The 72,089-nt window shown below is 38.6% G+C and overlaps 1 long non-coding RNA gene across 2 annotated transcripts; it reads right to left on the bottom strand.

Moving 5' to 3' along the window:
* Positions 1–12,320: 12,320 nt before the first annotated feature.
* On the bottom strand, positions 12,321–50,321 carry LOC122685517. 2 transcript variants are annotated; one of them, XR_006338420.1, is made up of 5 exons: positions 50,066–50,321; positions 27,867–28,017; positions 21,322–21,487; positions 15,342–16,464; positions 12,321–13,293 (listed from the first exon to the last, which is right to left on the bottom strand). It is a non-coding gene; the product is annotated as an uncharacterized LOC122685517 (long non-coding RNA). The 2 variants fall into 2 exon arrangements; XR_006338419.1 differs by lacking the exon at positions 21,322–21,487.
* Between the last annotated feature and the right edge of the window lie 21,768 nt (positions 50,322–72,089).

Below are 72,089 nucleotides of genomic sequence, written 5' to 3'. Positions count from 1 at the left end.
CACCGCAGAGTGTCAGTGGCCTTCACTTAGATGTCACATGTTATTTTCAAGACTTTTTGATTCAGAGATGGCTATTATCCTTTTATACAACAGTAAATTGTTCAAAGTTAATTTTGAAAAATTTCTTAAACAAGAGTTTGCAAAAATGCAGGTGACTTACCATTAGGTTTGTAAAATACAGATAAACAGAGAAACAAGTTCAAATTTATTTGTGTTTGCTAGACCTGGCAACTCTAAATGTAGGCTGGTTTTATTTAGTAAATATACTGTTATCTTTTTTTTAATAGGAAGATTTGACAACATTGAGCTCACATTTTTAAGGTAGCAAATATCACCTTAAATATGTCAGAACAAAATATCCAAGTTTTAAAAAAAATTCCCTAAAAGATATAGCAAAAGAGAATAGAGAGACAATTTTATTGTTAGCTTCTAGGGAAGATTAGTGTTTTCAATATAAGAAATAATTATATGAAGATTTTCTGGGAAGAAAAAATTCCTATATATTATTTCAGGCAAACATGATAATAATAGAGGCAGAATGCTCAGTCTCCTTGAAGCTTTGCCCCTGTCTGTTCATAAAATCAGATAGGCTGAGAACAAGCTGCAACACATCCACCAAAGTTATAATTAACATTAGCTTGAGAAAGAGTCAGGGCTCCGCTTAATGTTAAATTCTGTTTGATCTTAATTGAAAGGAGACACGGAGTTACAGGAAACAGACCCCCGCACTGAAAAGGCCATGGTAATATGTTTAAAATTTCCCAAGGAAGAGAAAAAGGTCTTGAGAGCCCAGACAGTTGGAAGAGGAGAAGTTAAGCCTTTAACACCTCACAGCAGCAAAACTATTCTGTCAGGCTTTGAAGGCCTTGGCTGTGGGATTTATTTTCTCCTCATTGAAGATAGGCCCAGAAACTTAAATTTTGCTTTTGAAGCAAGTAATCCTCCCCAACGCTTTGTCAGTTTGGTTTTGATTACCTTCTGATGCTTAGTTATCTCTTACAGGTACCTACCTCAAACCTCTCTTGAATAGAATAGCTTTTCCAAAGAAAGCACTAAAATAGAAACAGATTGAATAAAGCAATCTTAAAGACCATCAACGCATCAAATGCTTAAAGTTTCCTGAGCAAGATGCATCCTTCTAGTTTATAGTGGCATATTGACTGTGATAACTAAAGAATCATTTGTTAAAATAATCCTGTACCTGTGTGCAATGTCCACAATGCGGACAGGTTCCTGCTTTCAAGGAACATATGAAATACAATTGGAAGGAGGTGATGCAGACACAGATACAATAGAAGATCAGAGTACAGTGGACCCATGGAAGGGAACACAGGAAGAACCGCTTCGTTCTTTTAGAGGAGAGACGTGATATTCATCGAAGTTGGTTTTTGACTGGGGTTTCTTTTTGTTTGTTTGTTTTTGTTTTTTGGCTGCGTTGTGCGGCTTGTGGGATCTCAGCTCCATGACCAGGGTCACGGCAGTGAAAGCCCGAATCCTAACCACTTTAGACCACCAGGGAAGCCCTCTGGACTGGAGTTTTGAATGCTGGATAGGAATCTGCTAGACCTGTAAGTGAAGGAAAGTCCTTGTAGCAGAGTGACACACGAGAAAGAGATAAACTTGTGCGGTGTGTTTGAGGACTGGTAAGCAGTTTTGTGGGGTTCTCATGTGGCGCTAGTGCTAAAGAACCTGCCTGCCATTGCAGGAGACCTAAGAGATGCAGGTGCGATCCCTGGGTCAAGAAGATCCCCCGGAGGAGGGCATGGCAACCCACTCCAGTATTCTTGCCTGGAGAATCCCAAGGACAGAGGAGCCTGGTGGGCTACAGTCCATGGGGTCACACAGAGTTGGACATGACTGAGTGACTAACACTCTCACTTCACTTTCACATGCATGCACCATATTACTATATACATCAGTTAGTTTTGCTCCTGTTATTTTTCACTTTTTTCCTTTCTCTCTCTCATCGCAGCCTGCCCACCCCCTTTTCTTTTTCTGAGTCAACTGAAAGCATGTTTCAAACACCAAGTCACTTCACTCCTAAATACTCAAGGATATATATCCTAAGAAAAAGGATAATTTCCTACAAAAATCTCCATATCATTATCAAACTCAAGAAGTTTAACATGATACAATATTATTAGCTTCTTTACCATCCATTTCCCAATAATTATTCACATTTCCCAATTGCCCCAACTATATTGTGTATGTGTGTATGTATTGTAAATCCACGATCCATTTAATAATCACATATTGCATTTAGTTGTCATGTTTTTTTGGTCTCTGCTCAGTTGTATCCGACTCTTTGTGTCCCTTTGGACTGTAGCCAGCCAGGCTCCTCTGTCCATGGGATTCTTCAGGCAAGAATACTGAAGCGGGTTGCCATTTCCTCCTCCAGGGGATATTCCCCACCTTGGGATTGAACCTTTGTCTCCTGTGTCTCCTGCATTGCAGGTGGATTCTTTACCAGCTGAGCCACTGGGGAAGCCCTCCTGGAAAGCAGGGTCCCACTATTGTCTTTGGTGACATTTTGTGACATTTATGATGAGTTCAGTTCAGTTGTTTTGGAGAATGTCCCTTAATTTTGATTTGCCTGATTGTTTGCTTGTGATTAGACTCAGGTTAAAACTCTTGGCAGCTGGAGTGTGTGGACTTCCCACTGAATTGTAGCAGGGGCACATAAGTCAGTTTGTGTTATTGTTATTGGTGTTGTAAAGTTTGAGCACTTGCCCCAAATGGCCTGCACTTGATTTCCCTGTTGTGAAGACATCCTCTCCCTTTTGTAATAAGTTCTCTGTGGGGTGGCATTTTAACATGCTATGTCTAGACTGCTCATTCACAACTTTTTACCCAAGGCTTTTTGCTTACAGGCTGATCCTTAACTGGCGGCATGTTAGACAGATTAGGAAATTGCTCACAAAAATATGTATTCCTAGGTTCTTGTTAAAAATTGGAAGATGTAGCAGCACTGGACACATATTCCTGAGCTGCAGTAATTGCTAGGAATGGGTCGGTGATTGTCTCCTGCAAATGAGCCTATGGTTTTCACTTTGCCACAGTTCCCACCTTTCCCAGTCATTTACCATTGTCCTACTTTACTAACTTAGGGATTCTATTTCTCCTCTTTTATTTTGTTAATAGTTGTTTTTATATATTTATTTATTTATTGGCTGTGCTGAGTCTTCGTTGCTCCATGGGCTTTTCTCTAGTTGTGGCGAGCGGGGGCCACTCTCTAGTTGCGGTGGGCGAGCTTCTCATTGTGGTGGTTTCTCTTGCTGCTGAGCCTGGGCTCTAGGGCACGCATGCTTCAGCAGTTGCGGTGTGAGGGCTCAGTAGTTGTGGTTTCCAGGCTCTGGGGAACAGGCTCAATAGTTGTGGTGCACAGGCTTAGATGTCCCGCCGCACGAGGAATCTTCCTGGACCAGGGACCAAACCGGTGTGTCCTGCGTTGTCAGGTCGGTTCTTTACCACTGACCCATCATCAGGGAAACTCCTCTGTAGCCATTTGAGTTTTCTGTCCTCATACTATGGTTTCTAATTTAGGGATCTGCATGAATGGTGATGATGAGGTATACAGAAGCCTGGAGAAGGAAGGGGAAAAGATCGATAATTTTGGTTTTATTTTATTTTAGAAAATGTTTATTTATTTGGCTGTGCCAGGTCTTAGGTTAACCACACTGGATCTTTAGTTCCTACATGTGGGATCTAGTTCCCTGACCAGGGATCGAATCTACACCCCTGCTTTGGGAGCTCCAAGTCTTAGCCACTGGACCACCAGGGGAGTCCTGACAGCTTTGGCTTTAGCTTTTTCTTGAATTGACAATTGTAGCAGAAAGGCAGAGGAGACATCTGAACTGGAGGTAAGATTTTGAATTCTAAGGTGCTGGTTGAAGGCATGGGTATAATCACTCCTTCAGTGTATTATATGTTATTGTAATAATGTTGCCATATAATTTGATCATCTGCTACAATCCATCTTCCTTACTAGTTTATCATCCATCTTGTAACCCCTGAGTTTGGTGCATATTAAGCATTCAATAAATTTTATTGAATGGGTGGATAAAAGAATGATACATATGAATGAAGCCACTTATTGGCAAGAGGCACCTCAAGAGGGATTCATTCATGAGTCAGATAACATGACCCTCAAAGGATAGAGAAGTGAGGGGAAGGTCAATATTATCTGTAGATTACATGGGAAGCATAATGTGATGGGAGGAGCTGCCTCTGCTCCAGGAAGCCCATGGAGGGAGAAATGTCCTCAGGGGGAAAACATTTCAGTGAAGGCAGGAAAGTAGCCAGGAAGATCTACAAATGTGACACCAAAGAATGGACATTTGCAGTGAGGTTAGTGGGCAAGAAATGATATCTCATGTCAGGATGCTTTGATGACAGGGAAAAGCAGAGTGATAGCATTCAGCAGCTTCATCTCTAGCTAGCTGGGGCTAATACTGGCTGAGAATCCAGGCAGTGAGAGGGGACAAGCGCCAAAAAATTGATGCTTTCCACCTGCGGTGCTGGAGAAGACTCTTGAGAGTCCCTTGGACTGCAAGGAGATAAAACCAGTCAGTCCTAAAGGAAATCAGTACTGAACATTCATTGGAAGGACTGATGCTGAATCGAAGCTCCAACACTTTGGTCACTTGATGTGAAGGGCCAACTCTTTGCAAAAGACCTTGATGCTGGAAAAGATTGAGGGCAGGAGGAGAAGGGGGTGACAGAGGATGAGATGGTTGGATGGTATCACTGACTCAATGGACATGAGTTTGAGCAAACTCTGGGAGATAGTGAAGGACAGGGAAGCCTGACCTGCTGCAGTCCATGAGGTTGCAAAGAGTCGGACACAACTTCGTAACTGAAGAACAACAAGGGACCTGAGAAGGCAGAAGTTGGTAGGGATTCTTGCAGGTTCCAGAGACAGTGTCAGTGGAAAGTTATCCTGTAAGAATTTCACTCAAGTATCTGGGGATGGAAGTAACTTACTCCAAAGATTCAAACATTCCAAAGAAAACAACAGCAGCCTGAAGCAATTTGAAAGGCTTCCCCTTAAGCTGTAATTTGAGACTATATTTAGGTTGTTAGAATTCAGATCCTCTGCAGCAGATTTAAGAATGTAGACCCCAAAGAACAGAGGACTCACTGGCTGGAGGAGAAGATTTGATAAGTTGGACCATGGTGGTTCTCAAATTTTCCAGGGCATCAGAATCACTGAGGGAGTTTGTCAAATATGCAGATTTTAGAGCATGATCTTCAAAGATTCTGATTCACCAAGTCTGAGGAGAAGCCCAAGAATCAACCTATTTAACAAACAAGCCAAGTAATGATAAAAGCCACATTTATTAAACTCTGATTTAAACTTTAGGAGATATTCTCCTGTGGAAGGAGAATTACTGCTTCAGAAGAGGCCTCTGGCTTAAGCAATCAGGAGTGGCAAAGTTCACCTCTGATTAGTAGCCAGTTTATCTCATCATGGGGCTTCCCTGGTAACTCAGCTGGTAAAGAATCTGCCAGTGCAGGAGACCCCTGTTCGATTCCTTTGTCGGGAAGATCTGCTAGAAGACATAGGCTACCCACTCCAGTATTCTTGGGCTTCCCTGGTGGCTCAGCTGGTAAAAAATCTGTCTGCAAAGTGGGAGACCTGGGTTCCATCCCTGGGTTGGGAAGATTCCCTGGAGAAGGGAAAGGCTACCCACTCCAGTATTCTGGCCTGGAGAATTCCATGGACTGTGCAGTCCATGGGATCACAAAGTGTCAGACACTCAGACACAAGTGAGTGACTTTCACTTTCACTTTGTCTCATCATCTGTACTTGGGTGGGGGTGGTGGTGGTTTAGTCGTGAAGTCGTGCCCGACCCTTGTGACCCCATGGATAGTAACCCACCAGGTTCCTCTGTCCATGGGATCCTCCAGGCAAGAATACTAGAGTGGGTTGTCATTTCCTTCTCCAGGGGATCCTCCCGACCTAGGAATTGAACCTGGGTCTTCTGCATTGCAGGCAGATGACCTCCTGACTGAACTGTGACTGGGAAGGCCAGCTTACTAGGAATGAGTACAATTTTGCACACTTGGCTACATAGCTGCCTATCTGTCAACATATTATATTATTCCCCAAACAGCCTTAAATTGTACCTTTTAGGGAAAATAATTTTATGAAATTAGCAACCAACTGAAAACATTCCATTGTTCTCAAAGGGGAAAGATTTCTCTCGGGGTATGTGTGCATGTTTGCACGTGCACATGTTTGTGTGTGTTTCTGCGCGTCACTTGTGCATTTTTCATTCTTCTGCTCTTCTAGAGCAGCTAATTATTTTGCTTAATTTTAAAGACTATAATGAGGAAGTTACATAAAGTTGCTTAGCCAAGTATTAACTAGGTCTGCTTTTGGATTTAGCAACTCTCATAAGATCGGAGATCAATAGATCCTTTCAGTTCATTTCAGTTGTCACTGAATACCTGCTTCGAGAAGGACAAGGCTGTGAGTGGTACTGGGACCATGGATGTAGATGCAGAATTGCCCTTAGGGAATCCAAGTTCTAGAAGAGATCAAGAGGTAAATAATGAGGAACAATTTAGTGCCCCAAAATGCATTAAGAAAGACATGTACAAAATGTAGCCCAGTGATAAACCTCATACCATTTCGGGAAGAGGCAGGTCACAGAGAAGGTAAGAGCATTCTTTGGAGTCACATAGCAGTAGGCTCAAATCTTACATATCACCTCTTACTAGTTGCATGAGTGACCTCTCTTAAGTCTTAGTTTTTTGATCTATAAAAGAGGGAGTGATGTTCGGGCACAGTTGCAATGTTTAAATGAAATAATATTCACATGCCATTTAGTCTGTTGGTGCTTGGAGTTCAGTAAGGACATGATACCTTTATCAGGGATGTCCTCTTGTTCACATTTATGGGCCACGGTACACTGTGGCTTGATATTTTGTTTTACTTTTGGAACACTGCATAACTTATAGTGTCTTAGCACACACACAAAATTTCTTTTTGTCTTTTAAATGGCCACTCATCTATTGTACTTTTTTGAGGGTTTTTTTTTTAAACTCAAGTATTTTAATGAGAAAATTTATAATTTATGTAAGAGAATTTACCTCTTTGAATATAAAAAGCATTTTCTACTTACCAGAAATAGAGTCTCTTGAGCTTTTGCTTGTTCTAGTATAGGACATTAACCAGGAGTGTTTATTTAAAATACCTGGCAAATTTCCTTGACCTTCTCATTTTGAATAGACACAGGAGACATAACACAAATGGTTTGTTTTGATACCCTGGCTGTCGACATCTTTAAAATACAGGCTCTGTATAGAAAAAGTCTCTAGTTCCTTTTTTATGACTGCCACATGAGTGTTCTGCTTTAGAACTATTACTTTCTGTAATGTTCTACAACACAATCATTTTTGCAGATTTTCACCTAAAGACCTGTCCGTGTAGCTAAAGTCACGTTGTTTTTCAGCATAGCAACTTTATAAATATAATATTTTTTTGTAAATTGTTGAGCATAACAGAGGTCAGGCAACATTGAAATACTGACAATGGGAGATTCATGAAAGCTCCCAAAGTTAAGGTCTGTTTTTGTTTTTACAAACAATGTAACCTCAAATTGCAGATACAAGATACTTGATGAGCTCAAATGACCAAGCCACTCCCTGGTTGGACATTCTGTGCTTCACAAAATGTAATCCCTCTTGTAGAACTTTAGAAACAATGCAACATTTTCTAAGGATGAGTTTATTCCCTCCAGCGCCTGATGTTAGTTAGCTAGGATTAAGCAATAGGTAACACAGGACCCCCTAGACAGTTAATGACAGATGAGCAACTTGTATGTAAGAGAGTTTGGAAAGTATAAAGTCAATGTAAGCACCAGAGAAGAAAAATTAAATTCTAGAAGTTGTTTTACTGTTCTCTATGTATCTTATTTTCAGAGAAGGCAATGGCAACCCACTCCAGTATTCTTGCCTAGAGACTCCCTTGGACAGAGGAGCCTGGTGGACTGCTGTCCATGGGGTCTCACAGAGTCGGACATGACTGAAGAGACTCAGCACGGCATGCATGTATCTTATTAATCAGATCAGAAATTTTTCTGAGTAAACAATCCACTGTCATTGGTGTATTGAGAACCTTTCTTGTGCCTAGCAACAGTTATGTAATTTGAGAATGTAATAACTTTAATAAGAACAAACATATCAGTGGACCCACAAAACTGCCTGAAATCCTTTCAAAACACGTGGCAGAGGGTGGGAGGGAGGCTGAAAGAGGGAGGTGATAAATGTATACTCATGGCTGATATAAGTTGTTGTATGGCAGAAAGCAACACAACATTGCAAAATTATTGTCCTCGAATTAAAAATAAGCTAAAAAGGAAAAACATGTGGTCGGTGGAAACAAAGAAAAAGTATAACACAACAAATAAGGACCCCTGTCCATTATGACCTATAATATCTTCAAAAAGGATTTGGTCATCAAGGATCTCTAGGATGAGTAACATTAAACTAAAACCAAACATACACTAACCCATTTCTTCAAAGTGGGTTTTAAGACCATTATCAAAATATTAGGAAATTATTTATTTTATTATGATAAACTGCTTATTTTTCATATGGAGGTTAAACAAGAGAAAATAATTTTAAGCTGTAGCAAAGAAGGAATTTAAACTGGAATTGAAGTGCATTTTTGGATTTGTTGGTTGAGCAAATATTTATGCTCAGCCATCTGAAATGTATTCCAGGATAAGGTGTTGAACAAAATAGGACAGGATACTACTCTTATGGAGTTTACATTCCAAAAGGAGGAGGATAAAGAGATAAACAGATTGATGAACAGTGTTTCAATACTGAGAACACTGTGGGCATCTGAAGTCACATTACAAAGCTTCTTCTCTGATTTATTGCTATTTTCCCTGGACTGTTTTCCATTTTAATTTGTTGGCTAGATAAACCTGCTTCTAAAACTGTAGGTAGGAGAGAAAAGAGATAATGTAAAAATTAAAACGTCATTAATCTGGTTTTAAGAGCAAAAGGAAATGGACACTTGGCTGAAGATTAAGTAAGAAAACAGTGGAGAAATCTTCAACAGTTACAGATTTAGCCAGCAGTTATGCCTGGACCAGGACTATAAACAATTTGTACTTTTAAGTTCTCCAAATTCTGTCATATTCATTAATCACATTTTACAATTAAAGCATTGCCAAATTCATGCCCTTGAAAATTTTATCTAAGTCCTTCCCCCATTTCCACTCCCATCTCATAATTATTTAAATTTTATATTTGTATTGAAGTTTCTACATCCCTATTTCTTTTCCCCATTAGTCTAGTTTGGACCATTGTTCAAGATGACAAAAGCGTGTTTCGCTAGATCACTTAATGTATTTCTTGACCAAAGAAGTATTCTTATCAAACGTTTTCATGCATATTTTTTATTACACTCTTAGAGATATATGTTAGGTAAGAATTCTGGCAAGTTGTTGATAAACCACAAAGGATCAGAAATTTAGTAGATTGTACTTTGAAGACTGTTCCCAATTGAGTTATTTTACTAACATCATGACTAATAAACTCATTTGGGATACACAGAAAAGTTGTATGAAAATTAGTTCAATAAGCCTTAGGAACACAAGTGTAAACATAGAATGCTTTGCTTTGTCAATTATTAACTATAAGGCTTACCTTTTTTGTCTCTGTTTCTTTTATATTCTTTAATTTTTGTTTTCATATTTTAAAATTTCTGTCGGGGCCATAGGAGTGTCAACTTCCTGAGGGCCGGACATTTCTCTTATTAAATGCTGTCTGTGCATAGCCTAGAGAAAAGTCTGCCATAGTAAGCCCTCAAAAATATTTGCTTATAGTTTAACTAACTTTACCAGTTGGTTTTTTAACAAGGCACACTAATTTCTTTTGAAGGTAAAGTAAAGTAAAGGTAAGGATGGTAATGTTAAACACTCTCAGTAACTTTCAGCGCATTTAAATTTGTAGGCGCATTGATTCAACCACAGAAATGAACTGCCATGAACATGCCATGGATCACTGAGGAAAATCACCTCAATTCTTCTCTTCACTCTTCCTCTTTGGCCTCTTTCTTTCAACTACCCTTTGCCCATTCTTCCCAGCTCCACACCCTTTTATGCTTTTTTTTCAGTAGCCATGCAAATTTACTGCCCATTGGAAAAGCTCAGCAATGGCAGAATGATCTCCTAAGAACTTTGCAAATCCCCTATCTATCAAACTCATGTAGTAATGACCTTGTTTCAAGCCCCGAAGTTCATTGGCAACCCCTAGATATTCTACATTTCAAGGCTAAAGAATGCTCAAAAAGAAAAAAATTACAATTCCTGATACTTTTGAGAGAAAGTAGACAATTGTAAGCAATATTGCTAGCAAAGGGGGAAAAAAAAAAGGATACTGGGCAATGGAAATGAAGCATTACTATTTGGTAAAAGAAAGTGAATTAGGGAGAGTCATTTTAAAGAATATTCTCAGTTTTATAGAATTTATGATTAAAACAATTAATCCTGTAGACTTCTATGTGTTTATCAACTTAATTTTTACATGTACAATAGAAATCATGCTATGACAGAGAAGATGACCATTTCCTGAGGTTTTCTTCAACTAATAAATGGTAAAATCTTAATGTTAAATACTGTATATCTTGATAAAGCTATTCCAAAAAATGGACACTCTAAAAACACTCTTACAATGAACAAAAATAAATCAACATTCCTCTTCTGTATAAGAAAAGATCTTATACAGAAGATCTTTTGCAAAAGATCTTACAGAAGATCTTATACAAAAGACTCTCCCCGGTCTTCTGCTGCAGTTAGATTCCTTTCCCTTTTCTCATTCTTGGTTCTTTAAGGAGAGAGGAGCAAGTGGTTTTTAGGCAGAGACTTTGGGCCATCAATGTGGCGGGGTGGGGTGGGTGTCTTCTTTGGTTCCAAGATTTTCAAACTGCCATATTTTTTTCAAGCTGAGATATTTTTTCCCCTTTAATTTTAAGTGCGGGGTTTTGTCTCTGCCACCCATGTGGAGTAGTGGGTTAGTCCCCAGGTTCAGGGTCCATAACCATCCTGGCACCCCTGCCCATGGTAGGTGAGGCCACGTAAGCTGCCTGGGGCTTGTCTGCAGCCTGCAGAGCCCTTTCAGCGCTCCCTGAGCTGCCTCAGATTCCATTTGTTCCTCTCCTTCCTGGAAGGCTACCTTTTAAAATTTATTTTAATCCCAAATGTCTGAATGTTCTGCAGTGTCGAGGGGTTTGAGCCCCTTGTTTTCTTCGTTCTGCTTCCTTCCTTTTTTCCTCCCCTCTTCATGGAATGATTATGTTGACAATAATGTATGATGCGCATTCTCTTCACTGGTTTATCAGCAGAAATTTCTCTGGGCTTTTTGGTGTATGATTCAACACTGCGTTAAAGGGGGGTGTTCCATTGAATAAAAGAGCAGTGTGGTTTTCCGAAAAAAAGAAAAGAAAAGATACTCAAATTCAGTCACGATAAAATAAATGAAGTTAAAATAATACTGAAATATATATATATATGTATGTATATATATATATATACACCTGTCAGATTTAGACGTCAAGTTAGAGGACATAATTGACCAGACTGCATGATGAATAAATTGCTGAGATCTATTAAAGTTACAAACACACATTTCTTGTTCTAACAAACTTCTAGGAGTTCATCCTATAGACATAGTTGTATAGCTGCAAAATGATAACACATACAAGGCTAGCATTTGTAGCATTTCATATGATACAATATAGTAGTAAAGATTGGGAAAAAACACAAATATTCAAAGCAGAGGATTGATTAAATACATTGTATTTTCCTGCAATATAATGCTGTGCAACCATAAAAAAATAATGAGGAAGGTCTCTATGAACTTCTATTTAAAAACCTCTCAACTATATTAAAAGGGGAAAAAAGCAAGGGACAGAATAGTTTATATAAGGTGCCACCATTTGGTCAAGCAGAGGGAAGAAAATGATGTATGAGTGAATTTGCATCAAAGACCTAGGAAAGGTCAGGCAAAAATGGGACAACACTGGTTGTTGGTGGGAGAAGGTGGTGAGTGGGTAGAGTACTAAGTGGATAGGGTATAAATGAGGGAGGAAAACCTTACTTTTACCTTCTTTGCCTATTGAATTTTGAACCATAGGAATATAGTAGCTTTAAAAAATAAACATATAGACTATTAAAACATAAAGTCAATTTTACTACCTATATGTAATTTATCAGTGTATACTTACAATTTATTATATACAAATAGACATTTAAAACACAGACCTTAAAACTTAATTTTGGGACTTCCCTGCAGTTCAGTGGTTAAGGATCTGTGGTTCCAGTAGAGGGGACATAGGTTTGATCCCTGGCTGGGAACTAAGAGCCCATATGCTGTGAGGCAGGGCTGAAAAATTAAAAAACAAAACAAAACTTAATTTCACAGTAGGTGACAGAACCACTAATATATTAATTTTGAGTTTGATATTTCCTCAGACTCTCAAAAAGTACCTCTTATACCTCTTCAGAGTTGTCCCCTTGCCTCTCCTTTAGGACTTATTAATGCGAAACAACAGAATTTATATGATTATACATGTAAGAAACATTCCATATTTCAAATGATTTCTACAATTTGACTCTTGCCAAGACTATTGCCTGCTCAAGTAGGAAGATACCCTGGAGAAGGGCATGGCAACCCATTCCAGTGTTCTTGCCTGGAGAATCCCCATGGACAGAGGAACCTAGCTGGCTATAGTCCACAGGATCACAGAGTCGACATGACTGAGCAACTAAGCATAGCATAGCACAAGTAGAAAACCTCTGATTCACAATCATTAGCCACTCTTGCCATGAGTCAGCAATAGCTCTTAAGTATATTCAGTTCCACCTAGGCAACTGTCGACTAAGGATATCCAAGTCTCCGTGTGTCTGGGTGTGTGCAGAAGTCAGGCTTTTGCCTGCCCTTAAACATGACCCTACACTCAGCTAGGGGACCAACTTTCCATGCCTGCACAATGCTACACCTTCAGATTAGGGTTTCATGTATACTTTAGAGAGAAGCAAAGGAGTTAATACACTGGGAACAAGTCTGGTAGTAGGGCAATGAGTAAGCAGGAGAGAAAGTGGATGGCTGGTACCTGGTTTTCCCCAAAGCCTGTAAGATCGGGCTGAATGAAAATTAATGTCCTTCCACTTAGTGTTTCTTCTGCGTCAACTCGCTGTTGAAATCCGCTGTCGTAATCTGCTGTCATGTGAACAAGCTGAAGAATCACAGTTTATCTAACAGAGACAAAATCTGACAACAGGATATCACTCTAACCCGATGCTGAATTTGTTAACATTTGAGGCAGGAACTTTTATTTAAATAGAATTGTCACCATATTTTAGTTTAACTGATAACGTTACGGTTTGGGTGGAAATGCTGTTTGTGTGGTTAAAACTTCAGACTGTTTGCCAGGAAGTTTCTCTTTTAAGCTTTGATGATGATCTTGTTTGGGAGAAATAAGACAGGCTCTGAGAGAAATAGGAATGGAGGTTACAAACACGAAGTGAGGCGGGGAGGAGGGGAGACAACTAAGGACATGGACCGTTCAAAAATAACAAAATCTGTTTTCTACAGGCAATGTGCTTTGAGGGGGAAAAAAAAAGGTTCTTGGTAACATGAATGACTCAAACATTGCCTGTTTTTTTTTTGTTGTTGTTCATTTGTTTGTGTCTGTGCTCAGTCATGTCCCACTCTTTGCAACCCTTTGGACTGTAGCCAGCCAGGCTCCTCTGTCCATGGGATTCTCCAGGAAAGAATACTGAAGTGGGTTGCCATTTCCTCCTCCAGGGGATCTTCCTGATCCAGGGATCGAACTCGAATCTCTTGTGTCTCCAACTTTGGTAGGTGGATTCTTTACCACTATGCCACCTGGGAAACCCCAAATATTGTCTGCTGCTGCTAAGTCGCTTCAGTCGTGTCCAATTCTGTGCGGCCCCATAGATGGCAGCCCACCAGGCTCCCCCATCCCTGGGATCCTCCAGGCAAGAACACTGGAGTGGGTTGCCATTTCCTTCTCCAATGCATGAAAGTGAAAAGTGAAAGCGAAGTCACTCAGTCATGTCAGACTCTTCGCGACCCCATGGACTGCAGCCTACCAGGCTCTTCCATCCATGGGATTTTCCAGGCAATAAGACCGGAGTGGGTTGCCATTGCCTTCTCTGAATATTGCCTGAGCTGAATATTGCCTGAGCTTTCTATTTTATTATGTATGCACCTATTTATATAATATATCCTTACCTTTTGCCTAAAAGTATGTAAGTGATGTTTTATTTTTTCTTCTATTGAATTAAAAATGCTCTTTATTTGTATTCTTTAGGTCTTATAAAGGCTGTGGTAATGAACTACTTTACCTTTCTATATTTTCTTTGGTGCAAATTCTACCTCTGGAAACTGAGAGTATTTGATTGCTAAATACAGAGTGGGCCTATTCCCTTGGGAATGAATCACAGACTGTGGTGGTGGAGGAGGAGGAAATGGTGTCCCTATGCAAATACAGCGGTTTCGGTCATGTCTTAGCAGATAGCCTTGTGGAGTACATAAGACCATTTCCAGTATTTGCTTTACTTACCCTTCCTAGTATTTCTAAAGAATATGAGGCATTTACTGACTTGGTTCCCAGGAGTGTAATTGGGATTTCCAACCGGAAATTACAAAAGTTCACAAAGATAATTAGGGAGTTGCAGTTGGCTCCTAAAAGTTTCATCAGTGAATCCTGTTTGGAAGTAAGTCCTGTGCTATAAGGTAGACAATGCTATTTTTTATGAGAGATACAGAATTATGAGCTAAAAGGAACTTTTGAATAGATAAAACATGGAGAAACATTTTATATGAAGAAAATAAAGCTCAGAGAAGCTAAGTAACTTTGTCATTTTAGAAATGTAAATATTTAGCTTAAATCCTTTGTTTTCTATCTACATACTCAATGGCTTGCAGTTTTGTTTTTTTTTTGTCTGTTTATTTTTGGTCAGGTAAAATGAATAGTGTAATTTAGATCTGTCTTTCAAGACTGCAAATTTCAGATAATCCCCATAGATAACCTCTGGGTTCCCACTCCTTTTAAAATGGCTTTGATTCTCATGGATTTACTGTTCAACAAAGCATAGATCTGGAAAATTGCTTTTATCTTAAGGCTTTTCTGACCTTCAAAATCAAGAGCCCTCCCCCCTAATCCAGTTTTCTTATCATGCTCCCTAAATTGGCACTGCAGATGCCCCTGGCTACAGATAGGTGCTTCAAAAGATAGTTTGGAAAAGGAGCCAAATAGGTCACCATATTGGACAGACATTTCTTCCTCCTACCTTCATCAGGTCACATCTGGTTTCTGAATCAAGAGGAGTGAAAGCTAAATATGTAAGGCAGTGTTGATTGTTGTTTAGCCTCTAAGATGCGTCTGACATCTTTGTGACCCCATGGACTGTAGCCCACCAGACTTCTCTGTCCATGAGATTTCCCAGGCAAGAACACTGGAGTGGGTTGCCATTCCCTTCTTCAGAGGATCTTCCTGACCCAGAGATAGAACCTTCATCTCCTGTGTTGGCAGGCAGATTCTTTACCACTGAGCCACCTAGGAAGCCCAAGGCAGTATTTGTTCAAAGTGTACTCAAGAGTAGCTGGAGCTGTGGTGCGTGCCGAAGTGGAAGAATACCTATGAAGAAACGGTCATAGAGAGTTAAAAATCTCATGCATGACTCCTTTTGACCTCGAGAATCTACAGCTGACTGAAGATTCCAGTTACATTCTGGATTGTAAGCTTTCAGTAATGCTGCTGCTGCTAAGTTGCTTCAGTGTCTGACTCTGTGCAATCCCTTAGACGGCAGCCCACCAGGCTCCTCCATCCCTGGGATTCTCCAGGCAAGAATGAGAACCACTCAGAAAGCCCCCTTTATTCAATTTGCCTTTTTCAAGTAGTACAGGCCCAGACAGCACTGTCTCAGTTGGGTCATAACGTTCCTGCAGGTGATCTGAGAACCTGCTCCTTGTAGTTACAACAGCTCATGGTTGATTTTGGGGATTTGTCCATGGGGATTTGTCCACATGATTTCTTCTCTGTTACCAATCATTTTCTTTGCAAACGTGGGAATGCTTATCATTGTTAACAGCTTGATTCTCAAGTCAGCAAATCAGAAGATTTAAATGTATGGAGGAAATATGAAAAACATTATGGTAGTTTGTAGATTTGAAATAATACATTGCTTATTCCTTCTGGAATTCATGTGCTCCAGTCTCTTCTCACTTCCTGCGCCCCATTTATACACTCATATGTGAAACTGAGTGGGGTTCTGTGGGATTCCACAGAGGCAAGGAGGCCTTGCTGTCCCCCATTTCTTGTATGTAAGATTCCAGCCATTGTGACTTTTCTCTGAGTTCCAAAGGGCAGATGTGAACAGTTGCTGATCAAGAGAGGAGCAGCCAAGGAATCACCTGATGAAAGATGAAAGGGGCGAGAGAAACTCATTAATATTAGGAGACAGACCACCTGCGAAGAGACTAGGGGAGTGTAAGACCTCCTTATACCCTAATCTTATCAGAGACCCCACCTTTGACCCACTGCTGTAAACCCTTATCAAGTTCACTGGGGTTGAAGAACATAGTTTTTTTGAGACAGAAGCCTGGTGTGTCTCCCTTTGCCTGCAAAGTAATAAAGCTATCCTTTTCTGCTCCACCCAAACTCTGCTTCTGGGGTTTGATTCAGCACCAGTACACAGAAAGGCCGAGATTTTGGTAACATATGTGCACATGTGTTCATACATTGAATAGTAGTGAGAGAGATGGCCCTTTACTACAGAACTTTCAAAACACGAAAGTGTTCCTGCCCTCCCTATGATAATCAAGCTAAACTTTTTTTCTTTTTAAGGTGATATTCTAAGTGATATTCTGAGGGCTGTCATTCCCAAGCTTCTTTTGAGCCAAGTGTACAAATTGGCACATTTGGCCAATTGATCCTAAAACCCTAGCTGGAACCATAGATTGGAATTTGAATGAAGGGCAGCTTCCTGTGTCATGGCCCGCAGCCTATGAGATGATCTGTTGTGAGATTTCTTCTAGAAGCTGTGTTCATACCAGATAGTGAAAAAATAGACTTTCTTTTCTGATGAGTGTTTTCTAACCAGGTTCATTCTCTCCTGGTGAATCTGAATGTAAGATACTCAAAAATCCTCAAAGAGAGCAGAGTGGTAGGTTAGACTAGGTCCTAGCAATAGTTTGGAACTGTAAATGCAGTTAAGTAGCTTTAGAGAGGAACCTCTAGAGAAGGTTGAGTCATGACATTCTCTACATGGGATACTATGTCTTCAGTGCTGTTTCAGGGCACTGAAAGGCAAGGATTCTGAGATTTCTTGTTCTTCCTTTCCTGTTTATTCCTGTGGTGAACAATCACAGCCTCTGTCAAGCTAAGAGTCTCTCTTTTCCCTTAGTAACCTGAAAAGACTCAACACACCATTAAAAATCTAATTGCTTAAAATGCTGAATGCAGAATATGCTCCGAACTTCCCCTGAGCTACTGCAGGACAAGGTATTTTTTAACTTCACTTGACAAGGGCTAATGATACTGCTTTTTTTTTTTTTTTTGACTCATCTTTTGAACTTTACCAAAACTGCAACCCCAGATTACAACCTTATTTTACCACAAGATCAAGTAATGTGAATAGGAATTGCAGAGGCAAGGACAGAAAAAGCCACAAATATGGTTCTGGCTTGAGATGTCCTAGGTTTTCCTTAAGTATATTAACCATTGCAAGATAAATATCAGCAGAATTGAAGAGATGAACCACAGAATTACTGGACTTCAACTCTCATCATGACAAGATTGAAGCAATAGGAAAAAAATAGAAGTATATGTCCCTTACCAATTTGATAGTAGATTTTGTTTCACTTTTTTTTTCAATAGCAAAATAGTAATAGGTCTTCTGAACACTATCAATCTTTACAATATTTGCTCTGTACTTTTCTTATCATATAACTAATAGTATTTCGTTAATTAATTGTATGATGCTTTTAATCTCCCCAATATCTAGCACAAAATGTATAGGGTTCAGGGACACATTAAAACTTGTAATGTTCTGTTCAAAAATTATTCAGAATTTCAAGGTAATAACAGCAGAGCATTAAAACAAGAGCAGGACCCTTCCAGTGATGGAGCTCTGTACAACGCTATAGGCTGCACACATCTGAAACTGTTTCTGCTAGAACATAATAAGATTTCAACAAGTCTATGCTGACTGAATGACTTGGTGAATAAGTGCTCTAATTGAATATATTTTATATTCTGAAGACTAGAAATTAAATAGTTATAGGTGAGATTAGGGCTACATTACCAATTGCTTCTCCAATAAATCAATCTCAAATATTCATACCTTCAGTCCTACTTTTCACCCAATTGCTCAGAATACAAAATCTGGTCAGTATTAAGAAAATAGGTTAAATTTTTTTTGGCGGGGAGCGGCTGGGCCCCCGGCATTGGAAACATGGAGTCCTACCCACTGGACTGCCAAGAAATTCCCTCAAAATAGATTAATTTTTGTGCTTTCTTTGTTTTGTTCTTGTTCATGCACAAGCTCAATAATTCTAGCCACTCTCTCTCTCATTTTTTTTGACATACCCCCTAGCATGTGGGATCTTATTTCCCAGACCAGGGATTGAACCCATGGCTTCTACATCGGAAGTGCGGAGTCTGATCACCAGGGAAGTCCTGCAACTCTCTTTTTCAACCACCATCTTCCAATTGCTTTAAATAACATCAAGCTTGAACCCAGAAAGATCTCAATTAATATGCAAAAAATATGTTAATTTTAAAAAATATATTTATATACACACTTTCTTAAAAATACTAAAATAACAGGGTAGAAGAAAGTGCAGTTGCTTACAAAACTAGTGTGCGCTATATCTGGGAAGTCTCATACCACTGATAAAGACCAGACTAGTCTAGAAAGAATAATAGCTTGAGGCTAAAATTTACTCAGTACCTCACAAATCAATGACAAATACGTTTCTCTATTCTGTGCCTGACAAAGTATTTTTTCTTTAACTGAAGGAAAAGATTTTTCCCAGAAATGACCTGATTCTGGAGCTGTCAGAAGAAACTTCTTCTGAAATAAATACATTTATCTGAATGATATGCTCAACCAATTTATGCAGAAAAATGAAATTTTTTTCCCCTTAAAGTTAAAAAAAGTAACCTAATAAGAAATTATGATGATTCACCTATGGAGAGTCTTATAGGAATTATTATTACTATTTGCTAGAATCAAGTTTCTCATTGCATGTTGGACCCATGAAACTTTGGCTTTGTTTCCAGTTGTATATTCATGCTATCCTTTTTCATCTAAACTGACTAATTCGCATTTTTCTTCCTCTATTTTTTTCAAGACATGGAGGTGGAAACTTCATGGTTTATTCCTTCCTTCAGTAATAGAATAGAAAGAAAATAGCCTTTGAAAAAGGACAAACTTATATTTGAATCTCAGTTTTACTAATTTCTTCCTGTGTTGTCTTGAAAAAGCTATTTGGTCTTTTTGAATCTCAATTTTACCTTCTATAAAATGGAGATGATTCATCCCTTGCAATTTTTGTTATATAAAGATTCATGCTGATACATGTAGCTTGAATGACACTTGACAGGTATTTAAAACATGGAGATATGATGATGATCACTAATTCTCATTGCTTATAGCTTATTTTCCTTTAATGAAGCTTTTTTTTTGCTCATAATCAAAGGAATTCATGCTTATTATAGAAGACTGGTAATAGTCATAGATATCTAAAGAAGCAGAGAAACAAATTATTCACCATCATGAGATGATAAAAATAATAGATTCACTTCCTGTCATTTTTTTGTATGAATCTTTTTCTTTACATAGTTAAGATCATACTTAGTATGTTGTTTATTTTTTGCTTAACATAGCATAAAGGTGTTTCCATATTCATAAAAGACTTCAATTGTTGCTGAGTAGCCCATTGTATAAATGTCCCCAACTCTTTTTTTTTTTTGACAAGACTCTCAAACCACTTTCATTTCAGTGCTAAAGGGCTAGAAACACCAAGATAATTATGTATTAAATGCTGTGGTAGTTTTCGAGAACGACAGCTTTTAACCTTACAATCCCAGTGCACAGCAACTATTCTTCAGTGATTTGACCTTGAAGCAGCCACTTGGAACCAGTGAACAATAAAATTGGTCCTGCCCACAATGTACACCTCCACAGTAGGGAGAAAAAAAAAAACTGTTTAATAAAAGAAATATTTCCAAAATGACACATGGTTATTATCATGCTGACAGAAATAAAACAAGATGAAGGAGACTGGCAAGCAGATACTCCCAAGCATTCAGCCTTTTGATCTCTGGAGGTCAAGAATTTCAGAATTAGAAGAACAAATAACAAGGAGAGAAGAGAAGGTGGCAGAGGTCAGTCTGTGGTTCAGAGTTAGGATGGGAGGTGGAGAGGGATTCTCACTTGTTCGAGTCCACGTGTGAGGCTTTGGGCCACCAAAGTACAGGTAAGAGGTTGGACTGGCCCAGAAGTATAAAATCACAGCTTCTTTAATAGTTCGCATTAAGAGTTAAGTATACTGAAAAGTGATACAATCCTATATGTTGTTAGATACCACAAGTAAGCTCTTTACAGTTTAAAGTAAATATAGAATATCTCACAAGAATGATAATTTTGTATGCTGGAAATACCTGCCCAAGCTAACAGCCTTTTAAGATTAATTTGTATTGGCAACAGAATAATGATGTCATAAGAGGAAGTAATTATAAGATGTATGATAGTGTTTTTAAATGAATCATACAAATTAAGACTGAGTGGTTTACAGACAACCTTAAAGATTCTCATCGTCTCTCTCCTTTGTGAACTAGACTTTTTATAGATGTATGTTAAAAAGAGGGAGGAATCAGAGCACCAGCTGCTTAAAGAGAAAACTAACCTAAACATAAGACTAAACGAACAAATAATAACAGTTGACTTCATGTCTAAAAGTGATTCTTTTCGGATACATCTTAGTGAGTGCATGCTCAATCGTGTCCAACTCTTTTGCGACCCCATAGACTGTAGCCCACCAGGGTCCACTGTTCGTGAGATTTCCTGGGCAAGAATACTGGAGTGAGTTGCCATTTCCTCCTCCAATAGATCTTCCTGACCCAGGGATCGAACTGTGTCTCCTGCATTGGCAGGTGGGTTCATTACCACTGAGTCACCTTGGAAGCCCATACATCTTAGTAGTGTGTACTAATTTAATTGCAGAAGTCTGGAAGAGGCATGACTTTGAGGAAGGGTAACATACCTCTGAAGTTAACACTACACAGGGATAATTTTCAGGAAGAGATCAGGAAAGCCTTCAGGCACATTAATTGATCAGCTCCTGGGTGCTGATGCAATGATGCCGGAGTTGACGGTCACAGTTGGTGACCTGCTCTGTAGATCTTTATGGAGAGTGACTTAAAGAATTACTGTTGTCCACTGACTTTGTGCCTTTCTGTGGCCTTCCTCATCTCTGCTACAGTCTGCTAGACCCAGGACTTGACGGCATTTTGTCTCTACCTTCTTTATCCCAAGACTCTAAGAGCTCTAGCATCTAAGACTCACCTTTCTGATTTATCTTTTATTCCTTCTTCCTCTTATTTTTACTTCTATCAGAATCAACCAGATTTATAGCAGTGAAGTAGTTTAAAGAGTTCAAAAATATTAGCATTAGTCCTTCGAAAGACAATGATTAATATTTTTCATCAAAATTGGGAAAGGTTTATTGTATATAATGGGGGGGGCGGGATATGTGAAAGTAGCAAGCCCAAGGCCTAGCATAGGTTGATGAAGTGCACAAGGCTGTTTGCTTTCCATAGAGTTAAAATCAAATATGTAAGGACAGACTGAATGGAAGACAAGGCCAACACGGTTATTATTCTCTATACGGTATCATTTGGCCTTGTATTAAATTGACTATTCTAAAGGGACCCATCAATTTAAAAAAAATGATGGTCTGTCCAGCATAAGGCAATTTATAGTCAACATGTTGACCAGGCTAATCTTCACACCCCCTCCCCACCCCGCCTTCTATGTTATCTGAATTTCTTGTCTTCCTTTCCAGAGAGGGGGTGGAGTAGAATCAGCAATTACTTGTGATGGAGCATGAATCTAACCATCATGTGAGCAACTTAGGAGTTTTCTAAATTTTTTAAATTTTTGGCTATGCAGTACATGCACATGGGATCTTAGCTCCCCAACCAGGGATCAAACCCACGCACCCTGCCATGGAAGAGCAGGTTCTGAACACTGACCAGGCTAATCTTTAGGTTTGTTTTGTGTGTGATGAGTAGTAGTGACATTAACTTTTCGATTATCTTTGCCAAAACTGTGTTGTATTACTAAAGACATCAACGAAATAGAAGTTCTTATTGTATTTTTAATAACCTTAATCTGAAGCAGGATTTAACATATGAGAACAATATCTAGACTGGAAAGGAATTAATAGATAATTCAGTGAAACTCCAATAGCTATTTTAATGACATAACTACTAGGAAAGCTCAGCTCTAGAACATGTGACTACATGATCAAAAGAACAGTGCAAAGAATATGGAGAACCAACTCGGATAAATCAAGTTGCTGAATATTTTTCCTTTGAAAGTCAAAATCTTATGACTGCTTCAGCATCATGTTTGAGTGAACATTAAATCTGATCTAGCAAAACAGTAGTTTTGCTTTATTTACCCTTCATGACTTCAGTTCACAAACAACTGAATCAAATCACTGTCCTAGCAAAGAATTATAGCATGTAGGGCATTATTGATCATCAGGTCTAATTCTCAATTCTTATAGAGGATAAAATTGAGGACTAGTTTATACCTTAAAGATGACCTCTAAGTCTATTGTTTCAAGTATTATTTACTTCAACTTCTAAGGGATATACTGGGTAGTTTTGTACTGCCACGTACCCTACTACACTTCTGTACAGTCTTAGTATTTCCTTTTATTATATACTAGAGGACTTGGAAACTTGATACAAGATGTAGGGCAACTGTACAATTAAATGAACGATGTGGGAGCCCTCTGAGGGCTAAGCCATAGAAAGGAATTGTAGTTATTTGTTGCTCATACAGTTCGTTCTCACAGATGTACTGGGTATCATACCATGAAGTAGCCAAAAATCACTACCAGTAAAGTCAGGATATAATCTGTGGTTGACCTTTTATAAAGATAATGATAGATAAAATGATGTGGTCTTGAATTTTCTGCTAGTTAAACTGGTCATAATTTGTAAACATAAACCAACTAAACTTGATTTTATTGTTTTAGGCAAAAAGTTACATATTTTGTTTTGGAGTTTCCGTTGTATTTTTTTCCCCCTATTTGTGTTCAGAATTGGACCTGTTAGTTCAAAAAGAGTCAGCCTTCCAAGGGACCATTGGAGGTCTTTTTAAATGGACAAAAGGAAATGTTATTTCTCTGCATGCAAGAGATATTCGTTAAGGGTGTAGAAGTGAAGTTACTTTCTACAGCTTATTGTTGAGCTTTCTTCTTCTTTATTGAATTGTAAGGAAATAGCTACAGAGGATCATTAATGGGTAGGGCATAAACCTTTTAAATATAATTCAGTTGAAAGTTCTTAAAGATCTAAATTGTCTACCTGGAACTAGAAGGTACCTACAGATTTGCCTGAATGAAATCTTCAGTCATGATTTGTTCATTCCTTCCACAGAGAAAACATCTATATTTCTAAAAGGCAGGTAAGTGACAAGGGAAGGCCACCTTCAGTAAGACCAATTCCCATTTCAAGTGAGGAGCTGCACTTGTTAGAAGTTTACAAAATTTTTATAATTTGCCAATGCTCAAATCTTATTTCACTTTCCCCCACAGTGATTAACAGTGATAGTTTTCAGTGAAAAGGACTTCTGTGCCTGTCTTCAAAGACAGCCCTCCTTACCTGGACCTGAGGTGGGGATCAGCTGTGAGCTTCCCTATTGAGAGTCCTGGCCAGAGAGAGAGGAACCCTGGAGAACAGTGTGGGTGGTGAGGAAGAGGTGAGCCCAGAGGTTGCTGGCATGGAGCTAAGGAGCTGGGACCGAGGTGTTTCTCTGTAGAATTTCCTGATTTCCACAGAAATTCTTTGTTGTTGTTGTTCTTGTTTTTTGGCTGCACCTCAGGGCTTGTGAGATCTTAGCTGCCCAATCAGGGACAGAACCCGGGCCCACAGCCGTGAAAGCACTGCGTCCTCATCATTGGACTGTGTCCAAAATCACTGTTTTCTATAATTTTGATCCACTTCCTGTTCTACATCAATTAATAATAAATTGAGGAATGAAGAAGAGCAGAAATGTTAGGAGAAGATGGAATGTTAGGAGATCTGAGTCCAGATCTTGTTCACATCATTTTGGGTGATAAGGTATTTTACCTTTTTAAGGATCAGCTTCCTTTTCTATAGTATAAGGCTTTCCCCTCCCATGAGATTAAAAAGAAAGTATCTGTTTGGCACCTGACACCAAGTGATCGATAAAATACTTATTTATTCAGAGTTAAAATTTTCTGAAAGTTATTCAATAACAATTGGCATCTGTAAAGAATGAGGAAGAAAAATGGTAAAGTTGTTTTAAAGCTTTGCCTTAAAAGGTCTAGTGGGACTTCTCTGGTGGTCCAGTGGTTGAGACGCCACACTTTCAGCGCAGGGGGAGTGGTTTCCATCTGGTGGGGGAACTGAGATCTCACAGGCTGTGCAGTGCAGCCAAAAAAAAAAAAAAATCAGTCTAGTGAGGAAGCGTATCATTGATATCATAGCACAGCCATTTTGTGAGAGACACCCGGTTTTCACATGCTTATAAGTTTCCTCATGAGTTATCACTGTGGTGAGAAAATCAATACGTGAGTAAATTCAGCCAACATAAGAAAATACTTTTGTGGGCTGATCTATCTACCTAAGAACATACCACACTTCCTTCCAGAATCCGTCAGGGTGAAGACTATTTCATTGTTTTCTCCCTAATGGTTTCCTTAACTTGGCTGTTGGGAGAAAGTCGAAACATGAAAGGTTAAAACGTCTTGCTAAATATTTCTCACAATGTGGTTTAAATTGTTTTGTCTAGTCAAGATCTTAATGGCTTAAATAAAGGGGCTTCTATCATTTCCCTTGGGGAAAATATTTACAGAAGAATAACATGAAAGCTTCCACAACACAGAATTTTTATCATTGTTGGAGATATAGATAAAATCATTCAATTGTACTTATCTTCGCATAGTTACTTTGATAAAGAAAGATTCTTTGTGGTAATGCCTAATGAAAGGTCTAGCTTTCCTGGTGGTGCAGTGGTAAAGAATCCAGCTGCAAATGCAGGAAATGCAAGAGACTTGGATTGGATCCCTGGGTTGGGAAGAGACCCTGATGTAGGAAATAGCAACTGGCTCTAGTATTCTTACTTGGGAAATCCTATGGGCAGAGGAGCCTAGAGGGCTACAGTCCATGGGGTCACAAAAGAATTGGACATGACTTAGTGACTAAACAACAACAAATCAAAGGACTACTTCAGTTCCACTGAGTAAAGAAACCTAGCAATATACGAGTGTGTGCTAAGTCAATTCAGTCATGTCTTACTCTTTTCAACCCCATGGGCTGTACCATGCAAGGTTTCTCTGTCCATGAGATTCTCCAGGCAAGAATACTGGAGTGGCTTGCCATGCCCTCCTCCAGGGGATCATCCTGACCCAGGGATCGAACCTGCATCTCCTGCATTGCAGGCAGATTCTTTACTGCTGAGCCATCGGAGAAGCCCATTGGTTCCTGTAGGTAGAGGTTAAAAGTGATACTCAAACACCTGAAATTCCTGAGGGATTCAAACAAAAACAAAAATAGAACTAAGAATTGACCAATTCAAATGTCCAGTTTTCCAAAACAGTACTGTGCATGTAGATGTTTTTAAGTGTCCACGTGCTTTGCTATAATAGTAATTTCTTATCATGTTGCTACAAATAAAATCATTATAAAATATGAATTAGATAGAAAGTGCCATGTTTGTGGTTTACACTGTCAAACACGGTGGTATTTCTCATCTGTAGGACTTATTACTCCCTAAGGAAGTACTTAGGAATGACTGAGAGCATGTGTTCTAGAGGCCTGGGTTCGAATTATGGCCTTTCCTAGCTGTGTAGCCTATCCTAACTTTCTCAGACAAGCTACTTAACCTTTCTGTGCCCCAGCTTTCCTAATCAAAAAATCAGGAAACAAAAGCACCCGTGAAGTAGGGTTAATATGAAAATTAAATGAGATAACATACGAAGCCTGGAACTGGGTCTGGCTCTTGATAAATATTAGCAATACTTTATCCATATAATATGTATCTCCCTTGCTAGAATCTAAGGGGCAGAAAGCTGTCTTTATTGCTATTTTATTCTCTTGTGGGTAGCTCAGCTGGTAAAGAATCTGCCTGCAATGCAGGAGACCCCAGTTCGATTCCTGGGTCAGGAAGTTCCCCTGGAGACGGGATAGGCTACCCGCTCAAGTATTCTTGGGCTTCCCTCATTGCTCAGATGGTAAAGAATCTGCCTGCAATGTGGGAGGCTTGGGTTTGATCCCTGGTTGGGAAGATCCCCTGGAGGAGGTCATGGCAACCCACTCCAGTATTCTTCCTGGAGAAACCCCATGGACAGAGGAGCCTGGCGGGCTACAGTCCATAGGGTTGCAAAGAGTCGGACAGGACTGAGCGACGAAGCACAGCACATGTACTATAACGGTACACAATGAATAAGGCCGCAAAAATTGGGTCAGCAATCTGAACGTCACTGATACAATTTGTTGGAATAACAACAAAAAGAGTAAGATTTTAGTTAATAATTAGGTATCAATATTATTTCATTAATTGTTACAAACACATCACACTGATACATGATGTCTATCATCGGGAAAGCTCTGTGCCTAGGGCTGGTATATGTAACTCTTTGTACTATCTGCTCTATTTTTTTGTAAATTTAAAATGGTACTAAAAACTAAAGTCAATTACTATGCAGGAAATAATGAATTCCGTCTAAGTTCATGGTCAGATAGTAAGATGACTGAATTAAGACAAACTGAACCAAAGGAATTAGGAAAACCTGAAACTGAAGAGTATCTTGTCTGAACACCAATACTCTAGTCAAAAATGTGATTACTTCATACCTCCAACCAAAAACAATTAAAAGTTCTTGGAAATAGCTTGGAAATAGCAAAAGGCCTAATTTGCTAAAGAGATGGGTCATGGAACTACTATTGACAACAATATATGTTATAGTTCAGCTCACATTTTACATTAAGTTGCTTTGTTTGTACATATGTTTTGTCCTAAAATAACAATCGCATTATTTTAAGAACAATGAGGTAAAGTCCCTTGTGGTCCAGTGGCTAAGACTCTGCTCCCAATGCAGAGGTCTTAGGTTCAATCCTTGGTCAGGGAACTTGTTCCCATATGCTGCAACTAAGTCTTTACATGCTAGAACTAAAGAATCCTGTCTGGCACAACTAACACTTGGTACAGCCAATAAAAAAATTTTTTTAATTGGATATATCTAATTAAAAAGTAATCTACAGGCTAGGTTAAAACCAGTAAGTGCCAGACTGATTCAGAACTGGCACCCTTAGGAAAAGTTGCCTGATAAATATCTAGTGGAGAAAATTGAATAAGAGGGTATACGAAACTGTCTTTGGAATTTCCCTTCAGTGAAATTTCATCACCCATAGAATTACTTTGTATGAAGCACAATAATTACACCCCTAAATTTTCTTCTAGAGGTTTTTGATCTCACAAAATGATAAATACACAGTTCATTCATGTATGAAACATGGACTACTTATAAAAATTTTTAAAAATACTCACAGAAAGATTATTGAAAAGAGTATTATTTTCGTTGTTTAGCCTCTCAGTCATGTCTGATACTTCTGCAACCCCATAGGCTGTAGTCCACCAGGCTCCTCTGTTCATGGAATTTTCCAGGTAAGAATACTGGAGTAGGTTGCCATTTCCTTCTCTAGGGGAAAAGAGGATTAAGTATAAGTATAATCTGGGGTACAATTTTAATTTTGAGATTAACTCATATAAAACTTTAATTCTAGTCAACATTTCCTTTTTTTTTTTTTTTTTAAGTAGAGAAAGGGTTTCTCTGGTGGCTCCACCTGCAATGCGGGAGACCTGGATTCAATCCCTGGGCCGGGAAGATCTCCTAGAGAAGAGAATGGCTACCTACTCCAGTATTCTTGCCTGAGAAATCACATGGACAGAGGAGCCTGGCAGGCTACAGAGCATGGCGTCATAAAGATTTGGACACAACTGAGTGACTTAGTTGAGAAAAATATGACCACTTACTTTCTCCTCCATGAGTATTTTCTCAGAATTGAGTTACTAAATATAAGTTGTTTATAGTGTTTTGTGGAAAAAAAATAATGCTTAACTTAAAATAACTTAATAACCTTTCTTTATTCCTATGCAGAGAGAAAAACTGTTCAGAAAGATAGTCTGGTGACTGTTCTAATCAAGCCATTTGGATAAATATAAGTGTCTCCTCAAAAGATTTTGATTTTGATTTGAAGGCAAAAGACATAGAGCAAGACTAGACAAGCAACACAAGACATAGAGCAAATAATGTGAGCACCTTCTAAGTGCCTAGCATTGTCCTGGGCATGTGGGGATACATTGGGGACAAAATAGATGAGAACTCCTGCTTGATGGAGCTTACCTTTCTTCAGTGAGATAAGCTAGGCTGCATGACTCAGTTTTGTTCTTCAGGTTCATAGGGAGAGAAAATGTTGGGACTTCCTTGGTGGTCCAAGGATTAAGAATCCTCTCTGCAATGAAGGGGATGTGGGGTTGATCCCTGGTGGGGGAACCAAGATCCTGCATGCCATGGAAAACTAAACCTGTGCGCCACATGCAGAGAATTCATGTGCCACAATGAAAGATCCCATCTGTCACAACTAAGACCTGTCACAGTCATATAAATAATTAATCTAAAAGAAGAGGAAGAGGAAATGTTGGATTGCTAGAAGGTGTGTTGTGTTTTTCTAACCAAGCTGTATTTAAAAGAAAGAGAAAACTGGAGTGATCTCTCACGTCAAAAGAATAAGTGCTCAAAGCAGGGTTAGAATGGCCTGACTTGAGATGGGGCTGTGTGGGGGTGGTGTCCTGAACCTGAATACTGACTTTGTCAGCTGCTAGCTGTATAGTTGTCCCGAGCCCTGGCTTCCTTATCTGTACAATTGACTATTGTGATGACAAAATGAGATCCTTTGTAAAGTGCTCACCTGCTACCTACCTAGAATGGCACTAAGAAAAGCGTATTGCATTGTCAATCTTCTAATCCCCAATTTTTATTTGTAGTTAATATCTTTATTTTCTATAGTTTACTAAAGGGGTTAAGATTTATTCCTGATAATTAGATTTATCCTGTCTAAAATTTTATTTGTCATCTTTTGGAGCATGCCATAGGCTAAAATACACATTACAAACATAGCCTGAATTTGTAAGTCACTTCATCCACTTCCACAACACTGTAACATCTGAAAATAATGTTTGGGGTTTTTTTTTTTTTTGTATGTATGGAGGCTTCCCTGGTGGCTCAGAGGGTAAAGAGTCTGCCTGCAATGTGGGAGACCCAGGTTCAATCCCTGGGTTGGGAAGATCCCCTGGAGAAGGAAATGCAGCCCACTCCAGTACTCTTGCCTGGAAAATCCCATGGACAGAGTAGCCTGGTAAGCTGCAGTCCATGGGGTCACAAAGAGTTGGACACGACTTCACTTTCACTTTCATGTATGTAAGAACAATTTTATTAGGGTATGAGGTCAAATACAACTATTTTTAGTATCGATTCCATTTCCTGAGTAAGTCATGTAGACACACCTGAGCTTGGTCCCCTCCTTTATTCTGATGAAAATTTGATACTTTTTGGTGTGTGTATTGTGAGAGAATTTCATTGAGATTCAGCTTTCAAGCTATAACAAGCCTCAAACACAATGTCAGGTCTTTCAAACTGATAGAGTTTGGTTTTGAGAAAATAAAGAGACAAGCTTTGGTGGATTGGAAATGATAACTCACAAGGGAAAAATAATACCACCGAATCTAAGGTATGTATTTCTTGGAGCAAGTAACGAATAATGTCATATTTACATTGAATGACCTTTGGAAAATATTACTAGTTTCTTTCCAGAAAAGGTAGAATTGGGAATTGATTTATTTGTGACATCTGAGTAACTGAAAACCATTGATATATGTTGCCTCATTTTCCCTCAAAAACTCTTTGGATAGGAGAAAGCAAGAAAATATAATTTCTTGCATGTTTATAAATACAAATGAAGAAGCTTATTTTGGTTCTTAAGTTTAAAACAGAGTAGACCACAAACTCAAGGTAAGAATCCAGGCTCCACTCAATCAGCTTCCACAACTTTTTCTAATCTTCTCCTTAGACCAGCCAGGTCCAATCACCAAATTTAGGAAGACAATCAACACTTTTAATTAGTGACCAATACCCTTGATCTTGAGAAATAACAAGAAGTCTTTTTAAATACTTTCTTAACTCAAGGTCCTTTTCCTTTGGTTTGTATTTCAAAAATTGTAAATCTTCCTGCTTCCTGGTGACAACTATCAGCATAGCTCCTAACTGGGCCAAGGCCATTGTACCTCTCTTTGAGAGATATAACAATAGCATGATGGAGCTTTGAGCTTAATGCATAGACCCTGTCAATTCACTTAAAAACTTTATAAATTTGTAAGGCCAATATAATGTACGAGATTATAAACACACAATGGGTCCCTTGTGAAAGGTATCTCTGAGCTAAGAGTCAAACAATGGTTTTGATTCTCACCTAGCACAAAGATTACTAATGGTAAAACTTTGGGCTACGATTTAACCTCTGGGAGTCTGTTTCCTCATTTGAAATAGGAATAATAATAATGTTGTTGTTTAGTTGCTAAGTCATATCTGACTGTGACCCCATGGACTGTAGTCCTTCAGGCTCCTCTGTTTATGGGATTTCCTAGGCAAGAATACTGGAGTGGGTTGCCATTTCCTTCTCCAAGGGATCTTCCTAACACAGGGATCAAACTCATGTCTCCTGTATTGGCAGGCAGGTTCTTCACCACTGATTCACCAAGGAAGCCCTGGTGTTGGTGTTTAGTGGCTAAGTCATGTCTGACTCTTTTGCAACCCCATGGACTGTAGCATTGTTTAAATTACAGAATATTTTTATGAGGATATATATATATAGATGATAATATATTTGGTAATCTATATGAATCTGCCTGAAAATGTATATTATCATATATATCATAAAAATTTTGTTACAAACATAGTAATATGTTAAACATATTAGTCTTATAATCTGTGAAATAAATATAGTTGGGTTTTAACATATATTATTTAATTAAATCTTAGACGTCATAAGCTATAAGTCACACCATTATTTTATGTACCACTATAAAAGAAAAAGACATTATCAATTAAACTAGGACACAAAGTTAAGATACATCCTAATTTCAGAGATATTAACATCTGAAAAATAAGTTTATCTTATTTTAATAGATGGAATGTGGTAAATTACATTGTCACCCTCACTTAACTTATATATATGTCATTTCGGATTTAACTGCTGTGAAAGTAGCATGGTTTTTAATTCTGCAGTTTCCATATTTAATTTAAAAGGTGTGAATTTAAAAGTAGTACATGAACCTAGATTCTGGCATGACAGACTGAGTTAGAATCTACTTTCTGCCATTTAATCAGCTACATGATCTTTACTAAGTAACTGTTACTGTTACCATCATATTATTGTTTTAAATATTGTTTATGATATGAAACAATTGGCAATCCTCATAGTGACTTGTGTTGGATAGAGGAAATCAATCCCGTCCAAGAATTTTTGAAATATTTTCTATTGATCAGAAAAGAACTGAGTGAAAAATCTATTTGATTCAAGGCAAGCACATCTCCATTTCTGGAGAAGCAGTTCAGAGCTCTCAGGCTGCTGACAGTGGGTCAGAATCTGATGGATGAAATGTTCATACATACATATGACTACAGTGTGCTAATAAATCATTTCCTCCAAATGGTGCTCCTGTCATCATGTGCATCAGTTAACAGTACAACAGTTCTCAGAAAACATTTGGAACAAATGTGCACTCTTTTAAGAATGTTATACTTTATCCAAACCCAAAACTGTCATGCTCATTTCAATTTTATTCACAATATGTAAGGATATATTCTATTTTTGCTGGAAGAAAAAATATTCAATTGAAGTCAACATATTTTGTCTATAGTGAGCCATAATGCAATATATAAATTATATGTAAGTCATTTATCACTAAGTCTAGGATGCAAAAAATATACATTTCACCCTCTTTTTCTTTTTGAATATGTAGAAAAGAGCAGTGTCTTAACTCTGTCAACTTGCATATTATATGTTGTTGTTTAATCACTCAGTTGTGTCTGACTCTTTGCGACCCCATGGACTGTGGCCCACCAGACTCCTTTGTCCATGGGATTCCCCAGGCAAGGATACTGGAGCAGGTTGCCATTTCCTCTTCCAGGGGATCTTCCTGACGTGGGAATCTAACCCGCTTCTCCTGCATTGGCATGTGGGTTTTTACCACTGAACCACCAGGAATGCCTCCCGTACTTCATGGGGTAGGTAAGTTACTAAAACACTCTGGGATTCAAATTGATCACCCAGATATGTGTTATGTACATAATAGGAACTCAAAAAACTGTGACAATAAATAGATAATATAAAAGTGTCTGGTATGTAATAAATACTCTAATACAATAGTTGCTATCTCCAGAATGGTGTAGGCTTTATTATATTTTCATTCTGAATTCTTCAAAGGGCCAAGTCCTTCATTTTGAGATTCCTAGAGACTCACATATGGCAATTCTGGGTAAAAATTTGGTAGCATGAATTAAAGACTCTTTTCAATGTATTCGAAATAAGTTTTCAATATAAACATCGAGGCTGCTTGGGAGTGAGATCCCTGACCCTTTCTCTAGCACTCTGCATCAAGCCTAAGCTAAATACAGCACTCTTATGCCATGAGGCAGAGTTGGGTTTATTGTTAACATTTATACAAATGTATATATGAGTGTAAAGGTGTTCCCTTAGACAACTTTGCTACTCCAAGTTTGGATGGCATGACCCTTAGTTGACCTGTTTCATGAGGTACAAATCAACTGGGTAATGAAGGGCCTTTTTGCACTCTCAAAACACAGTGCTCATTCAATATTCTCTTGGCTGCTCCGGGCATTGTAAGAGCTGTAAACTTTTAGATCTTTGATCTCTAGCCTCCAGTTCATCCCTGGTCCTGTGTGACTTTCTGTAAGTCTCTCAGTGTGGCTGTCCAGAGTAACCACAAAAGAATGTTTATGCAGTAGGAACAGTTTCTCTGGACAGTTTTTCACCGAGGTCAGCAATGAGCCTCTGGCATCCTGATACTTACAGACTTAGTGTGACACTTCTGGCCTCGATTTTCCAGGGACAAGCATTGTCAGTGCAACAGGAATTGGTCCGTGTCAAGCTGACAGAGTTACAGAGCCTGCTGAGGGAGACTGCTGCTCTGTAAGTTTTCTTGCAAGGAGGCCCAATATTCATTTGGCTTTGACTGATAAGGAAATGAACAATATTTGTGTTTCAAGATCATATTGTAACTTTAAAATGTCTATGAGTAACAGAATTAACACTTGATTCCAAGAGCGTCAATAGTTTTTTCCTGAGTGCTCAATTCAACTTGGTTCTTAATTGCACAGACCTCACCGCCTGAGTATGTCAAATTCACTTTTTCCTTTCCTTTTTGGATGGCAATGCGTGGAATGCCCTTGTGTAAACACACCCAGGGCATGAGCACAGTTCCACTTCATTTCCTCAACCTTTTGTTTGGCTCTTCCCGCATTCTCCTGTGTCTGCATTCCTTGACTATTGATGGATTCAGTCAGCAACACCCAAGAAGGTGTATAGAGGAATTTATGAAGTAAAGGCCAAGAAATAAATTCAAACTAAAATAATAATGATAAAAAATGTTAGGTGTATTAGTCAGAGTTTTCCAGAAAAACAGAATTGATAGCCTGTATATACAAAGAGAGAGAGAGATTTATTTTAAGAAATGGACTGATGTCATTGTGTTGGCTGGCAAGTCTGAAATCTGGAGGGCAAGCTGGAAGTCTAGGGACCCAGGAGAGACTGATATGGCAAGCAAGGCCAGTCTCACTGGAAAGACATCACTTTCTTCTTTCCTAGGGAACTCTAGTCTTTTTCTCTTAAGGTCTTCAAATGATTGAATGAGGACCACCATCTTAGAAAAAGTAATCTGCTTTAAAGTCTACTGATTTAAATGTTAATCACATTAAGAAAAAAAAAATGACCTACCCAGCAACATCTAGACTAATGTCAGACCAAACATCTGGGTACCACAGTCTAGGGAAGATGATGCATAAAATTAAACATCATAGTAGGATATTCATTTATAATAACTGAAAGAACATTCAGGCTCTACATTTTAGTAAATAAAACATATTTTACCAAAAAAGGAATACAATATAATTGTAAATGTTTTTAAGTCAGTAAAAAATGAGCACAATGTCAACCAATGCTCTGAGAATATTGCAGGATTCAGGCCAAAAAATTAGCATCAACCGAACTCTCCTACCCCACCTTTAAATTCTATTTTGAATAAATCTCTTAGAGTCATCTTTGAGGTCACTCATGATAATTTTTTTCACATTTTCTTCCAGTGCATTTTATGGCTAAAATTTCTTGTTTTGACCCTTATGAACCTAACTAAAATAGGTAGAGATAAAACATAAAACTTTCATTTCACACATTCTGTACATTCCTCACACTAAAAAAATTTTTTGAGCTAAATATAGCAGATACATGTTTTAATATAAACAGTATATAATTATGTGTAAAGCAGAACTTAAATGACCTTTGAGAATAAAAGTAAGCACGTTTTAACCTTATTTCATAGACATTATTGTTTCAATCCTTAATAAAAGATGAGACATCCCAGGAGTTAGCTGAATTCTAATGACTCTTCTAAATATTATTTTAAAAGCTTGGTTTGCTATTTTGATTTCCAGATTTTCAAAATTGTTTACTTATTAAATTTTCTTATTTGATTTCTAATAGTTGAATGAAATTATTAAGCATGCAATCAGCTTTCCCGAATGACTGAAGTAAGAATCTACTTATGGTAGATGACTAGAACAAACTTCTTAAAACCTATCTTGTTTATTTCAAAGATAAAAATTTTGAGTTAAAATACCCAAAGCATATTCAGCTGGAGAGAGTTAGCCGTGGGAAGGTGGAATGAATTTGAATGTGTAAGCAAAGCAGCAAGTGGAACAAGAAAATGAACGCAGTGCCACCAAGCCCAGGATGTGTCACATTTCTGGCCCCATTAATTTAAACTGCTAAGCAAAATAAATGCAACTCTTCTCATCTTCAAAGCTCTTCATAAAAGAAAACAGAATTAAGTACCATAATGCTAGGGTGATTCCTATTTTGCTGACCAAGAAACTGATGAGAAACTCTAATGGCCTTTCTAAGGCTGCAACTGAGCTTTGACAAAGCCAGGATTAAAGAGTTCCCGGCCCTGTCTTCACCAGGCACTTCTCTCTCTGGATCCTGAACCGGTACAAATGAATCACAATATCACTGGCAATCTGGCTGCCACATGGAAACAAGCGAGCTGTCAGGCATTAGGTGGTTCAGTCTAGGTAATGCAGAGCACAAATTCAGCAGTGCTATCTCAGGTTCACCCAAAAGAAGATGAATAAAACCCTGTCGGGAACAAAGAGATGGTCAAAATCATGCAGTGCCCCTTCAGAAAAACTCAAAACAAAGCAATAAAAGGAAAGTTGATCTGTTTGCAGCACTGCTCAGGAATTACAGGCTCCCAGTCCTGAAATCTCTCTGAGGAAAGCTGTCGATCCTAAAAAATGCACTCTGTTTTAGGAAGACTGCTTTCCGAGGCAATTTTCTTACTTGACCTATTTGAGCAGTTGGTTTTGCCTTTAGATACTTTGCTGCTAATTTGCAACATGGAAATAAAATAGTCTTGGGAGCTTCATACACATCCTAGTTTAAGAAAAACTTTGTCTTATAAAGTCATGGAATTTTCATAAATAGACTAGACAGTTTGTCACTGTTTGGCCACAGAGATATTTTTGTGGCTGTGAAATTTTCTGCTATCAGAGACACACAAGGGCACAGGGCCAAGTGTCCTGGGCCAAACACATACCTCTTGCCTTCACATCCTCTGCAGCCCCCCAATTCACACATGGATGGGAAGTGAATTATATTTCAGTTAGTTACATTTCCCCTAGAGTCTGAAAAAGTTGAACATTTTGCTTGGCTTCCTTCTGAATAAGGTATTTTCAAAGCAACACAGACCAGATCTCACATAACTGTCATTTACCCAGGCTGCAGAGTGTAAAATCATCCATTAAGCAAATCACAGACACTGTTAACATTTCCCTCGCTATAATATTTAACAATGATTTTTTAAAAAATTGCTGGTCTCTAGAAGAAAGATGGCTGAGGTTACTATAGAAGACAGGGAGAGTGTTCTCTTGTAATCTGTAATATTTTCCTAAAGTAACAACCACCAGGATGTCAGAAGCAAGTGGGCCCGAGCCATTGTGGACCTGCTATAGGCTTTAGAAATGCATGGAATGAACCTTCACATCATGCTTCTCCCTCCCAAGGTACAAACCCAGTGTCAATGTGCCTCTTGTCAAAGCGTGTCAAGCTCACCTTTAAGTTCTTATTTTGAGAAGCAGATAAAGGAAAGTGAGAAAACATTAATGAAATAACTGAGAAATAGTGTTGCTTGTAAGAGTTGTTTCTCACTATTTTTCTTTTCTTTCTTTTTTGATGCCAACTATTGTAAAAATCTTTATTGAATTTGTTACAATATTGCTTTTGTTGTTTATGTTCTGGTTTCTTGGCTTCAGGGCATGTGAGATCTTAACTCCCAGACCAGGGATCCAACCTGCACCGCATTGGAAGATGAAGTCTTAACTGGACCACCAGGGAAGTTCTTCCTCCCTGTTTTTCTTTGTTAGCCAACTTGAGACTCTGAGGCTTGTGTTCCTGTCTTTCCATTTAGAGACGCTGATTCTAGTCAGAGTAGGATCTCCCCTGGATGAAGGTCCTGGAAACGAAACCCAGTTTGCAGAGGGCAGCAAGCAGAGTGAAGGCGCTATGGATTCTACAGTCAGCTGCTCTGCCTGGGTTGCAGGATGTGGGTGCAATTCCTGCATTAACACCCTGTGTTGGTGACTAGAGAACCTGCAAGAAAGAAAAGAAGAGGGAAAAAGCCCACAGGAGCGTAATACCTATTTCCACCGACATGACCCAATGTGGTGCAGGTTGGATCCCTGGTCTGGGAGTTAAGATCCCACATGCCCTGCAGCCAAGAAACCAGAACATAAACAACAGAAGCAATATTGTAACAAATTCAATAAAGACTTTTACAATAGTTTGCATCAAAAAAAAAAATCAAAAGAAAAATAGTGAGAAACAACTCTTTACAAGCAGCACTATTTCTCAGTTGTTTCATTAATGTTTTCTCACTTTTCTTTATCTACTTCTCAAAATAAGAACTTAAAGGTGAGCTTGACACCCTTTGAGACACTGACACATTGACACTGGGTGTGTTCATTGCAGGAGGCGAGGAAGTACTTGATGATCAATATTTTCCATACTGACCCCAAATCAGAGCTTCATTTAGTGTTTCTTGAAGGCCTTTTGGTTTGTAAGAGTCCACAGACTAAAATACAAACAACTAGGGGGAGGAAGGAGGCACACCTCTAGGAGAAATTTGGACGACAATGGAAAATGGGCCCTTGTAAGAAGGAAACAAAAAAACGAGGCTCCCAGAATGACAGAGAAGGGGTGGAAAGAACTAGTAGCAGCCCTAAGACACCGTCTTCTGCATTTGCCCAGAAGAGCTATGTCCACAGGTAGCACAAGTGGCAAGATTTCAACTGACTACAAGAGATTGGGCTATCCATCGTCTAGACTGGGCTTTTGCTTGTTTAAACGAAAGTCTGAACAATTTTCATGCAAGAAACATGGCACTGAAACTGGAAGAAAGAAAAAATACCACAGTGAGTGAGGGTATACATTCTTTGTTTTTTTTTTTACTAATTTGGAAATATGGAGGCTAATAATGTTAACAAAATTGAAAAACATTTCAATGGAGATTTCTATCAAAATAATCAACATGATAGATCTAAATGCCAACCTAAGAAAGCTGATATACTCAGATTGCTCTTACTAGCACCTGCTGGTATGAGGAAGCATGCTGATCCACTCTAAAACCAAGTACACATATAAATATTTAATCCTTATAGTAGACACTTGACCCCCCTTTCAAGTTCTATGAGAATTATTATATGAAAATAATACAAATAGAAATTTCAATCCTATATCTCAAGGCTAGATCTAGTAATACCTCTTCCTTTATGCTTTCCCCTATGTTCTCAACTTGATTAACTGCCACCTTTGCATTCCTTGGCGTTCAGCTGTTTCTTTGATAAGCCCTTAATCAATTTGTATCATCATCAAATTCTTGTATGCTGCCTTCCCCCATCAAACTACAAGTTCTTTGAGGGTCTAGGATTTATTTAACTCCTCTCTCTTTATTCTCATTGTTTTTAATGTGCTTTGCAAACAATAAGTGCTCAATAAAGAGTCATCAAATTGAATTTCATACCCAAATTAGATAGCATCTAAATCATTTAAAAAATTTAAAAATTACAGTCCCTTGAGTTTATGCAGTATGTGTTCTATAATACTAAAATTGAATCATCTCAACTGATTTCACTGGATCTCCATAATAAAAAAATCATTTTTTTTTTCTCTCTTAAGTTTAGCTAGAAACTGAAACACAGAGGTGAAATACAAATTTTTCAAAGATTAGTAGGAGAAGGAAATGGCAATCCACTCCAGTATTCTTGCCTGGAGTATCCCGTGGATGGAGGAGCCTGGTGGGGAGCTGTCTATGGGGTCGCACAGAGTCGGACATGATTGAAGCGACTTAGCATGCATGCATGCATTGGAGAAGGAAATGGCAAACCACTCCAGCATTCTTGCCTGGAGAATCCCAGGGACAGAGGAGCCTGGTGGGCTGCCGTCTATGGGGTTGCACAAAGTCGGACATGACTGAAGTGACTTAGCAGCAGCAGCAGCAAAGATTAACGACAGAATGGTCAAGTGTGTACCAGAAACAGACTCCTGAAGTCCTTTTCAGTGGTGTATACAAAAACCCAAGTTTAGTTTTACCTACACACCTCTAAATGTCTCAGGTCTCATGCTCTTTAAATTTTTAAGTGGCAACTATGCTACTTGAGTAATAGGTCATTGATAACTGATGTTCAACACATTTAATAGTAGAATAAAAAGATAAACAAGTGCTACTTGCCTCTGACTCTTCAGAAGAGCTAAAGATTACAACCATTAGATCTTTTTGTTTTAAATTAATTAATTTATTTTAATTGGAGGCTAATTACTTTACAATATTATAGTGGTTTTTGCCATACATTGACATGAATCAGCCATGGGTGTACATATGTCCCCCATCCTGAACCTCCCTCCCCATCCCATCCCTCAGGGTCATCCCAGTGCACCAGCCCTGAGTGCCCTGTCTCATGCATCGAACCTGGACTGGCGATTCATTTCACATATGGTAATATACATGTTTCAATGCTATTCTCTCAAATCATCCCACCCTCACCTTCTCCCACCAAGTCCAAAAGTCTGTTCTTTACATCTGTGTCTCTTTTGCTGTCTCGCATATAGGGTCATCATTACCATCTTTCTAAATTCCATATATATGCGTTAATATACTGTATTGGTGTTTTTCTTTCTGACTTACTTCACTCTGTATAATAGGCTCCAGTTTCATCCACCTCGTTAGAACTGATTCAAATGCATTCTTTTCAATAGCTGAGTAATATTCCATTGTGTATATGTACCACAGCTTTCTTATCCATTCGTCTGCCAATGGACATCTAGGTTGCTTCCATGTCCTGGCTATTGTAAACAGTGCTGTGATGAACACTGGGGTACACATGTCTTTTTCAATTCTGTTTTCCTCAGCATGTATGCCCGGTAGTGGGATTGCTGGGTCATATGGCAGTTCTATTTCCAGACAACCATTAGATCTTAATGGCTAAGGCTCAGAGAGCACTCACAAATTTGGGCCAAATTAAGTAGGAAGAAAAGATGGTCAAAAGGAACGTGATTATGGACAACTTTCTTTTTTTTCTTCTAATTTTATTTTCTGAAAAACTTTTATTGGCTTCTTTGATAGTCCTTATGTTTGAAAAGTAGATGAAAAAGGATAATATAAAATGCAACACACTGAACATGACTATTAAAACAGTAATTGGATACTGTCAATGCCAATTAGTTTGAGTTTTTAAGAGAAAATAAACTCATAAAAGGTCTAAGGACTGCTTTTTTTTTTTTTTTTTTTTGAGGCCAACTGCATTCCTACCTTTTTCTGGTATCATATTCTACCGCTTTATTCCTGGATTAGGGCTTTATTTATTTTACTTATTTATTTAACAAACCCTATAGCACTTCATGTGACTGTCAGGCACTGTTCTAAACAGTTTACAAAATTCATTCAATGTCTATTGACAATCCAAAAGATAGATGGTATTTTATCTCAATTTCAGAAAGAATTGAGGCATAAGAAAATTGCATAATTTATCCAAGGTTACCATCTCAAGATGAATGGAGCCGGAAAATGAGGGACCATTGGTAACTGTGCTTTGTCCTACGAAGCCTCACCTCCTTCAAAAAGTGAGCTTAACAGAAGCTGATGATTCTTAAAATATATCATCCGTCTCTCCACTTCAACACTGACCCTTTTCAGTACATTTGTTATTAACACTTTTAACTTTTAGTCCAACTGCTTGTTCTTTGTCCTTTGTTGATAGAGGTCCATTAAATCAGACTGACCACTTCCCAGAAGAAGGTGCTCTTTCTGTGTAACTTTCACTATGCAGTGTCCATCCTGGTTCATGAAAAAAATAACTTCATAAACTCATCTGGAGATTAAAAAGAAGCTAAACGAACATTTATTAGGCAAGTGTTAGATGTGATGTACTGCGATAAGCATGGAAATGATGGCAGACCTCTTGCCCTCTGTGCTAACACATGCTAACAGATGATAGGAACGCAAGCCAAGAAGACAGATGACTGCCCCTTGGCGGTGCAGGGCGCCGCGCACTCTCCTGCGGAAGCCCCGCGGGAACCTTCGCTTCTGCCGGAGCCAGCCCGCTCCGTGAATGATGGCGTTTCAGGCTCCTGAGGCCTGGAACATGTTGCTTAGTGGGAGGCAGGCTTCTTGTCTTCTGCTCCCATTTGGCAAGGACACCTCATTATGTAAGAAGGCCACTGTTTATTTGCACCATATTTATGGTTTCTACAAGGGTTATTCTAAGGTTTGGCAGATATGAAGGAATATTTTATAAAGCGAGGCTTGTAGCCGCAAGACCTCAAATGAAATTTCTGGAGTATATCTAAAGTACCTTTAAATTGTTCATCCTAAGGTGATTTAATGCCTCTCTCTCTACCCCTCTCCCCTCCATTGGTCATATTCATCTGATTTAGATGAGAAGTAAACTCTTAAGGCCTGGGTACAGTTAGTACTTTGTTATTCCTAAGTTTAAAAAAAAGTAAAAATACATTTAGTTGCCCCTTGAAACCTAACCAGCTTAAAGGATATCTAAGTTTACTTCATCTTTTGCAAGTATTTCTAAAAAGTTGGAGTCAGAGCAGAGCCTAATCATTCAAAGACCTCTCTTCACCGCCCAACCTGAATCCCATAATATTGTTTTTAATGGCTTGCAGTTAACACCCTGATGCTTGTGAATGGGAGATTTCATAAAGGTATGTTTGGGGAGACGCAGTGAAGTGCCAAGTGTCTACTAAGAATTAGTCCTTTATTCAAACATTATTATTTTCTTGTTAGCTTCACTGGACATTTATATCTAACAGTCACTACATAAATCTGGAAATTAATAAAACAGAACCTCAACACGAGAGAGTGATCACTTTACGTGTCTTTGTTCTAAAGCTGATTTAATGTCCCTGAGTATATAAGAACCATTTTACGAGCAGACAACGTCTATGGTTTATTTCCAGTACCGCCTAGTGTATTTTCTACTTTAACATACATCTGATTTAGATTGTCTCCACCTGATTAAACAGCTTAAAAACAAAACAAAAAAAAGGCCTGTTTAGGAGTGCTTTTCAGCCCCAGTCTAGAAAAGTAAATATTTCCATTTAAAAGAATTGTACCGTATGAAAATAAGTAAGTTTTAGAAGTCCAATCAGTTTTGTGGTGTTCTCTGGCAAGTTTCTCATAAAATAAAGATCAGTCTTTCAGGATTTATTAGAAATTGCCAAACCTTTTAATCTGTGATGAAATAAAGAGACAAAAAGCCAAATTTACTGTATACATGTGTGTTCCTGAAAACTATGCAATAAATTCCATTTTATTACTAAAGAAACAATTTAAATTCTTCCAAAAAGCTCCTCTATTTGGAGGAATAATGTGGTCACTACTCTTGTAAAAAAATCACTTTTTGAGGTACCTATTTTGTAAATTATATTTTAACAAAGCCGATTAGAAATGAAATACAAAGGTTTATTAATTTTTAATCACTTAAGTTAATAAGCAATAAATGATATGAGTTTGCAACAGCACAACTTATTACTACAAAAAAATTATTTTTCTTGATTAAAGAAATAGAAAAAAAAGTTTGGTAAATATTTGCATTTGACTCTTCAAGCCATAGTTGTCAATAAGCTAAGAAGGCTAGAAACTAATAAATTTTAAGCAGTGTAAGAAAAATCCTAATTCAAGATATTTTAAGATTTTTAAGATATTTTTAAGATATTTTAAGCAGTGTAAGCAAAATCCTAATTCAAGAGATCACTTTAGTCTACTAATACTGTAGGGTCAGCATGTTAACAGTTTTTGTATGCATAGCTATTTCCCCATGTAAAAATCAAAAATGTCTTTTGCATGTGTGGAGTCCCATGAAAATACTTTCCAGCACTTAATGGAACTATAAACCTCATCATCAGGATAATTTCCTCTTTTTTTATATTGTCCCTATTCACTCTCAATTTTTCTTCTTATTAGATTTATGTTTTTCTTCTTGTAGGTAAATAAATGTGAGACCTAGGTTTTATCAACTACAAAAAACCAACCAAACTGACCACATGGATCATAGCCTTGTCTAACTCAATGAAACTATGAGCCATGCCATGTAGGGCCACCCAAGATGGCTGGGTCGTGGTGGAGAGTTCTGACAAAATGTGGTACACGGGAGAAGGGAATGGCAAACCACTTCAGTATTCTTGCCTTGAGAACCCCATGAACAGTATGAAAAGGCAAAAGACACGACACTGAAAGATGAACTCCCCAGGTCAGTAGGTGCACTGGAGAAGAGTGGAGAAATAACTCTAGAAAGAGTGAAGAGATGGAACCAAAGCAAAAACAGCCCCCAGTTGTGGATGTGACTGGTGATGGAATTGAAGTCCAGTGCTGTAAAGAACAATATTGCATAGCAACCTGGAATGTTAGGCCCATGAATCAAGGTAAATTGGAAGTGGTCATAACAGGAGATGGCAAGTGAGAACATAGACGTTCTAGGAATCAGTGAACTAAAATGGACTGGAATGGGTGAATTTAATTCAGATGACCATTATATCTACTACTGTGGGCAAGAATTCCATAGAAGAAATGGAATAACCTTGTAATCAACAAAAGAGCCCAAAATGCAGTACTTGCATACAATCTCAAAAATGAAAGAATGATCTCTGTTCATTTCCAAGGCAAAACAATCCAAGTATCACAACAATCCAAGTCTATGCCCCAACCACTAATGCCGAAGAAGCTGAAGTTGAATAGTTCTATGATGACCTACAGGATCTTCTAGACTTAACACCCAAAAAAGATGTCCTTTTCATCATAGGGAACTGGGGTGCAAAAGTAGGAAGTCAAGAGATACTTGGGTAACAGGCAAGTTTGGCCTTGGAGTACAAAATGAAGCCAGGCAAAGGCTAACACAGTTTTGCCAAGAGAATTCACTGGTCATAGTAAACACCCTCTTCCAACAACACTAGAGAGGACACTATACCTGGACATCACCAAGAAGGTCAATATTGAAATCAGACTGACTGTATTTTTTGCAACCGAAGATGGAGAATTTCTGCACAGTCAGCAAAAACAAGACTGGGGGCTGACTGTGACTCAGATCATGAACTCCTTATTGCCAAATTCAGACATAAATTGAAGAAAGTAGGGGAAACCACTAGACCATTCGGGTATGACCTAAATAAAATGAAATCCCTTATGATTATACAGTGGAAGTGACAAATAGATTCAAGGGATTAGATCTGATAGACAGAGTGCCTGAAAGACTATGGACAGATGTTCATTATACTGTATAGGAGGCAGTGATCAAGACCATCCCCAAGAAAAGAAATACAAAAAGGCAAAATGGTTGTCTGAGGAGGCCTTACAAATAGCTTAGAAACAAAGAGAAGTGAAAGGCAACGGAGGAAACAAAAGATATACCCATTTGAATGCAGTTTCAAAGAATAGCAAGGAGAGATAAGAAACCCTTCCTAAGTGATCAATGCAAAGTAATAGAGGAAAATAATAGAATGGAAAAGACTAGAGATCTCTTCAAGAAAATTAGAGATACCAAGGGAACATTTTATGCAAAGATGGGCATAATAAAGGACAGAAATAGTATGGACCTAACAGAAGCAGAAGATATTAAAAAGGGGTGACAAGAATACACCGAAAGCATGAAAGTTGCTCAGTCATGTCTGACTCTCTGTGACCCCATGGACTGTACTGTCCGTGGAATTGTCTAGGCCATAATACTGGAGTGGGTAGCCTTTCCCTCCTCCAGGGGATCTTCCCAACCCAGGGGTCAAGCCCAGGTCTCCCACATTGCAGGTGGATTCTTGACCAGCTGAGCCACAAGGGAAGCCCAGGAATACACAGAAGAACTACATAAAAAAGATCTTTATGACCCAGGTAACCATGATGGTGTGAGCACTAACCTAGAGTCAGACATCCTAAAGTGCAAAGTCAAGTGGGCCTTAGGAAGCATCACTACGAACAAAGTCAGTGAAGATGATTGAATTCCAGCTGAGTTATTTCAAATCCTAAAAGATGATGCTATAAAAGTGTTATACTCAATATGTCAGCAAATTTGGAAAACTTGGCAGTAGCAACAGGCCTGGTAAAAGTCAGTTTTCATTCTAATCCCAAAGAAAAGCAATGCCAAAGAGTGTTCAAACTAACACACAATTGCATTCATCTCACACACTAGCAAAGTAATGCTCAACATTCTCCAAGCTAGGCTTCAACAGTACATGGACTGAGAACTTCCAGATGTCCAAGCTGGACTTATAAAAGTCAGAGGAACTAGAGTTCAAATTGCCAACACCTGTTGGATCATAGAAAAAGCAAGAGAATTTCAGAAATACATCTACTTCTGCTTCATTGACTGCATCAAAGCCTTTGACAGAGTGGATCACAACAAACTGTGGAAAATTCTTAAAGAGATGGGAATACCAGACCACCTTATCTGCCTCCTGATAAATCTGTATGCAGGTCAAGAAGGAACAGTTAGAATCAGACAGGTAACAACAGACTGGTTGCAAATTGGGAAAGGAATACGACAAGGCTGTATATTGTTACCCTGCTTGTTTATCTTTTTTTTTTTTTCCATTTATTTTTATTAGTTGGAGGCTAATTACTTTATAATATTGTAGTGGGTTTTGTCATACATTGACATGAATCAGCCATGGAGTTACATGTATTCCCCATCCCGATCCCCCCTCCCACCTCCCTCTCCACCCGATTCCTCTGGGTCTTCCCAGTGCACCAGGCCCGAGCACTTGTCTCATGCATCCCAACCTGGGCTGGTGATCTGTTTCACCATAGATAATATATATGCTGTTCTCTCGAAACATCCCACCCTCGCCTTCTCCCACAGAGTTCAAAAGTCTGTTCTGTACTTCTGTGTCTCTTTTTCTGTTTTGCATATAGGGTTATCATTACCATCTTTCTAAATTCCATATATATGTGTTAGTATACTGTAATGGTCTTTATCTTCCTGGCTTGCTTCACTCTGTATAATGGGCTCCAGTTTCATCCATCTCATTAGAACGGATTCAAATGAATTCTTTTTAATGGCTGAGTAATATTCCATGGTGTATATGTACCACAGCTTCCTTATCCATTCATCTGCTGATGGGCATCTAGGTTGCTTCCATGTCCTGGCTATTATAAACAGTGCTGTGATGAACATTGGGGTGCACGTGTCTCTTTCAGATCTGGTTTCCTCAGTGTGTATGCCCAGGAGTGGGATTGCTGGGTCATATGGCAGTTCTATTTCCAGTTTTTTGAGAAATCTCCACACTGTTCTCCATAGTGGCTGTACTAGTTTGCATTCCCTGCTTGTTTATCTTATATGCAGAGTACATTATGCAAAATGCAAGGCTGGATGAAGCACAATCTGGAATCAAGATTGCTGGGGGAAATGTCAATAACCTCAGATATGCAGATGACACCACGCTTATGGCAGAAAGTGAAGAGGAACTAAAGAGTTCCTCTTGATGAAAGTGAAAGAGAAGAGTGAAAAAGCTGGTTTAGAACTCAACAATAAAAAAACTAAGATCATGGCATCTACTCCCATTCACTTCATGGCAAATAGATAGGAAACAATGGAAACAGTGAGAGACTTTATTTTGGGGGGCTCCAAAATCACTGAAGATGTTGACTGCAGCCATGAAATTAAAAGATACTTGTTCCCTGGAAGAAACGTTATGGCCAACCTAGACAGCATATTAAAAAGCAGAGACATTACTTTGCCAGCAAAGGTCCACCTAGTCAAAGCTATGGTTTTACCAGTAGTTGTGTATGGATGTGAGAGTTGGACTATAAAGAAATCTGAGTGCCAAAGAATTAATGCTTTTGAACTGTGGTGTTGGAGAAGACTCTCGAGAGTCCCTTGGACAACAAGGAGATCAGTCAATCCTAAAGGAAATCAGTCCTGGATATTCATTGGAAGGACTGATGCTGAAGCTCCAATATTTTGGCCACCTGTTACAAAGAACTGACTCCTTAGAAAAGATTCTGATGCTGGGAAAGATTGAAGGCAGGAGGAGAAGGGGATGACAGTGGATGAGATGGTTGAATGGCATCACCAGCTCAATAGACATGTGTTTGGGGAACTCTGGGAGTTGGTGATGGACAGGGAAATCTGACATGCTGCAGTCTGTGGGGTTGCAAAAGTTGGACACAATTGAGCAACTGAACTGAATTGAACTAGGCTATATCTTAGGGTGAAAAGAATTCTCAAGAAATAATGAGTTAGACTAACTTAATGGTTGATGGAACAAAATCTAGTGTCTTTTGAATTTTTGATCCTTGCAAAATTTACCCTATTTATATCATAATTTATCTATATATCTATCCATCTATACCTGCTACTTTAAAACAATTGGCTTATGAATGGTTTTTTGTTGTTTATTTTGGTTTCTTGGGAGGGAGCACAAACAACCTTAGGTCTGATGCATTTCTATTAAATTCCAAGGCCTTAGTCCAACAGGATGCAGTTAACCATTTATTGCATTCTCTATACTGCATTTTTGAGGGCTTCGCTGGTGGCTCAGTGGTAAAGAATCTGCCTGCCAGTGCAGGAGATGTGGGTTCAGTCTCTGAGTCGGGAAGATCCCCTGGAGAAGGAAATGGCAATGCACTCCAGTATTCTTGCCTGGGAAATCCCATGTACTGATGAACCTGGAGGGTTACAGTCCATGGGGTCGCAATGAGTTGGACACGACTTAGCAACTAAGCAACAACAACAACAGCAATACTGCATTTTTCTCTTGTCAAGGATTATACTTGTGATTGGAGATACCAAATCAATACGACATGGACTTCACACTTTGTGAAACTCAACTTAATTGGAAGAGAAGTAGAGGGTGAGGACAAAAACTATAGATAAATAACTGCATCACAATATAGAAATCACACACACAAACATTAATAAAAGGTGTTGGTGGAGATATAAGGCAAACTGACAGCACAAGTAATTGAGATATAATAATCAATATTACATTGTCAAGGTGGAAGGAGGGGAATTGTATATTGTGAAAATCCAAAGGCCACTTTGGGTTTTGGTATCCACAGGAATCCTGCAACCACCCCTACACCCCCTTAGATATTGAGGGGCAACTATATTCAGTGTAGGTAAGACCTTTATTACATATTTATTATACCCAGTTTGGGATCTAACAACTTAAGTGAAATTTAGAGACCTTGAATGAGATGTAATGAGAAAACAAATATAAGTACATTCAAATATGAGAAACTCTGGTCAGAAATGCTTATATAAATTGCAATTATTTGTCCTGGAGAAGGAACTAGTGGAATGAATACGTGTAACTTTTAAATATAAATATATCATAATATATATTTTAAAAAGAACAGTTTTCTTTAATATAATCAGTACAGAGAAAAGAAACCTTTTTAGAAGTGTGCAGAAGTCTATGCTAGTCACCAGGAAAACCATTACAGAGTATGAAAGTTGAGAGTGACTAGGGAAATCCAGTAAGAATGATCAAAGGCAAGAAGGAGTCCAGGGAGAAAAGACTAAAATAACAACACTCTTTCAGCTGGAAGAGAGAAAGGTACACCTTTGTTCACACAGATGAAGAAACTGGAGGACAGCTCACTGGTTGCCCTGTCTTTTCTTCCTGCCAATTTCCAGGTTAGTATCATATAAATAAAATGAAAGAATTCTACACTGAGTCCAGATCTCACCCATTCAGACAGCATGACTTCCAGATTCTCTGTTCTATATTTTCCCCAATGACAGAAAAGTGGGCGTTGGGGTGAGGAAAGCAGTTTCATTTGGGTTTTAGTGAGATATGCAGTGTGTCTCAGTGAGGATGAAGTTATAGTTCTGTCCATATGTTTTTTCTTTTTATACCAGCTGGAAAGGATGAGACAGATTAGGGAGGCCTGGCAGTGGTTGAGCAGGAGAGCAAGTTAGTCTTGATATTCCTAAATTCTTTCAATTCCTCATTGGTCCTTTTCCCACAGTAAGGGATTAGCCTGGCTTTTGTTGAGAAAATAGCAGGTCTCAAAAGAGAATGTGTCCTACTTAAAATTGACTCGATCAGTTTTTTTGACTTATGAGAAATGAATTATTTTGGTAATAAGTAGTCATTTTCCACATGTCAAGAGACTGAAGAAAGCTATGTAAAGTTAGATGAGAACCTTCTATGCCTGAGGACTGTGAGAAAACAGGAATGAATTTATGAGATATTGTAAAATCTTTTCAACAAACATGAATAATTAAAATAAAACAAAAATCTATTTAAGACGCTTTAAATTGGTCTTTATACATATTACAGAAGTTTGCTGAGTAAATCAGTGCTCTGAGTGGGGTTAGGTCTAAGATGGTGGTGAACTGGAGACCTCCTGCCCCATCTTACAGAGCTGGATGAAGATCACGCAGCATCTGGGTCTGAAACCCTGAAGGAATGCTGGCTCCAGAAACTGAAACCTGGAATGTTAGACCTGGAAATCTGAATTTGTATTTGAAATTCATATTAAAAACTAAAGACCCAAATTGGGTCAAGCTAAAGGTGTTTGCTGAGGCCAAGTCTGCTTTGTAAAGCTACCCATTTGCGATTTCTGGTGACAACTGAGTCCTTGGTCCATCATGGGTTTTGCAGCCAGATATGTTTCCACAGTCAATAACTCTCTAAAGTGGTTGATAGATTTACGAGTCATTAGCACTCTTGTGATTAAACTACACTGGGAAAGGAACAGAAGAGAAGCTTAATACCAGCTTTCTTGGAGCTGGACCAGTTTTCCTTCACAGGTGCATTATGCCATGGCAACAGAGCAGAAATCCTGGGGGGAAGATGAACAATAAGGGTCCTAACACCAGTGAGTGAATTAGGTCCTACCTTAGAAAAATGCCTGGAGAAAGTCCTGAATGCAGTCAGGTGGTTGGATTAAAAGAATCCTGAGTTCTCCTTCCAGGCTTCGATCGCATGCGTGGCTCTGAATGATTTCTGGTGATATGATTTTTTCTCTCTCATGATAAAAATTCTCTCCTACTTTTAAAAGAAACTTTTCTTCTACTTTTGAGAAAGAATTTCTTTCCCACCCTCACCCCCTCAAAGCCTTAAGTGAATACAAAGAAACTGTGCAACTCCTCCTAAATGGACAATCAGCCTGGAGTGTTTTTGTCTACGGATTTTTTAAATCATTGGATTGACCAACATTCCCGAATGATGCAACTCTCTACCACCAAAGGTTTAATTCATACCTAAAATGTTGCCATTATTTAGAGTAATGACATATAATTAAGCCTGGCGACTGTGTTCTCAGGCTTTTCTATCAGTGATTCATGGCTGTTGTCAAAAAGCAGCTGCATATCAGAGCCTTTTTTGTTAAAGTCCTTGTTTGAAATACCCAACAAACAGGGTTTTCTTGATTCATCAGTTTATCCAGGTAGTTCATGTGATTTTGCAAAAACCGGAATCGATGTCAGGTTCCATTTATATCCACTGTAATATTTTTTTTTTCCTAGAGATGCTTATGATGTTACCAGAAAGTTTTAAGTAAGAAAAAGAAAAACTTCGGTTTACACAGAACACATTCATTGCTGTATATTTTGCAGTGCAACACTGTGGAAGAACTCAGGTTGTGGCATCTAAGATCCCACTTTTCCCATGGATTTGTATCAGTATTCTCAGGTCTCTTATGCTTCAACAGAGGATAAATATGCAGAATGACTTCTTCCAGAGGAGGTGACCTTCCTAGTGCTTTTGTTACTGAAGATTCTAGCAGCATGTGTCAGTTTCTCTGCACATGAACTGCTAGAATAACGGAAGTCTATTCTTTGGGTACCCACTCCAGTGTTCTTGCCTGGAGAATCCCAGGGACGGGGGAGCCTGGTGGGCTGCCGTCTATTGGGTCGCACAGAGTCGGACATGACTGAAGTGACTTAGCAGCATTCTTTGGGTAACAAGCCAGCTCACCAGATTAGCAGGAGTCAAAAACAAAATTGAACTCCTTTGGTGATTCTCCAGTATCCTCTCCTTTCTCTGGCAGCAGCGAGGCTTCTAGTGAACCAGAGGCCTTGTTCTACAGAGATAGGGTTTACTTGCTTCGACCCTTGGGGTTCAGTAAAAAGAAACCTAGACAGAGTTCAGGCAACACAGACACTTTTAAAAGAATGATTTGACTCTTCACAATTTAATGTAGTGGCCTAGAGAGAGAAAATAAAAAAGGAAAACAACTTTGTACTTTTCAAAAGGAATTTTTCAACTTCAAAAAGTTCTTCTGACTGTTCAACATGTATCTCACAAAATACAGCTGCTTTTCAAAATTACTGTCAGGGACAAGACAGAGGTGTTTGTTTTCCTAGAACAGGAGGTAGAAAGTAAAAAGGGAAAGAGTGGGGACTCCTGTGGTTTTTTTACTTGAGGGGAAAAAAAAAAAGAAGAGTTTGATCATGAAAGAGGGATCTGTTTTCTCTAGACCCTGGGTAATTTCTCTCAGCTTTGGTTTGATTTTTGTAATGAATAGTTTAAACCTAAATTACAAGTTTAAATTAAGAGCTCTTAATCTAAAATCCTTTTAGTTCTAGCAAGAAATAATTTCAGGGATTCATGTGCTGTTGAAATTACTAGTCATATATTTTATTATGGTTAATCACAGCCACTATTAAAAGAGCGATAATAATAGATGTTTTTCTCTGCTAAGATCAGCTGGTGAAACTGTAGTTCTCACACGGTTGCAATGTTCTTGCTAATTATCTAATCATCAGGACAAAGATGTACAGGACTGGGCAGGTTGGAACGGCTCCTATTATAGGACTCCCAGTCAAAGTAAGAGCTTCGTAGACAGTGTGACCTATTTATCATAAAATATGCTGAGTTATTCTAACTGCTGCCAGTTTGGAGAGTCAGTGCTATTATTTCTCTGTTTGAATAACTGCTGTTAATTGAAATACAGGCAACAACATTCTCAGGGATGGGAAATGATATTCATGAGCTTTTTCTCTATAATCATTTCTTTTATTAGCCTCTAGTTGCTTATATCAACACATTTATCACTGTCATTGAGTTAATCCTCCCATTTCATGAAATCTCAAGTATTATTTGCATTTTACAGATGAATAAAACAAGATACTACTAAATCAAATGGCATCATGTGAATGCCTTTATTTAATCAGTGGCATGAGGTAACTCCTTTGTTTCTAACTGACTTCACTTTGGGTGTGTGTAGTTCACATTACAGCCTAATAGTGTATATATTTCTGGCCAGAGCTCTGAATCTCTGAGTCTTGTTATCACTTTTGTAGCTTCTTTTTTGTCTCGTGGGAACACAACTTGGGCAGGGAAGTACTTCTCAAACAGTAGTATACATATGAATAACCTGAGGACTGTCTCAACATGCAGATTGCAGGGTCCCTATGCTGTTTCAATAGATTTGTGTTGGGGTCCAGGAACTGGTTACCTTCACACACAACCCACATGTTGTTTCTGTTACAGGTAGCTGAGAGACAGTATTTTTTTTTTTTTTTTTTGGCCATGCTATGCACCTTGACTATGCCAAAGCCTTTGACTGTGTGGATCACAATAAACTGTGGAACATTCTGAAAGAGATGGGAATACCAGGCCACCTGACCTGCCTCTTGAGAAACCTGTATGCAGGTCAGGAAGCAACAGTTAGAACAACAGACTGGTTCCAAATAGGAAAAGGAGTACGTCAAGGCTGCATATTGTCACCCTGCTTATTTAACTTATATGCAGAGTACATCATGAGAAACGCTGGGCTGGAAGGAGCACAAGCTTGGAATCAAGATTGCCGGGAGAAATATCAATAACCTCAGATATGCAGATGACACCATGCTTATGGCAGAAAGTGAAGAGGAACTAAAAAGCCTCTTGATGAAAGTAAAGGAGGAGAGTGAAAAAGTTGGATTAAAGCTCAACATTCAGAAAACTAAGATCATGGCATCTGGTCCCATCGCTTTGTTGGAAATAGATGGGGAAACAGTGGAAACAGTGTCAGACTATTTTTTGGGGCTCCAAAATCACTGCAGATGGTGATTGTGGCCATGAAATTAAAAGATGTTTACTCCTTGGAAGGAAAGTTATGACCAACCCAGATAGCATATTTAAAAGCAGAGACATTACTTTGCCAACAAAGGTTCGTCTTATCAAGGCTATGGTTTTTCCAGTGGTCATGTATGGATGTGAGAGTTAGACTATGAAGAAAGCGGAGCACTGAAAAATTGATGCTTTTGAACTGTGGTGTTGGAGAAGAATCTTGAGATGGACTGCAAGGAGATCCAACCAGTCCATCCTAAATGAGATTAGTCCTGGGTGTTCATTGGAAGGACTGATGCTGAAGCTGAAACTCCAGTACTTTGGTCACCTCATGCGAAGAGTTTACTCATTGGAAAAGACCCTGATGCTGGGAGGGATTGGGGGCAGGAAGATGAGATGGCTGGATGGCATCACCGACTCATCACCGACATGGGTTTGGGTAAACTCCGGGAGTTTGTGATGGACAGGGAGGCCTGGCCTGCTGAGATTCATGGAGTCTCAGAGTCAGACATGACTGAGCAACTGAACTGAACTGATGCACCTTGACCGCAGGATCTTAGTTCCCCAAGCAGGAATCAAACCCATGCTCCCTGCAATGGAAGTATGGAGTCTTAACCACTGGACAGATGGGAAAGTCCCTCACAGATAGTTTCTTGATTAACCCTGATCTAGTGTTAGTCTTGGGTGAAGAATTATTGGGTTTATTTCTTTGCTATTTGATTTCTTAGAACTTATTACTCCATTTTGGAGAAGGCATTGTCAACCCACTCCAGTACTCTTGCCTGGAAAATCCCATGGACGGAGGAGCCTGGTAGGCTGCAGTCCATGGGGCTGGGAAGAGTCGGACACGACTGAGCGACTTCACTTTCACTTTTTACTTTCATGCATTGGAGAAGGACATAGCAACCCACTCCAGTCTTCTTGCCTGGAGAACCCCAGGGACAGAGGAGCCTGGTGGGCTGCCATCTGTGGGGTTGCACAGAGTCGGACACGACTGAAGCGACTTAGCAGCAGCAGCAGCATTACTCCATTTTAAGCTTTGGTTTATTTTTTCCCACAAGATAGAAATTAGATGAAATTTCTGTCTCAGAGGAGTCCTCTGAATTAATTGTTTGTGAAATGCTTAGAAGGACTTTCCAGGTGGTGCTAGTGGTAAAGAATCTGTCTGGAGACATGAGAGACATGGGTTTGATCCTTGGGTCAGAAAGATCCTCTGGAGGAGGGCATGGCAACCCACTCTAGTATTCATGCCTGGAGAACCCCATAGACAGAGTGGCCTAGCAGGCTGTGGTCCATAGGGTTGCAGAGTCAGATATAACTGAAGCGACGAAGCACCAAACACGAGTTTGAATATGTTGTTAAAATTTTCCTAGTTCTGCAGTCTGATATTTTGGTCACTATATATTTTGTGCCCTGAAAACTTCAGTTTGATTGTCATTTATGGAATATAGTTTGAATACCCTGCTGTTAAAAGCAGCATGGTCAGGAAGAACATTAGAACATTTTAGTTCAAAAGATCTGGCTATTTTTCAATTGTGACTTTAGCTATAACTAGATTGTTTTTGGCATTTAAAAATAGGGAAAATATAAATCTACTGACTAAAAGATCCTTGAAAATACTAAAGATGATAATGTACATATAAGCAATTTATAAACGCAAATTTGCTATATAGTTATAGCAACGACACTCAAATACTGAACACAGGCCAAATCACCTTATTGAAGACTTTATTTAGGGAGTTCATACTTTTTAAAGTTCTCTTGAGCTGAGAGAAGTCTTACAGGGAGCATGTGGGAACCCCTAGTTTTGAAAAAACTACTCATAAGCAATCAGAAAGTAACTGAATGTATGGGAGATTACCAAGTTCACATTTTGAAGCCTAACCTCCAGAGTGGTGGTCTTAGGAAGTGGGGCCACTGGGAGGTGATTAGGTCATAAAGGTGATTTTTTAGTCACTAAATCATGTCTGACTCTTTTGTGACCCCATGGACTGTAGCCCACCAAGTTCCTCTGTCTATGGAATTTTCCAGGCAAGAATACTGAAGTGGGTTGCCAGTTCCTTTTCCAGGGGATCTTCCCAACCCAAGGATCAAACCCACATCCCCTGCATCAGCAGGTGGATTTTTTACTACTGAGCCACCAGAGAAGCCCAATGAAGGTGGAGCCATCATGAATGGGATAAGGACTGTTAGAAAAGAGACCCCAAAGCGCTTCTTTCTCTTACTTAATGTCATGTGAGAACACAACAGAAAAGCTATGAACCAGGAGGTGAGTCCTTGCCAGACACTGAATCTATTGGTGACTTAATCTTAGACTTCCCAGACTTCAGAACTATGAGAAATAAATTTCTGTTACCTATCAGCTACCCTGTCTGTGATATTCTGTTACAGCAGACAGAAAGGACTAAGACACCCTCCTTGATAGTAACACATGTTACTTGGGAGAATAACCTCTGGAACAGCATGTAATTCATATTTCACTGTGAACTGCCAGCCATACCATAATTTTGACATATGGGACCTTTTGGCAGAATATCAGTAACCATAACTGATCAGTAACCATGACTATGATTGAGTGCTCATGGAAACAGCATCTTTGGATAATTTCAGGTTACTCAAATAAGCTTTGAAAGCAAAGAGAATTGACTGTAATAACCAGAAATATAAAACCTACTGAGTATAAAATTTCATTCCTGGAAAGAAGAAAAATAAAAATATGAGGGGTAAATCTTTATCAATTTCATTTTTGCCTTTAAGAAGTAAAAATTGTGGTACTTTGTATCATTGTGATAATTTTGCAGTCATCTAAAACCTTTAAATCTTTGCTTTTAGTGAAAAATGTGAATTGGAATGTTTTATCTAACTTAATTTTTGGGGGGTGCAGATTCACATTATATTAAAGATAATACATGCTAAATTTTAGTTAAATTCAAATTTAGCAGATATATACACCAGATGATGAGCTTGCACACAGAATTCACTTGGATTTTTCTGTTAAGAAATAAAAATGACAGTTTGCTAAGAGACAGGCAGAACTATAAAATAAGACAGATGGCCTTTGAAGCAGTTTTCACTGGCTGATACATAACCACCATGATAGCCAGTGGTATATGCTGAGACAGTCTGGGAAGTGTTGTCCTACCACATACAAAATAAGCTGGGTGTCCCAGACACAGAGATCCATCTTTCACTGAAGAATGCCCACCTTTCTGTAGAACTGTTGCCTGGTTCTTGCCATCTTGTCCTTATTAGCCTGAACAGTTTGAGGTTTAATTTTCAACCCATCTTTGATTACTTTTAAGTGTTCCATTTCTGGAATAGGCTTAAAGGTATATTATGGGGGAAAAGTGCTCCATTATTATAAGTCAAGCTACTAGTTTCCTAAGACTGCTTGACTTTATTTTTCTGCATTTAATTTTTTAAAGAGGAAAAGTCAAATAATAACAATATGATCTCAGGTGGCAAATATCCTTTTTTTTCTTTTTTTGACTATACCACATGCAGGATCTTAGTTCTCTGACCAGGGATTGAACCTGCATCCCCTGTGGTGGAAGCATGGAGTCTTAACCACTGGACCATGAGGGAAGACCTAAGTGGTGAATGTTCTTAAAAAAAATAATTTCCAGAGCATACTCTTGGGTCACTTGTGGATCTAGCCTACTTCCTTCAACTAAAACAAATAGCATTAAAATCACTGTAAGAAATAATTTTGATATTTGATATAGTTTAAAATCAGGAATCAATGTGAAAAGTTTTTAATTCCTGGAATCTTTGAAAGCAAGAACCTTGTTGCCCATTTTTTCCTGTTTTTTTTTTTTTCCTTTTTTTTTTTTTTACTATGTACCCAAATCTTTATCTTAATGGATTTTTAAAAAGAATAAAATATATTTCTGGCTTTTAAGAATGTAGATTTTAGGTGGATAGTTAAAGCATATTAATAAACTAATCAAAGGATAATACCAGAATAAAATTATATAGATGGACTAATTATCTATTTTTTTAGGGATGATGAGACTTTTTTTATTAGGGTATATAGTTGTTGACAAACAAACAACTATATATTCTAATAAAAAAAGTTAAAACTGATTCACTTTGCTGTACACTTGAAACTAACACACTGTAAATGTAAATACATATATTTATATATAAATATATAAATGTAAATAAGTATATACAAATGATGAGCTGTTGTTCAGTCGCTCAGTCATGTCCAACTCTGCAAACTCATGAACTGCAGCATGCCAAGCTTTCCTGTCCTTCACCATCTCCTGGAGTTTGTTCAAACTCATGTCCATAGAGTCAGTGATGCCATCCAGCCGTCTCATCCTCTGTCATCCCTGTCTCCTCCTGCCTTCAATCTTTCCCAGCATCAGGGTATTTTCAAATGTCAGTTTGTCGCATCAGGTGGCCAAAGTATTGGAGCTTCAGCTTCAGCATCAGTTCTTCCAATGAATATTCAGGGTTGATTTCCTTTAGGATTGACTGGTTTGATCTCCTTGATGCCCAAGGAACTCTCAAGAGTATTTGCCAACACCACAGTTTGATAGCATTGATTCTTCAGTGCTCAGCCTTTTATATCTACTCTTTTTAAGATTCTTTTCCTTATATGGGCCATTACAGATTATCGGGTAGAGTTCCTTGTGCTATATAGTTCAGTTCAGTCGCTCAGTCATGTCTGACTCTTTGTGACCCCATGGACTGCAGCAGGCCAGATTTCCCTGTCCATTACCAACTCCCCGAGCTTGCTCAAACTCATGTCCATCAAGTCAGTAATGCCAGCCAACAATCTTATCTTCTGTCATCCCCTTTCTAACCTGCCTTCAATCTTTCCCAGCATCAGGGTCCTTTCCAAGGAGGCAGTTCTTTTAGTTATCTATTTTATATATAGTATTGTGTATATGTCAATACCAGTCTCCCAACTTATCCCTCACCTTCCCCCCTCCACCCCCCCCCCTCCCGCCCCCACCAGTATCACTGCCCTGGCCTATAGTTTAATCCCTGGGAACTGAGATCCCAAAGTCATGTAGAATAGCAAAAAAAAAAAAAAAAAAATAAGAAGACGACGAAGAAGAAGAAAAACAAAAAGAATAATCTTCCCCATCTTTTTTTTTAAGATTTTTTTTTTTAATGTGGACCATTTTTAAAGTCTTTATTGACTTTAGTACAACATTGTCTCTGTTTTAGGTTTTGGTTTTTTGTCCCCAAGGCATGTAAGATCTTCCCTCCCCAAATAGAGATTGAACTAGGAACCCCTGCATTGAACGGTGAAATCTTAACCACTGGACCACCAGAGATATCCCTCTCTGATTTTTTTTCTAGAGCCTTTTGGTGTGCTGTACAAAAAAGGAAACACTCTGATTATCTGGCAACCAGGCTTTTGACATAAAGGAATATTAATAAGAGAAATAGGGACACTAGGAAATTAAACACATAAAACAAAAGATTTATAGTAGGGGTTTGATCTTGTGAAATCACTGTGGGAACTGTTGTTTCTCTGTCTGGTGCTGGAGTCTGAAATTCATAAGGCAGGCAATTGGGAGGAGTGGAAGAATGTGAAATGGGAAAAGTAAGAAAAAGCCAGAGCTTGTGAAGCTAAGCCAGAAACCACAAAGAAGGACGGGAACTCCTGTGAGTCTCTCTTGGCCTCCAAACTCCCAGCTTCCAGGATGGGGCCATTTTGCGAAAGAAATCAAAGCCCTTCTCCTGGGAGCTAAACACACACTTAGCTCAGAAGTGAGAGAAGCTGAATCAGAAGATTCAGGAGAAGCGGACATGTTGAGGGTCCATCTGTAGAAAGCGGTGATGTGTGTGAGATTCAGCAGTGTCTCGTTCCCTGCACCAGCTTCTTGAGGAATACGTTTGCTCTTTCATTTCCACCTTCCACATCTTGTGCAAGATACTCCTTGTGACCCATGTTAACTATGAACTATGCAGGGAAGGGAGTTCTAAGTACTGAAGTTCTAGCTTATTTACATGGGCATAATACAAGTCCACCATAGGTTAACCTTGGTTAATTGACATCCAAAAACATCTTTTTAAACCATGCTTAACTTCCAAATAAAGACAACAGGAGAATCTTATATCCACCTGACATAAAACAACCATCTCTTATATAACTGGAAACACACTAACATTCCTTCCCACCATAAAGGTATAAAAATATAAAAGACATAAAATCTTTTATCTCTCAATGGCTTTCATTTCTCTTTTAATTGAATTACATTTCCTTTTTGATGGGGGGGCTTAGAGGTAAAGAATCCTCCTGCCAAGCAGGAGACCTGGTTTCGATTCCTGGATCAGGAAGAGTCCCTGGAGAAGGAAATGGCAACCCACTCCAGTATTCTTGCCTGGGAAATCCCCTGGACAGAGGAGCCTGGCAGGCTATAGTCCATGGGGTGGCGAAACAGTCAGACATGACTGAGCGGCTAAACAATAACTTAAATATTAAGCTATGATGTTAACTAGTATTCATCCTAAAAGGTTCTAGGTCCTATGCAGTCCCACTAGTATTGGATTATTCTGTTTTTTGTTTGTTTTTTAAAGCTCCTTGGAGACTCTAATAGGCATCTCAGAAAATCTACACTCCAGACATACTGCTCTCTCCCTTCATTGCATAATAGTAACTCAATTTCCCCTTGATTTTAGGATTAATCATGTTATCCATTACCTGTTGATTCTTTAAGAAATATAAAAGAGATGTGGTAAAAGTCTCATTACTAGTTTAATGGAACCACTGATGCATCCCACTGGTAGAAGCCTTCCTCTCTTGGTAACTTCCCCTAGACCAGTAGAGCTCAGAGAAGAAGAACAGGAAGCAAATATTTCATTAGTGATCACTGAAGTGAAAGTGTTAGTCACTCATTGACTCTTTGTGACCCCCACCAGACTATAACCCACCAGGCTCCTCTGTCCATAACCCGCCAGGCAAGAATACTGGAGTGGGTAGCCATTCTCTTCTCCTTGGGATCTTCCCGACCCAGGGATTGAACCTGTGTCTCCTGTATTGCAGGCAAATTTTTTACCATCTGAGCCACCAGGGAAGCCCTAGTGATCACTAGTGATAACCATTAGAGCAGCCACTTCCTTGTATAGCTCTTCATTCCCAGAGACCTCAATCCTGCCCAGCAGAGAAATAGTATCATGTACTTGTCTCTGAACGAAGGTATATATACTCCATTCCAGTGGCCACTGCCGTTCTGCAAGGTGTGGGCACCTAGCTGATGCCAGAACCAAGTCTTCAAAAGTCCATTCCACTGTTTGATCAGCCATCCATTTCATAATGACAGAGAAGCTGGGAAAAAAATAGTGAATTCAATGAGCATGAATCCATCTATACATTTCATCGGCTGTAAAATGAGTTTCTTGGTTAGAATAGTGCTGAGAATAAGGTATTTTGTATGTTACAAAATAATAGTTTGGCAGAAGAACTGTGGGGAAGGAAAGTAAATCTATATACAGTATAAGTGCTTATTTCAATGACAGCAAAGCATTACTTATTCCATAGTGGAAATGCTTTTATGCAATTAATCTACCACTAGAGAATTCCTTGGCAGTCCAGTGGTTAGGACTCTGCTCTTCCACTGCCAGGGCTGGTTTTATCTTGGTCAGGGAACTAAGATCCTACAAGTCAGGCTGATTCCATCCCCTCCCCTTCCCCCAAATGAATGGTGTCATATTGCAGTCTCCATGTTGGTCTGTGCTGCTGTCAAATTGGGCATTCAGCCATGGCTGTAATCAGATCACCATCAGTGAAGGAAATTCATGTTTCTCTGACTGTGTATTACTTCCATCCTGGCTGCTACTGGTACTTTCTCGGGAACCTATTGGTCAAGTGCAGGGATGATTGAGGAAAGAGGCTGACTACTGTACCTATTACAGGTTGTCTTATCCTCCACTGAGGTTTCTCTCTGGTGACCATGTAGATACATATCTTCACATCTTGTGCACATTCAGAGAGGTCTTTATATTACCAATTTTTCAGTTGTGTTACTTCCAACTCTCTGACCATTCAGCAAAATCCTTAGCTGCTACAGACAAGGTAGGGTGGATCCACATTTCTGGCAATCTCCCTTTCCAGGTGAAATGAACAACCAGCTGTATTGCTCAAAGTTCTGTGCACCTAGAGGACTTTTCTTCACCACTGTCTTTCAAGGCTCCTCAGATTGGAACTGCTGTAGTTTTTCATTTGTCAGGAATAGCCAGCCTTTCGCGCAGAACCATGTACAACCCAAGCCCCAGTTCTTTCTTCCCCAATTAGCTAATCATAGGAAACTCCCCTTAAGGTGGAGAAGGAGGAGGCTTTGTGGCAGAAATATGGGTCATGAGCATCTGTGCCACTTACTCACGTACCTTCTTTGTATTTTCAGGACCTGATCAAGTCAGATCTTGTATATCTGTTTCATATGATGATGGAGTACTTCTGTGCATGCCCAGTTTTAGGGCTTACTAGGACATAAAAGACATGATAAACACTCAAGTCTCACGGTAACCTGGTGGCCCATGTTCAAGGGTTCACTCTCTCTATTAAGGTTCAGTGGCAAATGAGAATCTGATTTTCAAAAGGACAGTGGTGCTAACTTTCTACTGAAGAAGGCTTAGCTTTTAAAACAAAATCTGAGTGTTTTATGCTGAAATTCACTTGTAGGGGACTGTCAAAAGCCCCATACAATATCCTCATTTACCATTGACACTTAAACACCTTCAGATCTGTGGGGCCATACAATCTAAATGGCATTGCAGCTGTCAGCCTGGGCTTGCTGCCAGTCTCTTCTGGACCCCATTAACACTGAAGAACATTTCAAGTTGCTCTGTGGGAGGGACACCTTCAAGCACTGAGTATGTTGCCTTTAAAACCCAAAGAGGTCTAGCGGCAATATGTCTCTTTCTTAATGAATGGTAGGGAGAACCAGACACAGCAACTTGTAATTCACTTTGGAAGACTGACTTCCAGAAATTTCATTGAATTTCAGCAGGATTTATTTCTCACCAGCTGGCTCACAGTAGTTACACACATGTGTCTGGGGTCATAACTATTTCCTGCACATTTAATCCAGTTGGGATGATACTGTTAGTGTAATAGAGGGAGATGGGTGGTGATTAAGGTCCCTGACATATGGCTGAGAAGCTGATAGAGCCCAGAACTGGGAGAGTGAAGGTGCAATACTCATCCTGTCACTACCTTTAAGCTTCCAGCTTCCATAAGTCGGTGTCCTGCAGGAAAAACAAGTGCCCTTTAATGCACCTGGCCTGGGATTCAGAAAAGCTTTAGCAGAAGCTGTCAGCCCAGTTGCTGCCCTCCGCCAACCCACAAACCAGCAGATAAAGCAACAGTGCCGGAGGCCCTGCACTGACTTCCTGAATATAAAGGGAAAAGGTCTCTTTCACTTCCAGCTTCCTGTGCAAATGCTTCCTGTGGACTATGCTAACTAGGAATCTGCAGAAAAGGAAATTCCAAGAAATTTAGTTCTGGTTTAACCAAGTGGATATAACTTGCACTCATCACATAAGAATAGCATTGATCTCCAATGAAGACACAACAAAAGCCTTTGAGAGCAGGAAACTTCCCTTAAGTCACGAAAACCCTGAAAATGTCTGCAAAGAATGAAAGCACAAAAAAGGATTTCTTCTCATTTGCTTCATCAATTAAAGAAGAAAGACTTGCTATGGCAAGCTGGTGAAGTTCACAAAATGTCACGTTTGTGGGATGAAAGCCAAGAAGAGCAGGAGAAACAATTGAAGACAGAAGAACAAAGAGAAAAGGAGAAGCAGGTTGAAAGTAGATGATGGAGGTCAGAAGCAGGGGGTAGCGCTGGGCAGAGGGCAAGGGTAGGTACAATAAACAAGAAGCAACACCTGTCAACTGAGAAAAGTAGCAGTGACCAAAAATGAGAAGGAAGACCAGATTCTTACTCTGGCTGAAAAAAGTCTATCTGGGCTTCACTTGGTTGCTTTAAAAGGAACAAGCATATGAAAGCTCCATTCTTTCGATTACAGCCAACAGAGCTCAGGTGGCAAATGACTCCCAAGGAGCAGTATCCAGGATCTTTGGAAAACACATGGCATCACTTAAAATAGCTAATCTAAACTTCCTGTAAAATTTACTTGTATAAATCAGTTCCTTTCTCGATAATTTCATTTAAGTGTATTTATTATTTTTATAATTTTTATATAATTATTATTATAATTTTGTCTAATTTGAATCTGTTTTTTCCAGCTTACTATTTATAATAATAGCTACCATTAGTTTTTTATAATTGTCAAAATTAGGACATAATTATGTATATAATATTGTAAATGACAGAGTGCCGGATACTCAAATTTTTGGTCCCATCTAAGCCAAATTACCCACTCCAGTGCTCGTGCATGGAGAATCCCAGGGACGGGGGAGCCTACTGGGCTGCCATCTATGGGGTCGCACAGAGTCGGACATGACTGAAGTGACTTAGCACCAGCAGCAGCAGCAAGCCAAATTGCTTAGAAACTTAAGTAGATTTGTACATCATGCAATAAACTTAGTGTATGTCCTTCAAAGGAAAACGCAAAACTTAAAAAAAAAAAAATTTACATGACATACGGGTAATAGTTTTAACTTTGTTTTGTTAGTATAGGATAATTTAAAGGTGATTGTAAAATCTAATTCCTTTCATTCAAAGAAAAATCCTACAGAAAACATCAGTAACATCATAAATCCCTTTATAGAAAATATCATTATATTTTTCACAGAATTTGGATTTGGTTAAGGCTCAGAGAAAATAATGATTCTTTAATGAGGAAGCTTGAGTCAGCTAGGCCAGAGTTCTGATCTCAGGCACCTAGGAGATATAGGACTTTTGATAAATTTCTTAACTTCTCTCTCTCTTTTTTAAATTTAATTTTTACTAAACAAATTTTTTTCCTTTGGTCATGTCACTTGACATGCAAGATCTTAGTTCCCTGACCAGGTATTGAACCTGTACCCCCTTCAGTGGAAGCTAGGAGTCTTAGCCTCTCTTAACTTGCTTTCTTTATCTGTTAAATAAAGCATCCTAATACTTATAAAGTTCTTATGAGGATTAAATTAGATATATATCTGGCTCATAGATATGTAATAAGTGTTCAGTTCAGTTCAGTCGCTCAGTTGTGTCCGACTCTTGGCGACCCCATGAATCACAGCACGCCAGGCCTCCCTGTCCATCACAAACTCCCGGAGTTTACTCAAACCCATGTCCATCGAGTCGGTGATGCCATCCAGCCATCTCATCCTCTGTCGTCCCCTTCTCCTCCTGCCCCCAATCCCTCCCGGCATCAGGGTCTTTTCCAATGAGTAAACTCTTCACATGAGGTGGCCAAAGTACTGGAGTTTCAGCTTCAGCATCAGTCTTTCCAATGAACACCCAGGACTGATCTCCTTTAGGATGGACTGGTTGGATCTCCTTGCAGTCCAAGGAACTCTCAAGAGTCTTCTCCAACACCACAGTTAAAAAGCATCAATTTTTCAGCACTCAGCTTTCTTCACAGTCCAACTCTGACATCCATACATGACTACTGGAAAAACCATAGCCTTGAGTAGACGGACCTTTGTTGGCAAAGTAATGTCTCTGCTTTTAAATATGCTATCTGGGTCGGTCATAACTTTCCTTCCAAGGAGTAAGCGTCTTTTAATTTCATGGCTGCAGTCACCATCTGCAGTGATTTTGGAGCCCCAAAAAATAAAGTCAGCCACTGTTTCCACTGTTTCCCCATCTATTTGCCATGAAGTAATGGGACCAGATGCCATGATCTTTGTTTTCTGAATGTTGAACTTTAAGCCAACTTTTTCACTCTCCTCTTTCACTTTCATCAAGAGGCTTTTTAGTTCCTCTTCACTTTCTGCCATAAGGGTGGTGTCATCTGCATATCTGAGGTTATTGATATTTCTGCCAGCAATCTTCATTCCAGCTTGTACTTCATCCAGCCCAGAGTTTCTCATGATGTACTCTGCATCTAAGTTAAATAATCAGGGTGACAATATGCAGCCTTGACGTACTCCTTTTCCTATTTGGAACCAGTCTCTTGTTCCATGTCTAGTTCTAACTTGCTTTCTGACCTGCATACAGGTTTCTCAAGAGGCAGGTCAGGTGGTCTGGTATTTCCATCTCTTTCAGAATTTTCCATAGTTTATTGTGATACACACAGTCAAAGGCTTTGGCATAGTCAATAAAGCTGAAATAGATGTTTTTTTCTGGAACTCTCTTGCTTTTTCGATGACCCATCAGATGTTGGCAATTTGAACTTTGGTTCCTCTGCCTTTTCTAAAACCAGCTTGAACATCTGGAAGTTCACGGTTCACGTATTGCTGAAGCCTGGCTTGGAGAATTTTGAGCATTACTTTGCTAGCGTGTGAGTGCAATTGTACGATAGTTTGAGCATTCTTTGGCATTGCCTTTCTTTGATATTGGAATGAAAACTGACCTTTTCCAGTCCTGTGGCCACTGCTGAGTTTTCCAAATTTGCTGGCATATTGAGTGCAGCACTTTCACAGCATCATCTTTCAGGATTTGAAATAGCTCAACTGGAATTCCATCACCTCCAGTAGCTTTGTTCGTAGTAATAAATATTGGTTAGATACCCTTATTATTTGTAACAGATAACTAATTGAGAAAATTTATAAACTATCATAGTGAACTAATGTTGATAATAATTTTTATTCTAGTGTATAATACTCAAATTAGAGGAGATAGTTGAAATTATTTTTTTCCCTTAGGCTATCTAAAGATTTCAAAACATTTTTCATTTTAATTTGAGCCCTGTTGTTTAGTTGTACATGGATTAGAATTTTATTTCTTCCATTTTGTTAATGAACAAAATGTGAGGCAAAAGAGACTGTAAACATAATTAAAAGGAAAATAAAAGTTCTAATTACTTTAAGTGAGGTATTTGATACCTTGTAGAAATTGCTATTTTCCTTAGTGAACTTTAAGGAACTTTGAACAACTTTGTTTGGAGCTAGAAGATTTAAGGGAGAATGAAAAAAATGTTGAAGGTGGAGAGGAAGCAAGATATAAGCAGTTATATTTATTTTTTTATGTCACTGATGAGTAATCTTATTAATGCTATCTTTGTTATTAGTCCTTCATAGGGCTCTGTGCTTATATAAGTCATTCTGAAATTTATTAATCACCATAGAGACACAGGTCTGTGTATTTTATTGAAAATTCATACCATTTTCAAAAGACAATGATTACTCAACATTTTAAAATATTGAAAAAAAAATCTTATCTCTACAGTATTCCCTTAACTCAAGTTTTCTTCTAATTTCCAAGTAAGTACGTATCAGAGTGGTTCAAGGGTATATTTTTAGCAATGAACAAATTCACAAAAATGACTGATTGTGCTCTGCAGAAAGCTTATACTTTTTGACCCTGAACCAGACCTACATGTTTAATTTTGATTAAGCACAGTTTATCATGACCTTGTTTATAACACCATGAATAGTTTTGTAAAAATGATACTTCTTTGCCCTTATTTCTACAGTAATGCTGTTACTGTCACAGATCTGTGGAATTTATGAAGAAGCTATCTATCTGATGTGTTCTTGAGGCCCATGCCAGAAACACTCACATTTATACTTATTTCAAGGGTATCTGGGAGAGTTTCTACAGTTTTATCCGAGGCTTGGGCTTGTCACTGATCCCTCCCCGCATTTCTTCCAGTCTTACAAGTGAGAGAAAGAGGAAAACTTTTGATAAATTATTTTTCTGTATTTACTGATTTTTTGTTCATTTCTTTTTGATTTAATAACTTTATGTTGAGGGAATTAAATAGTCAGTATCAGGGAATGATGTAATGTATTTCAATGAGATAAGATTTTTGGAATGGATCTTGAATGAGGGTGTGACCCCTGAACAAGCTGAAAGTGCCTTTAGGTCAAGAAAAAAAACAAAAAAAATTAAAAACCAGAAACAGAAAAGACAAAAAAAAATCCCTTCAAAACCTAACTCTGATTAGTTCATGGTTATAGATACCTAAGTATACAAACAGTCCAGTTTTCAGTTGGATGTTTTCATGTGTACAATAAATCTGCAGTCATTTGGTAAAATGGGGTATTCTCATACTCTGGATAGCTGTTTCTCCTAGATATCTCTGAGTTATACATTAGAAAGTTTTCATTTCAAAAGGTCATAATTCTGAAATATATTTTAATTGCATCTGCTTCGGTAAACAGGGTATATTGAAGGTAATTTAATTTTTAAATTGAAGATATGGGATAATTATTCTATTTGTAGGAGAAAAATTATCTTAATTTTCTAATACAGGAGAACCTTACCCTATTGTTAATAAGTGAGGTTTAGAAAAAAATCAATTGGAAAAAGAAAGACAACTTATTGCAAGGCTGATGGAAAGACATTGGCAGGGCTGTGCAGCTGGCTGGCTAGGAGTTCTGGGAGCCTGGGAGGAGATTCCCAACTGCATTTTACTTGGGGTTTTACATGACTGTGGGGGAGTGTCATCATGCAGTCTTATTCCATCTACTTGATTTCTGTTGTTATGTTCTTCATTTATCTTTTTAAAAAATGAATATGGAAGATGTTTAAGTTATTTAACAGTTATTTAGCAGTGCTTTTTTATGTGGTCTTCGAAGAAGTGAAAACCAAATTCTATATGCAAAATCTTGTATACACATTACCGTACATGATCCTGGGGACTAGATTATGAGCTGCAGCTTATCATCACATTTTTGAAGTTGGAAATAGGCCTGGAGAACTCATTATTTTGCCAAGGCCATATAGCTAAATCCAGATCTGACGATGAAGTCAGTATTTTGTCCACTGCACCACATTACTACAAAAGCAAAGCAACTTTCTTCTAAGCCTTTTGCCATGCTTGCACAAAATCACCGTTAACAATCTTTATCTTCTATTTTTCTGTTATGACAGCATCAGCAATTACTGTTTTTCATATCATTTCTTAACTCCTGTTGGCTCATATTTGTGTGTGTGCATTGCTCTGTGTTTCCATGGCTCTAGGAAGGAGAATGTTGAGTTTGCAGTGCTGTAACGCTACTCTTCTACACATCTCCCTAGTATTTTTCTGTGTGGCTTTACTTATAAATAAAGGTAAATGGATTATCTTTAAAAGAGTATACACAAAAAGCTGGTTTAAATGGTTGTATTTTGGGAGGAGAGCTGAGTGGCAGTGTGAGAAAGAGAATTCTTTTTCTTTGTGTAACTTTTGTTCCTTTTGAATATTGTACTGAGTGTATGTTCTACAAGTTGAAAATTTTAAAACGTCTCTTTTTAAATATCGTGGACATTTAGAATATGGTGGTTAAAGACCGCAAGACACTGCTTGCATTTTCAGAAATCCAAAACAGAAGTGAAATATTTCAAATTGTGGCTATATTACTTTTTCATGGATTCACTGATTTCAGATTGTGCCAGATAATCTAAATGCTTTTGGTATTTGGAGCTTAAATAACAAAAGAAGACACATGCAACAGTAACTGCAGCACAGAAAATTTTTTTTTTTTTTAAATTTTTGGACTGTGCTGGGCCTTTGTTGTGGGGTGCAGACCTTCTTTAGTTGTGGTGCAAATGGGCTTTTCTCTAGTTTTGTCCCGTGGGCTTTGACTAGGGATGGAACCCACTTCTCCTGCACTGGAAGGCCTATTTTTAACCACTGGACCAGTAGAGAAGACCCGTCCAATGTCCTTATTTGTGAAGAAACTTCTAGCTGTTAGTGGCAAAAAAAACTAACAAACACAAGTCTTTGGACTATAAATTCAACATGGTCTCTAATTTGTTTAATGGTGAAGACTGACATCATTAATTGATAGGAAAAAAGGTACCTAAAAACTGGCTATTATAATTTATTCTGAAGATCACATATCTTCTCTTGATCACATCTTTATGAAAGGCATTTCAGCGAAAGAAGATTTGTATCCAAAAAGTAATTTTTCTGAAATTTCTGCCTCTGGGAGTGCTATGTGTAACTGTCATGACATTTTGGGAGAAGATATTATTCAGTAGCAACAGTTATTTTTTATGTGATTAATATTACCATTCAGTTAAATGTGTGTACGTGTGTGTATTTTAAAAGTTTATTATTTCACAAATTACAGTCACAGTAAGTAGTTCCAACATCATAATAAACTGACAATGGACAGTGATATTCATGCTAGGCCACTGTATGATCTAGTAATGCCAGTTGAATATTCATTATCTTTTAAAGATGTTTAGAGTAAAAAAAAATCACCAAGTGGAAATGAGGCACCCAGATAATAAACCAATCTATCCATTTTACCAAGTTTAGGTATTTTCTGGTCATTAAAAAAAGAAAAAAAAAAATCCCTGGCAAACTTCTTTGGCATGAAATTTAAAGGCATCAAATGTACAGAATAAATACATATGCAACCTTGTTTTTACAGGTTGGCAGTATTTCACTTTTTTGGTATGTTCTCTGGCCATTTTCCCCTGTGGTCACCTTTAATGAATGAGTACTACTACTGTAATAGGAAATACATCAGAAGCAAGAAAGTCACAGATTCTGATGAGCAGACTGACTCACTGACATGGAAAAGAAAAACGAATGTGTACGACGATTATCATGTTTGTAGACTCACACTTATGAGCACTGGAAGCTTTTGTACCCCAATAGTTCCCTGCTTTTAAAGTCACATATCCCTTTTCTACATTGAGGAAAACATCTTTGTCCACTGTTTTCCATTACTATGTTATGTCACATCCTGAGTTGACTCATCCACTGGCTACACTTTCAATCTGGTTTCTTTCTCTCCTTTCTCACTAGTTTTCTCACTAGTCTTGACAGTTTTAACAATCCTCAACCTTTCTAAAACCATTTTCTATGGAACTCTAAGTGACTTTAGAAATTTAGAGGAAAAGAGATTTCAGGAGAAAAGAACAACTTTGTATTTCGCCACCATTTCTAAAGAGTAGGTTTTAATTCAGCACAGTTCACATCTGATTCTTTGACTTTTCTCTTAGTATAGCTCTGATTATAGCATATTTAGGAGACTGCCAAATTACTTTATCTACTAAACTAAACTTGTGAAAATTCCCATATAAGAACAAGATAATAGGACCCTAAATTCTAAAAGACTTTAGATACATAAAGTTAAATCATTTTACCACCCAGGGTTTTCTTTTCACATTGTGGCACTTTCAACTGACTTTACCAATTAAAAAAAAAAAAAAGTGAAAAATTTGAGAAAATAGTTTTGACACATCTGTGACTTATTAAATGATGATTAATTAATATCTGAAAGGGGAGAAAAGCACATAAATGAAATCTATGGTTAAGCCATGACGGCAGTGGTTATTTTTATTAGCTTAAGTTTTCATACTGTGACTGTCCCCATTAGTAGAAAATTCTCATTAGCCTGGTATGTTATTACACTATCCTTCATGGTATCTTGGGTGGGCATCCAATATATGATGTAACTTCTCAATTAAAGAACTGCAAGCTTCTGGAGGTCTGTAGCAACCTCATTTTAGAAAGTTCTGTTTTAAGAAATTTTTTAAAAGAATTGCTGAGATTTCATCACCTAGATCATGGCATACTGCTTAATCCTCTTAAAGCCATAATGTTTGAAGAATTAAAAGTAACCCATGAATTTTTTGCGTTATGGATTAAAGCTTTATTGGAAATATTTTCCTCTATAATTTAAACTTGTTTTTGATGGTACTTATTTAATATGATAATTTTAGCAACTGAAGAAACTTAATTGGTATTTGGGCATGAATTTTTTAACACACTAAAACTCAGTGATGGATTAATAGTATGGTCCCTTTAAGAATGAATTCATACCACCAAATCTAAATTATCTGATAATTAAGAAATTCATACTCAGACTTAAATTGACTTGAAGATTGGTTTAATTCACTTCTTTTTTTTTTAACAGTGTAAAGCAGTACTATTGTCTTCTTTAAAAGAAGAAACTATATATATGTATATATGCATACATATATGTATGTATGGGGCTTCCCAGGTGGCACAGTGGTAAAGAATCACCTGCCAATGCAGAAAATACAGGAGATACTGGTTCAATCCCTGGGTCAGGAAGATCCCCTGGAGGAGGAAATGGTAACCCATTCCAGTATTCTTGCCTGGAACATCTCATGGAGAGGAGCCTGGCAGACTACAGTCAATGCGGTCACAAAGAGTCATACTCGACTGAGCAACTAAGAACAGCACCATCTCCTGGAGCTTGCTCAAATTCATATCCATTGAGTCAGTGAGGCCATCCAACCATCTCATCCTCTGGCATCCCTTTCTCCTCCTGCCCTCAATCTTTCCCAGCATCAGGATCTTTTCCAATGAACTGGCTTGTCACATCAGGTGGCCAGATTATTGGAGTTTCAGCTTCAGCATCAGTTCAGTTCAGTTCAGTCGTTCAGTCATGTCGGACCCTGTAAGCCCATGAACCGCAGCACACCAGGCCTCCCTGTCCATCACCAACTCCTGGAGTCCACCAAAACCCATGTCCACTGGGTCGGTGATGCCATCCAACCATCTTGTCCTCTGTCGTCCCCTTCTCCTCCTGCCTTCAACCTTTCCCAGCATCAGGGTCTTTTCCAATTTGTCAGCTCTTCGCATCAGGTGGCCAAAGTATTGGAGTCTCAGTTTCAGCATCAGTCCTTCCAGTGAATACCCAGGACTGATCTCCTTTAGGATGGACTGGTGGGATCTCCTTGCAGTCCAAGGGACTCTCAAGAGTCTTCTCCAACACCACAGTTCAAAAGCATCAGTTCTTCGGTGCTCAGTTTTCTTTATAGTCCAACTCTCACATCCATGCATGACTACTGGAAAAACCATAGCCTTGACTAGATGGACCTTTGTTGGCAAAGTAATGTCTCTGCTTTCTAATATGCTGTCTAGGTTGGTCATA

This window comes from Cervus elaphus, chromosome 28 (assembly GCF_910594005.1).
Source record: "Cervus elaphus chromosome 28, mCerEla1.1, whole genome shotgun sequence".
NCBI classification, from domain to species: Eukaryota; Metazoa; Chordata; class Mammalia; order Artiodactyla; family Cervidae; genus Cervus; species Cervus elaphus.
This window is presented reverse-complemented; position numbering and strand designations above follow the sequence as displayed.